The following is a 72089-nucleotide window of genomic DNA, read 5'->3' on the forward strand; positions in this document are numbered from 1 at the left end:
CTCCCATTTGTGTGTTCTTGACTCCTATAGATACTTTGAATTCATCATGTAAGATCATACACTTCTTTATCTAAAATTGGGACATTTGATTAGATTACTGAATTTTTGAATGTGTTTTTTTCTCTTTAATCAACAAGAATTTAAAATAATGGAAACTGAATCAGCAGGAATTCTGGGGCTCATGTTTCAGTCACACCTCTGTTTGGCATGTTTTTAGATTTTGTCCAATGTGGGTCATCAGCAGCATGTGTAACTGAGTCCAGTTAGCACTCACCATGGCCCCCAAAAAATGATTGGGCTGATGAGACTACATCATCATTGAAACTGCAAACTGTAATGTCTGTGTATAACTAGATAGTCTGCATGTGAGGATTTCTTCATATCTCCTGGTGTTATTGAATGTGGGGTCCTGCTTCTTACCACTTACAAAATCAATTACATACTCACAAATGTTGGTAGAAAGGAAAAGTACCTTTCATCAGAATGCTGCAATCTGAGAAGAGGGTGGACTGAGCATCTGCCAAACCACCTCTGAGATTCTGCTCAGCCGTGAAAGTTTTAAAGGGAAGGAGGAGAGTCATGTCAGTGAATCACTGAGATGCGGGGGTGGTCAGTCATTGCCATCCCCCATGCATGCAGGCTTCAGGGTGCCTCAAAATCTTCCTCTGTTTGTTACCTTGTTCACACAGTTTGGTCACATATTTGTTTGCATGTTTACTGAAGGGGAAAGCCTGGTTCAGTTCAGTTCAGTTCAGTCGCTCAGTCGTGTCTGACTCTTTGCGACCCCATGAATCACAGCACGCCAGGCCTTCCTGTCCATCACCAACTCCTGGAGTTCACTCAAACTCATGTCCATCGAATCAGTGATGCCATCCAGCCATCTCATTCTCTGTTGTCCCCATCTCCTCCCACCCCCAATCCCTCCTAGCATCAGAGTCTTTTCCAGTGAGTCAACTCGTCGCATGACGTGGCCAAAGTATTGGAATTTCAGCTTTAGCATCAGTCCTTCCAAAGAACACCCAGGATTGATCTCCTTTAGAATGGACTGGTTGGATCTCCTTGAAGTCCAAGGGACTCTCAAGAGTCTTCTCCAGCACCACAGTTCAAAAGCATCAATTCTTCGGCGATCAGCTTTCTTCACAGTCCAACTTTCACATCCATACATGTTTATTGAAAGGGAAAGCCTGGGGCACCTGGTTAAAAGTTAGTGACAATATAGCTCTGCTGAAGTGACAAGAGAGACTTCCTGCTGAGAACAGTTTCCTACAAAGAGCTGATTACAAGTCCCCACGTGTCAGAACATCATTTTATTTCTATGGGATTAGAGGCAGAGGTCCACCTTCTGTAACTGCATCATGCTGGCATGGGATGCCGTATTCTCAGAGCAGAAGATGCCAGCATGGGTCTGTAGCATCTCATAGCTGACATTTTTAGTTGCCCGTTTACATGCATAGACAGAGCAAGCTACAATTATTTTAATGTCCACAAAGATATAGATTATTAAGAGCAATAATGTTAATTCCACTCTGTTGAGGCCAGTTCTTAGAATTGTGCTAACCCATAGATTCAGTGCTGCTCAAGATGAAGCCACTTATGTAGTGACTGCAATGTGGTGATCACACAGTTGGCCTTCTCCCTCTGATGGCAGTTACAATATCTGTGAACCGACTCAGGAATGTGTTTCAGTCACTGAGTCTGTGACTCTGTTGTCCTAATCATTAACTGCTGGGTTTTGTACTTGCTCATTGTTTCATAATTTCTTGTTCTTTTATGAATGTCATTCATTTATTTTTATGATCTTGAATTTTTAAAGTCATTGTCAAATTTTTCTCTTTTTAAATCTTTATATCCTTATTGTTGACTGCATTAGCTATTTCCTTAATATTAGATCTTCTGAACCTTTTTAGCAGTTTGTTTGCAGCTTCACTTGAGAGAGTGTTTCTTGTTTCCTGTCTCTTCCTCCTCCCTCCTCCCTGCTTTCTTGTCTGGAGGTTTATAGTTGTCCTCACCAGGTTCCTCCCTGAAGTCCTGAACTGAGGATCATGCCTTATACTTGCAGAGCATGCTTCTAACCCATGGAATATGCAAATACTGGAAAGGCAGTTGATAACTTAGATCCATTTAGATTTGTCTGATAACCTGTGTCTAATCCTTTCTTTCTCCCCTTGTATGTATGCAGTTTTGTATAAACCACTGACCTTTAACAGTGTTGTACCATTTTTTTCCAGCTTCCTTTTCTCAGCAAAGTCTGAAAGTTCCAGTTGCTCCATATCATAGTTTACACTTGACATTGTCAGTCTTTTCAGTTTTATCCATTCTAATGTATGTAAATTGGTATCTCGTGATTTTAATTTGTGTTTCTCTGATAACTTAGGATACTCAACGCTTCATATACTGTTGACCTATATTTGTTGTCTTTTGTGATATGTCCCAGTCTTTTGTTCATTTGTTAAAAATTAGGTCATTTGTTTTACTTACTTTTGTGCTATAAGAATTCCTCATATATTATGAATTCAAGTTCTTTGTCAGATATATATATTGCAAATGTCTTCTCCTAATCTGTAGTTTGCATATTCATTTTATCAATAGTATACCTTGAATTTTTATTTTCTTTGAGGTTCAATTTGTCAAATTTTAATTGTATGGTTTTTACTTTAATATATAGTCTGAAAATGCAAATATATTACATCCTAGAGGGAATGCATACAAATCCATAATTATGCCTTCATGTATGGACAAGAGGGCTCTCTATAATATAGAGACATAATGTTCATTAAAATATTCTTTTAATATTTGCTTGCACTATAAAAAGCTGGTTATAAATGGGACTATTTAAAATAGATTTCAATAATAGATCTATAGGATTAAATGGAGGGATTCTCATTTTTAACAATGTACTTCAGGATGAGAAAATCTGATATTATGCCTTGTTATTTTTATATATGCATTTTTAGGCCATGCAAATAATAATATATATGTTACTAATTCCATAATATTTCTGTTCTTTCTAAGTGTAAACTAAAAAATTTTCTTTTTGCTTTAATGTTGTGTATTTTTCTGCAAGACATAAGACTGAGACATGAACTTTTATATGTTAACTACTGCAGACATTGCAAGAATGTGTGCCGAGTGTTAGTATAGTTATTGGGAAGGAATTTAGAAAGAATTAAACATTTCATTAATTTAAAACATTTGACAATACCACTTGTATCTTGTTTTGATCAAATATATTTTCTTTCCAATATGGTGAAAATGCAATGGGGTCATAATCAAATCTCCCTCTTTTTTCCTTTTGTTCTTTCCGAAGCTGTAAAACAGACAAGGGGAGAGGCATGCCAAAGCTGCCCTTAATACTTACTCCAGAATGGCCGATGGGACTGTTGCAAGCCAAGTTTCAGAGGGGACTGTCGTTTCTGCTCTGGAACCAATGAGAGGTGTATCTTTCTATTCATTTGCTTTGCTTTTGTTTATTTTTTTAGCAGCTTTATTGAGTTACTTATCACATACCATTCAGCTCACCAGTTTGAATTATGCAATTCAGCGTTTTTCAGTATACTCATGGGTTGTGTAACCATCACCAGCATCAGTTTTATAGCATTTTCATCCCCCTTACAAAGACCTGGAACTCACTAGCAGTCACTCTCAATGGCCTCCCTGCCCCCTCCCTCTCCCCAGTTCTGGGAAATGGGTAATCTTTCTGTCTTTATGTGTTTTTTGTTCTATTCTGGACATGTCATGTAAATGCAGCCACACAATAAGTAATCTTTTGTGACTTGCTCCTTTCATGTAGAGTAATGCTTTCATAGATCATCTGTGTTGGAGGCTGTATCAAGTTCCTCACTCCTTTTTGTGGCTGAATATACTTCATTATACAGCCATGCCACCTTTGGCTTCTCTGTTCACCAGATGACAGAGATTTGGGTTGTTTCCACTGTTTGGCTATTGTGACTTATACTGCTCTGAACATTCACGTGTGGGTTTTTGGTGTGGACATTTGTTTTCATTCCTCTAGGATGTATACTTAGGAATGTGAATTAAGGGTCATATGGTTACGCTGTGTCACATTTTTGAGGAACTGCCAAACTATTTTTCCAAAGTGACTGAATTTGATTTATTTTAAAATTTATCGTGATCTACCTTCAAAAAGAGTGCATCAACTTGTGATAGATACTGGAGTTGGCTTTGCCTTTCTCTGCGTCTTCGAGATAACACATTTCTTCAGCTCATGCTTTATTTTTTCTGCAAAAATACATGATTAAGATAGCTGGAGATTTTGTCTTATTTTAGGATTATATGCCAGAATTTGACATTAGAGATTTTTAAAAAATGGACTCTGTGGGAGAGGGCGAGGGTGGGGTGATTTGGGAGAATGACATTGAAACATGTATATTATCGTATGTGAAATGAATCGCCAGTCCAGGTTCGATGCATGATACAGGATGCTCAGGGCTGGTGCACTGGGATGACCCAGAGGGATGATATGGGGAGGGAGGTGGGAGGGGGGTTCAAGATGGGGAACACATGTACACCTGGGGCGGATTCATGTCAATGTATGGTAAAATCAATACAATATTTAAAGTAAATAAATAAATAAAACTGAGATAAAGAATAAATAAAAAATAAAACAAAACTTAAAAAAATGGAGATATAGGTGATTTATAAATGGCTGTCTGAGGAGGCCTTACAAATAGCTGTAAAAAGAAGAGAGGCGAAAAGCAAAGGAGAAAAGGAAAGATATAAGCATCTGAATGCAGAGTTCCAAAGAATAGCAAGGAGAGATAAGAAAGCCTTCCTCAGTGATCAATGCAAAGAAATAGAGGAAAACAACAGAATAGGAAAAACAAGAGACCTCTTCAAGAAAATTAGAGATTCCAAGGGAACTTTTCATGCAAAGATGGGCTCGATAAAGGACAGAAATGGTATGGACCTAACAGAAGCAGAAGATATTAAGAAGAGGTGGCAGGAATACACAGAAGAACTGTACAAAAAAGATCTTCACGACCAAGATAGTCACGATAATGTGATCACTGACCTAGAGCCAGACATCTTGGAATGTGAAGTCAAGTGGGCCTTAGAAAGCATCACTACGAACAAAGCTAGTGGTGGTGATGGAATTCCAGTTGAGCTATTTCAAGTCTTGAAAGATGATGCTGTGAAAGTGCTGCACTCAATATGCCAGCAGATTTGGAAAACTCAGCAGTGGCCACAGGACTGGAAGAGGTCAGTCTTCATTCCAATCCCAAAGAAAGGCAATGCCAAAGAATGCTCAAACTACCGCACAATTGCACTCATCTCACACGCTAGTAAAGTCATGCTCAAAATTCTCCAAGCCAGGCTTCAGCAGTATGTAAACCGTGAACTCCCAGATGTTCAAGCAGGTTTTAGAAAAGGCAGAGGCACCAGAGATCAAATTGCCAACATCCGCTGGATCATGGAGAAAGCAAGAGAGTTTCAGAAAAACATCTATTTCTGCTTCATTGACTATTCCAAAGCCTTTGACTGTGTGGATCACAATAAACTGTGGAACATTCTGAAAGAGATGGGAATCCCAGACCACCTGACCTGCCTCTTGAGAAACCTGTATGCAGGTCAGGAAGCAACAGTTAGAACCGGTCATGGAACAACAGACTGGTTCCAAATAGGAAAAGGAGTGCGTCAAGGTTGTATATTGTCACCTTGCTTATTTAACTTATATGCAGAGTACATCATGAGGAACACTGGGCTGGAAGAAGCACAAGCTGGAATCAAGATTGCTGGGAGAAATATCAATAACCTCAGATATGCAGATGACACTACCCTTATGGCAGAAAGTGAAGAGGAACTCAAAAGCCTCTTGATGAAAGTGAAAGAGGAGAGTGAAAAGGTTGGCTTGAAGCTCAACATTCAGAAAACAAAGATCATGGCATCTGGTCCCATCACTTCATGGGAAATAGATGGAAAAACAGTGGAAACAGTGTCAGACTTTGTTTTTTTGGGCTCCAAAATCACTGCAGATGCTGATTGCAGCCATGAAATTAAAAGACGCTTGCTCCTTGGAAGGAAAGTTATGACCAACCTTGATAGTATATTAAAAAGCAGAGACATTACTTTGCCAACCAAGGTCCGTCTAGTCAAGGCAATGGTTTTTCCCGTGGTCATGTATGGATGTGAGAGTTGGACTGTGAAGAAGGCTGATCGCCGAAGAATCGATGCTTTTGAACTGTGGTGTTGGAGAAGACTCTTGAGAGTCCCTTATACTGCAAGGAGATCCAACCAGTCCATTCTAAAGGAGATCAATCCTGGATGTTCATTGGAGGGACTGATGCTAAAGCTGAAACTGCAATACTTTGGCCACCTCATGGGACGAGTTGACTCACTGGAAAAGACTCTGATGCTGGGAAAGGTTGGGGGCGGGAGGAGAAGGGGACGACGGAGAATGAGATGGCTGGATGGCATCACCGACTCTGTGGACATGAGTTTGAGTGTACTCCGGGAGTTGGTGATGGACAGGGAGGCCTGGCGTGCTGTGATTCATGGGGTCGCGGAGAGTCGGACACGACTGAGCGACTGAACTGAACTGAACTGAATGTTATATTAGTTTCAGGTATACAACATGGCAGATACTATTGTTATAGATGGTACTTTATTTAAAGTTACTGTGAAATATTGGTTGTTTTCCACGCGCTGTGCTTTGCATCCTCCTATCTTAGTTAATTCAGGCCTCGTAGCCTGTACCTCTCACTCTGTTCCCTTTCTGTGCCCCTCCCCACCCTTCACGTGTTACTGACTTGTGTCAGGTGGTGCCCTAGTTACTGAGATCTTGCCCAGATTTCAATATCCTCCTCTGTTGTCCCCAGTGTTGAGAGTTTGCTTAGTCCAAGGATTTCAGGCTGAAGGAATGGTTTGTTGCCACAGACTTCTGATTCTTCCTTGCAGATTTTATATGAATATTATTTCCTGACAAAGTGTGGGTTATCCAGGGGTATGTTTATGGCCTGACTTGCAGGTGTGCTCTTTTGCCTTTCGAGGAGATGTATAAGGAGACGGGGGGTTCTGGATAAGTCTGTTGAAGTCCTGAGTTGAGACAGACCGGGGGCATGCACAGAGCTTTCCCTGGACTGCACCCTGGAATTCTGGGAACTGTCCTCCCAGGATGACTGGGATGTCAAGAAAGATCACTGGAAGCATTCAAAGCCTTCCAGATGGAGCCGGGCAACTGGTCTCTCCGGGCTGCTGCTCAGCCTCTCACCTCCGCATAGATTTCATTCGTGTAGTGGGGGTGTGACAGACTCTTCTCACTGCCGTCATCCAGGAAGCAGGAGAAACCCAGTGACAGCTGTCGCAGACAGCTGGTGAGGGTCCCTGTAGCTGCTGCAGGCAGGAATAGCTCACGGGACAAGTAGCATCCTGGGGTTGTTCTTTGGGAACTCTATCCAGAGTTGCTGCTCTTGGCATCTTCTCCTGGAATGAGCAAATTAAGTATCAGTTTGGAGAAGATTCATTGTTCACTGGTATCTCCCAGACTCTGCCAACTGACATGAATTATTGAAGGGAAAATGTACTGGGGTACACTTTGCAATTGACAGGCTACCCTTGGGCTTTTATTATTTACTGAGAAGAAAGAGTTAAAAATTTCTTTCTAGGCAACATGGAAGGATACTGATCCTCCCAGAGACACCTGGTTTATGACCCAGTTCTCAGGCTTCTGGTGATGAATGCGCTGCAGGAGTGGAGCAAGTAAAGGATAAAATGACTGTGTCAAGGCTCCAGAACGTGTTTAAGCAGTTTCAGAAAAGATGCAATAAAATTCTGAGAGCACAGAATAGAAACTCTTCACACTTCAAGTATATTTGTTCTACATTGATTGGTTTGTCTACCACATGACCACTTCCTCCAACTTTTTGTCCAGCTGTGCTGCCGTTAGAATGCTTCTTGTTTGCTTACAATGAGGGCAAAGCACATTATTGCTTCATGTTATAGTTATCAGGAGGGGCATTAGGATTTCGAGTTAGATCTGAGTTAGAATTCTTCTCCAGCACACAATAATTTTAGATGTGGAACAGAACGCTTAATTTTCTCTGAACCACACGGTCCTCAGCTGTTGAATGTGGAGAATACCTGTACTAGGAACACTTTCATCTGAGCGTGTATTCTGATGATCATGAGTTTTTGTTTTTCATCCAGATCCCCAGCTCAGAGGCCTATTTTTGTGTCCACTGTGGCTTTAGAGCCGTAGTTCCCCGTGTGGGGAGACTCTGCCCCCAGGGTAGAGTGGGCGAGGCCTGGAGACACCTTTGGTTCTCGGCTTGAGCTGGGTGTGCTGGACTGCTCATGGCATGCGGGGGTACGGGCCAGGGAGACGACTCCATGTCCTGCACAGGATGACTCCCCTCCCCTCAACACAGATGTGTCCAGCCCAGACGTCAGCTGTGTGAGCTGGAGGAGCCCTGCTTAGGGGAGGGGAAGGGACAGAGCTTCTGCGGGGCCAAGTCTTGCCTAAAAGGAGACTGTATGGATGTCTGTGGTGAAATATCCCTCTTCTAAAGGGATAGTGGTGAGGAATTGAGAACATGGCATGGTCTCAATATTGGGTTTTAAGTATCTGAGCTACTTGACTAGATGAGAATTGTTAACATCTAAGAAGAATATATTGTAAATTTATCAAAAGGAATGTCTTGAAAAGTATTTTTGTTTTCATCAAGGAAATTGAGCCTTGTACTGTTATGAGTGGGAAAAACAAAACAAGAACTTAGAAGCCACTCATGACTGAGTTCCATTGCCACTTTTAATATTCTTTTCTGTGTGATTTTGGGGGAGTGACTAAACCTCTCTGAGCCTTCATTTCTTCACTGTAAAGTATAAATAATATTCATCTTTGAAGATTGTAAATTTTGGATTTTATTAGGATGAAGGAAGTGATAAAGTGTTTAGTATATCATATAAGATGAACCAGTGTCATTTTCTTCTTTCCCATGATGAAGTTTGGGAATTAGAGTTGGTGAATTTGAAGATGTTTTTCATAATAGGAAAAGTTTTATTTGGGGAAGAAAATTGGCAGAGAGTACCAGAATGAGCTATAAAGACCCAGGGTGGGATGCACAATGCAGTGACCAGTCTGCCTGGAGATGAGTGTGACATCACTGGCTAGACAAAAGTGAGGAAACACATTTCATGGAAGAGGAATGATGTGGCACAGACATTAATTGGGTGCCCCAGATGGGTCTGGACAGTGCGCTAGAGGCAGGGACACCTACGGGGGGAGATGGCTCAAGCCTGGATGTTGTTATGGGTTTGCCTCAGGAGATAGGAGCGTGATCGTGGCGATGAATAAAAATATGTTACAAGTAAAGGATTAACACATGTGAATCTGAAGCATGAAGAGGGATTGGGAAGCTAGAGGAGTGAAAAAAACAGATTTCAAGTCTGGATGGTGATGGGGAAACACCCTTTGTCTAGAGAATAGGGAGGCTGTCTAGACCAAGTTTGTTTTGAAAGGGGTTTTATATATATTACTTGAATGGCTTGTTTCTGTTGATTGGTGGTGAGGTTTCTACAATTATATTGCATCATGTGTATACACATAAGACCGAGAGGTATTCCTTATGTGGCATGACCTTTGGTTTTTTATCCATTTCCTACACTAATAGGTGAGGTCCTTGAAGAAAAGGGCTGTGTATTTCCAACTTGGTCCCCAAGAACATGGCATGGTGCATTGTGTATGCACATGATCCAAGATTAAATGATCTCGTGTGTGAACAGCACACTCTTAAGTTCAGTGATGACTTTTCATTTTTAAATGACAAAGTTCTATTATTCATGCTCAGTCTAATCTAACTGATATAACCCCATTTTCCTGGATGTCAGGAAACTTTTCAAAACCAGCTTCTGAGATTTCAAGGGAAAAGGTTTCCTTTATTTAATACTCCTAGACTCTGACCCTGTGTCTCCTCCCTGGAGGGAAGAGGTGGATTCTGGTGGGAAGTGCTCAACTCCTCTCTTCTCACCTGCTTTTGGGTGACATCTGGTCCTTGTAAATGCAACCACACAACTCAGACTGGGGCTTGAATCCACGGTCTTGTAATTGAGATCACCCATCTGGTCTCAGGACTTAAGGAAGCTCAGGTTCTTGATGTCTCATCATAGAAAGAATTCAGTGAGAGACAAAGTGATAGGTGAGAAGTGGGTTTATTTAGAGAGAAACACACTCCACAGACAGAGTGTGGGCCATCTCAGATGAGAGGCCTCCAAATATAGGGTGGTTAGTTTTTATGGACTGAGTGATTTCATAGGCTAGTGAGTAGGAGGATTATTCCAACTGTTCCGGGGATGGGGCAGAGTTTTCCAGGAACCAGTCTACTGCCTGCTTTTTGATCTTTGATGATCAGTCTTGAAACTGTCTTGGTGCCTGTGGATGTGTCATTTAGCTTACTTATTACAATGAGCTTATCATGAGACTGAAGGAAGTCGTATTTTCTGCCATCTTGGACCTAGTTGGTTCTAACAAGACTTTGTCATGTCCTATTGCTTCTTTTAAAGGTTGTGCCTTGCCCGCTTCCCTCCTGTTTCAGAAACATGCTCTGGCTTACTGTTCATGCTATGTAAGCCGGCTGTGGTTGTTCAGTGCTGCCTTGGCTGGCTGGGTCAATCTGTCTAATTTTGGCATGTGGAATTTGTAGGCCATTTAGAATGGTAGTTCCAGGAACTTTAAAGTTTAAATATGTTTACCTATTTTCTGACTGCATATATTTCCTTTCCTTATGAACAATGATGCTCTCCTAGTCTGTCTTTGGGTTTACATAGTAAATGTTCAAAAATTTGTGAAATAATTCTAATTACTTTCTTTAATGAGTGAAACCTTTTTTTTTTAAAGTAATTTTTAAATTTTAGTTGGAGGCTAATACTTTGCAATTGTGGTGGTTTTTGCCATACATTGACGAGAATCAGCCACAGGGGTACATGTGTCCCCATCCTGAACCCCTCCCACCTCCAGCCCATCCCATCCCTCTGGGTTGTCCCAGTGTTCCAGCTTTCAGTGCCTTGTTTCATGCATTGAACTTGGACTGGAGATCACAATGATAATATACATGTTTCAGTGCTATCTCTCAAATCATCCCGCCCTCACCTTCTCCCACAGAGTCCAAAAGTCTGTTCTTTACATCTGTGTCTCTTTTGCTGTCTCGTATACAGGGTTGAGGTTACCATCTTTCTAAATTCCATATATACGCGTTAGTATACTGTATTGGTGTTTTCCTTTCTGGCTTGCTTCACTCTGTATAATAGGCTCCAGTTTCATCCACCTCATTAGAACTGACTCAAATGTGTTCTTTTTAATTGTTGAGTAATATTCCATTGTGTATATGTACCACAGCTTTCTTTTCTATTCATCTGCAGATGGACATCTAGGTTGCTTCCATGTCCTGGCTATTATAAACAGTGCTGCGATGAACATTGGAGTACATGTGTCTCTTTCAATTCTGGTTTCCTTGGTGTGTATGCCCAGCAGTGCAATTGCTGGGTCGTATGGCAGCTCTATTTCCAGCTTTAAAGGAATCTCCACACTGTTTTCCATAGTGGCTGTTCTAGTTTGCATTCCCACCAACAGTGTAAGAGGGTTCCCTTTTCTCCACACCCTCTCCAGCATTTATTGTTTATAGACTTTTGGATAGCAGCCATTCTGACCGGTGTGAGATGGTACCTCATTGTGCTTTTGATTTGCATTGCTCTGATGATGAGTGATGTTGAGCATATTTTCATGTGTTTGTAGCCATCTGTATGTCTTCTATGGAGAAATGTCTGTTTAGTTCTTTGGCCTATTTTAAACTGGGTCGTTTATTTTTCTGGTATTGAGTTGCATGAGCTGTTTGTGTATTTTTGAGATTAATTTTTTGTCAGTTGCTTCATTTGCTATTATTTTCTCCCACTCTGAAGGATGTTTTTTCACCTTGCTTATAGTTTCCTTTGTTGTGTAAAAGCTTTTAAGTTTAATTAAGTATCATTTGTTTATTTTTGCTTTTATTTCCATTACTCTGGGAGGTGGGTCATAGAGGATCTTGCTGTGACTTATGTCAGAGAATGTTTTGCCTATGTTTTCCTCTAGGAGTTTTATATTTTCTGGTCTTGCGTTTAGATCTTTAATCCATTTTGAGTTTATTTTTGTGTATGATGTTAGAAGGTGTTCTCGTTTCATTCTTTTATAGGTGGTTGACCAGTTTTCCCAGCATCACTTGTTAAAGAGATTGTCTTTTCATCATTGTATATTTTTGCCTCCTTTGTCAAAGATAGTGTCCATAGGTGCATGGATTTATCTCTGAGCTTTCTATTTTGTTCCACTGATCTATAAAACTTTTTAAAAGGTAGTTAATTACATCTACATGGTAGCCTCATTAAGTTTTTGTTAAACTGATTTTTGATTTTTCTCTAACTTTGCTAACATGTATTATATTTTTCTTTCATATTGTAAAACAGCCTAATGTACTACAAACTATTTTGTGAAATAGAATGTGAGAGACCCCATGTAAGCTGTCAGGTACAATTATTTACATCATTTTGTTATTAAGATTGGAAGTTTTAAAAAGTAATTTATTTGACAATTATAATGTTTCCTACCATATAGGGAAATCAGAAAGCCTTCAGAGTTCATCCTTTTCTGTCTTGTTCTGTTTCCTTTCCTTCATTCTAATAAGCCTCCAGTGAGGTTCCCATTTTCTCTCTTTCAGGGATGTGTATTCTACTAGTTAATCATCCACAGTCAGCTGTAGGGAGATTGCTGCTTTAAGGTTAAATTCATCAGCTTGGTGGTTGTGGTATTTTGGTGATTTATGGATGTTTATGACTCAAGTATGGATACAAATGAGGGCTGTCACAGCACCATTGTTTTCCTTTCCAGTTCGCTGTAGTGCTTCACCATCCATGAACCAAACCAAACAGACAAAATCTATAATTGCAAAAGCAGTCACACCTCCAGCAGGAAAGATCCCAAGATAGATTGCTGTGGGCAACCTTAGGTAAACCAGCAAGCGGGATGGCATAGATGGCCTTGAATTGTGTTGGTTACAGAAACAGGAATCAGAGAGCTAGTCAGTCACTCTTGTTATACACGTTTCCATTGTTTGGAGGCGTGGTGCCAACTTGGTTTTTCTGGTTTACCTTTTCCAGACTTGACAGAAGGGGCTGATTGAGGGAAAGAGAGAGGGAGCACAAGTATCTCTATGGGTTGGATGTTTGGAATTTGTTAATGTGTGTGTGTGTTAGTCGCTCAGTCATGTCTGACTCTTTGTGACCTCATGGACTGTAGCCCACCAGACTCCTCTGTCCATGGGATTGTCCAGGCAAGAATAGTGGAATGGGTTGCCATTTCCTTCTCCAATTAGTTAATGAGGTTATTGCTATTGATGGTGTGTGGGTGATGGTGATGTGGCTTGAGGGTATCCAGAAAAAGAAATGTTCCCAACTCAGTTGGTGAAACTGTCCCATGGTGACAAGAACATATAAACAGGCTGGAGGAGATATGAAAGAAATGGTCCTTGGCCCATGATGTGTGTACTGTACATGGAGCATTTAATGATGAAAATTATTGGATGCCATCAACCTGCTACCTAATCTATTATTTCAGCCCTATTTTCTGCGAGGAGATAAAAGTGACTGCTTCTAAATGAAAGAAAGATGAAAGACAGATAGTGGTTTATAGTAAATGAAAATATTTTTATGAGTAAATCAAATAAGCACCATGTTTTAGAGGAATTAAATATACTCTCAACTGCCAGACTTCTGTCAATCATGTTAAAAATATACAGGAAATGTATATATTTAGAAGACCTAAGGGTGATTTTTTAAATAACAAAACTGATTATAGAATTTCACTATTTAGAAAAATGTTATATTGAAATTAATTATTTGTATTACAGCCTTATTATACTAAATATTTTGCATTTATTTCAAAATAACATAATAAAATATTATAGCAATTTTAATTTGTTTTATGTAAGAGATGGCCTTCCTTTGGCTAGTCCACATACTTGACTGATTTAATATATAAGAAAGTCCTCTGTAAATTGTGATATGCAATTCAGCTGTAACCCTTTCTAAAATATAGAATGGGAATGCTTCAAAAGCTTTAGAAGGCTTCACATACTCTGAAGGTTATCTGGCATTAAAAATGGACTTGAGAGACACCACCTCCCTCCCCCAAAATAGAAAAGGAGGAATGCAATTTTCCAAAATATTGACTCTTAAATGTTAATATATATCCAAGACTTTTAATGCTTAAGAGCTTAATAGAATGATTACAAAATTCTGTTATTTCAAATAAACACATGACTTTTTATTCCCAAATTTGCCTCATTGATCATTTCCTTTGGATTTTCCTACTTTCTCCCCTTGTCTTTGGAGATTAAACTTTTAAATATGTCCCTCCAGACTTTGCTAATGTCTGTAAAGTGTGATAATTTTGTATGAACTCAGAGGAAATGAAGAACCTTTGACTTAACTAACATCAGTGCTGTAATAGGACAGGGGTGTGTCTGGAGGATTCACCAACACAGTTCAAGAATGTAGGGGTCCTTGGATGACAAAAAATACTAATGCTCACAAGACACCTAGACGTGCAGGAGACTGTGTAGTGGGGTTCAGATAGCAGGAATGGGATACCTGGGTCCAATGCAATGTGGAGAAACTCATCTATCTATAATCACTTCTGCAGGAAGTACAGACCCGGGAGTTGCAGGAAGGTCAGACCTGATGCTCAGGACTTCGTCCTACTGTCCTGGCCTCTCAGGGGAGCCTCGCCTGAACAACCTGATGACATCCCCAGAGATGGGTGTTGATCTAGATGTTTGAGGAGTGTGTATGGTTTCCTAAACTCCATAAAAATGTGCCACCAGCTGAGTGGCTTAGACGACAGAAATGAACTCGCATAGTTTCAAGGCCAGAAGCACGAGATCAAGGTGTCTATAGACTGGTTTCTTCTGAGGCTGTGAGTCTTTTTCCCCTGCTGTGTCCTGTTTTTCTTGTCTTGCAGCAGAATGCCTAACACAGAACGTAATTGCAGTATTTGGCTGTGCCAGAGAGGGTACTGCTTAAGTACACATGGGAGACGTGACTTAAAAAATAAATATTTAGACACCCCTTGAGTCCTGTGAGTACCTGGACCCCAGGTCTGTGGGGTGGAATTGCCTTGCCTGAGGCCTACACATCTGTCGCAGGCTCTCCTCTGGCTTCTGAGGCCTTGCTAGCAGTGTCTGGAGTTCCTTTCCTGGAGACACATCACCCAGTCTTTGCCTGTATGTTCACAGGCATCTCTTTGTCCAAATTTCCACCTTTTATAAAGACATATTGGATTAGGGACCCACCCTGTCCCCAGCCTGACTGCATTTTAACTCACCATGTTTGCAATGATCATATTTCCAAATAAGGTTGCCATCTGAGACACCGTGAGTAAGGACTCGAGCATATGAATTTCTGGAAACATGCTTTCATCTGTAACAGAATACATGGGAGGCCAATGGTTCTGGAAACCATGAATGGGGTGGAGGGTGCTAGGGAGAAACATCAGCCTCCAGGTTGTATGAGGCCTTATGAGGCAGTGTGACATCTAAGGTTTTTACTTTGAGGTGTATAGGGTTTTGAATGGCAGGTTGACAAGACTAGTCTCAAAAAGAAGATTCCACCTGGTGGATTGAGAATGGACTGTAGGCTGGCAGGGTAAATAAAAGGAGGCAGGCTCAGCAGCTGTCATGGGTGCCCAGGGAGAGACTCCAGGGCAGAGAACTGTGACGGTGATTCAGCCACAGACGGTGGTCAGGCTACCGGTAGGTGCTTGTCAAGGCAGATGGGGCATGACTCGCTGAGGAGCTGCAAGAGGGGGACGAGAACCAGAGGGTCACGTGAGCTGCCCCTATTTTGGTCTAAAAGATGGGAAAGAAGGAGAGAGTTGCCATGGAGTGAGGTGTGTGAGTGTACCAGGCATGGAGGGAGTCAGGGGTGGTCTAGGACTCCTGTGTTTACGTGTTAATTCTCCTGGACCTCATGGCTTCTACTTCTTTCTGTTTTTCCTATTTTTTGTTGTTGATTTTATTTTTTTTTCAGTTTTGTTTGAGGTTTGACAAATGAAAATTGCATACACTTGGGTGTGCGTGGTGATCGTTTGATCTAAATAAGCGTTGTGGGACAGCTACCAAGGAACCAAGCCGATGGACACGCCCACCTTTCACATTGTTTGTGTCTGTTCTTTTGTGATGTATTTACTTCAGATCAGCTCTTTGTATGCATCTCACATGATACACTGTTACGGATTGTGGTCAGCTTGCTGTGTCTCCAATACTGGCTCCTCTGGCACCACTGAACCTTTTGCCTTTTGAGCAACATCTCCCTGTGTTTTCCAATCCCCTCTGCAGTATTTCCTTCCTTAACGTTTAAGCACACAAATCCCAGTCTTGACAGGGTCTTTCTCATCTTTAATTCATTTTTGCACCATGCTTTTCTTGCTTTACAAGATTTTGTTATAGTAGGCACCCCTTTGCAAGAAAGTGATGATTACTTACTACCTTTTACAGAAATATACTTGTTTGATCTTCCCAGTTCTTAAGTTTCTGCTTTTGTCCTCTTTCTTGTCATGGTCCAGTAAGCAAAGGAAAACAATACAGGGTGGTATCATGCACTGAACACACACAAAGGACTTTTGTAGCTGTCTTATTAATATGCTTAGAAGCTTCCCTCTTCCATTTACTTGAATAGTCTTTACAAACAACACAAACAAGATGACTCTGCAGGGGATAAGGATAGCCTGCTTTTAAAGTGATTATACCTCTTTGCAGAAAGTAATATTTAGAAACATTCACAGAGATAAGAGTTTTAATGAGTATATGGATGTTTTTGTGTAGACACTTGAAGCCAGATTTATTTGTTACATTTAACACCTAACTTATCTTGCATTAATTAATTAGTTTATTGTTCCTTCAATTGAAATTTGTTTTTGAGTTTCTACATGTTTCAGAGATTGGAGGACTGAACAGAAAAATTATTTTGAGCTGTTTATTTCCCTTGGGAAGCCCTTAAAAAGGCTTGGAGACAAGGCATTTTTAAACAAGACTTTTGAAACAGAACACAGTAACTTACTGATGAGGCTCCATGGGGCATTTGGGTATTTAAGGTTGCTTTATCATTGATATTACAAAGCTTCTGGTCTTTGCCTTTTCTCTCAGCCATTGGTTTTCTGTCTTTCAGTTCTGGTATCTTCATCTGTCTGAGTCCCATCTATGTTCCATCTTCTTAGTGGACAAGTGGTGGCATCCAGCTGGGAGAGCCTGGAGCCAAATCAAGTGGAGGGAGCAGGGGAGGAGTAAATAGCTGAAGTGTGTCACGGATGGAGTTCTGGACAGAGAGGCAGAACCAGTGAATCACACAGAATTACTCGTAATTTGGGAGACAAAGATGTACCTAATGAGAGGATATACATGGGCAGCAGACAGAGCAGAAGAGAGAGTCAGCATGAATTTCAGGCTAGCCCAGAGCCCCATAGAGTGGTTCCCATTGGACCAGCCCTGCCCCACCCCCCACATACTCGGGTATTTTTGGAAACTGCATTACTTTCAGCTTGGTAACAAAAGCTTCTGGAGTGATGAGGACACATGCGTCTTTAGTGACCACAAAGTGCCTGCATGGTCAGTGTGGATCACTGTGTGGTGCTGTCTCTAGACAGCCTGACCAGAAACTGCAGCACAGTCCAAGGTGGGAAGAGGCCGGGTAGCTCCATTCTCAGCGGTCAGCCTTCCTCGGTGGGAGAAACTTCTGCAGTTTCTCTTAGGCCCAGGCCCCAGAAACTTCCTTAATCGCTCCTCAGACTCTAATTTATGCCAGTTGACGCACGTCCCTTCTGCCCATCAGTCTTACACTGACTCCTGTCCCTGAGGCCCCTGGCCTCTGCCCCGATGGACACACACCCCATTCTGACTTCTCCAGGCAATGGCAAGCCACTCCAGTACTCTTGCCTAGAAAATCGCATGGACAGAGGAGCCTGGTGGGCTGCAGTCCATGGGGTCGCTAGGAGTCGGACACGACTGAGCGACTTCACTTTCACTTTTCACTTTCACACATTGGAGAAGGAAATGGCAACCCACTCCAGTGTTCTTGCCTGGAGAATCCCAGGCACGGAGGAGCCTGGTCGGCTGCTGTCTATGGGGTCACACAGAGTCGGACACGACTGAAGCGACTTAGCAGCAGCAGCAGCAGCAGCCCCCTGTGAGGGGCACATCCTGTTGACCTCATCCTCTCTGATCGCCCTCAGCTCGAGACAGAGGGGTGACTCCAATCCACTTCCCCTACCTAGGACACACTTGGTTACCAGGGGCAGAGGGAGCGTCTTACCTCATCTGTATACTTAGTTCACAGTATCATAGGCTAAACTCAGAGTCACTGTTTTCCTTACTGTTGAGAACAGACAGTCATTTCCTTCCACGGTCATAGTTAGACATATGACTCAGATGAGAATTTTGCCTTTGTTGATGGGAGGATCAATATTATGCACCAGCTGATTACTACTATTTTTCCATGATATTAATATTCCACACTGTGTTTACACTGTTATTAGATGATCTTACACCAAACACGTACTTTCATATTCTGATTTTTCCTTCTCAGAAGTGAGGAAAAGGAAGAAATATGACTTGGTAGGAATGCATTTTTCAGTATTGGCATTTGTTTTACCTAGTGCTAATTGTATTTTACATCTCAGCAAGTGTTGAGATGTTCTCTGGATGCACACAGCTAAAAAAGTATATAGTTGGAAGTAAAATTTGTAAATTAAGAGAAACAAAAAATGGCATAAAATTTTTAAAAATTAGGTTAATACAAGACCAAATGAATACAATCAAAGGATTCATATATTATGCAAAAACACTGAAGTAGGATTTGAAGAAAGGAAGTCACTGTTGCCTTTGAGGCTGGTGAGCGAAACCCTAATGGAAGCAGAGGGTCCTCATCTTCACAGGCCTCTGAGGAAAGACCAGGGCCTGCTGGGTAGATGGGAGTGTTGGACATCATTGCAAGGAAGGACCGTCTGGCACGTCAATCTCCCCCCTTGTCCTGCCCTTCAATGCCTTCAAAAATGGTAGTGGTCATGTATTCTTTCATTGCTTTCTAGGGAATTACCAGGAAAAATGTTTTGCCATATATCTCTAAATCAGTTTTTAAAATACGCAGATAGTGTTACTGAACAAAAGTTTGTGTACCCAACACACAGCACAGTCAAATCAACCAAAACATTGGGGCTTGGGGCAGAGAAAAGTTTATTGCAGGATTGAGAAAGGAGAATGGATGGTTCATGCTCAAATACCCCTAACTCTCCAGTGGTTTTCTGGATAAAGTTTTTATAGGCAAAATTTGGGATGAGGGCTATAATGTATGACTTTCTTCTGATTGGTTGGTGGTGAGGTAACAGGGCGGTGCTCCAGGAATCTTTGCTCAGATGGGTCCTTAGATCTTGCAGAACTAAAAATTACTGTTATTATCTGTATCCCCTGAGGGGGAACCAGGAACCCATCCCCAAGGCTACACTATTGCTTCCTGACTGCTCCTTCCTGATCTCTGCCTCTCCTCCCTTCCCTGATCAGAAACTGTTTGAACCCGCCCTTTGAAACAAAGGGAAGATCCAGGAGGCTAAATGAAGCCTATTTCCTGCCAACAAGAAAGTGGGGGCCATGGAAAGGCTTTCATGGCCAGGAGGGTCCCTGTTGAGTTACAATAGTTTAAAGTCAAATAGCAAGATAAAAGCTTTTGCTGGACTGTGTGTCAATTTAAATTTGATGACAGTTAATAGCTTAAATCTGCAATTTTTTCAAAGCATAATTTAAGTATACTTCCCCCCCACTCCTTGCTTTTCCCAGATGGGACAAGTGGGTTTTTCATTGAGTTTTGAAGTGAATCAGGACTCAGGCAGAACTGGGTGTCAGGCTACAGCAAATTCTGTGTGAATTTTTCTGCCTCCAAATGTCTTCACTGTGTTTCATGGTTTTACATAAAGAAGAAGGGTAGAGTGAAATTTATTTTTATTAATAGATTTTTATCTTTGTTGAGATCATATTTTCTTTGAGAGCGCCCCCATTTTATACTTTTTCAGGAAGAAATGTTCTCAACTTGATCGTGTCCCTGATGACTGTAGTGACGTTATCAAGAGGATATCAAGGAAGATTCAGTAGAGCCTATCCAAGGATTTAAGGCATTTAAATATTCCGAAACTGTGTGAAACATGCATATAGATATTGATATTTGGGGATGACTGCATTGTCAGTAGACAGAGGTTGTGTCAAAGGATGATGTTGTAGTCAGCAGACTTTAGCCTGAGCTACTCGGTGCAGAAATCCCACACATTGGTAGTTGCAGGGGGCTTGTACTTAGCTGTATCTTTGTGGGTTGATCATTTTCTAGTGGGGAATGCCTAGGAGAATGCCCTTTTTTTGTCTTTTATAAATTTTCAACTCTCCTTCCTTCTTCTGATGTATTTTTCTCATCTTTTCCCATTCCTAGGCTTTTGAGGACATATACTGGCTTTACTTATGTTTTAAAAAGGGGAATTGTGACTGAATACATTTTCTAAAGTGACTATGTAAGTTAAACAGTTCAGAAACTGCACAGGATGGGCTAATAGCTTCCTGCTGACAAAGGACAGGGTTCCAATGGTGCAGCACTATAGCCATAGCTGCCCAGCAGAGCCCCTGTAACAAATGGAAACTTGCAGGGGCTTCTTGACTCAAGGAGAGATGTGTAGATTCTCCCCCACCCCTTGGAGGGCAGGATATCTCAACATCTTATCTAGAGGTGCCAGTGGTCTTCCGGTGTCTCTCTCTTAGCCCATGCAGGCTGCTGTAACCAAACACCATCAACTGGGTGACAACATTTGTTCTCATAGCTCTGGAGGCTGGAAGGCTAAGATCAAGATGCTGGTAGATTCAGAGTCTGGTGAAGCCAGCTTCCTGGTTCATAGAAGGCTGTCTTCTCACTGTATCCTCACGTGGCAGTGGGGGTTGGGAGTGCTTTGGGGTTTCTTTCACAAGGGCATGAATCCTATTCATGAGGCCTCCACCCTTTTCGCCTCTCACCTCCCAAAGACCCATCTCCAAATACCATCACACGTGAGGGTTAGGTTCCAACCCCTGATTTTATGTATAAACAGCTTTCCTTCCAGAAAACAGTTCATGTGAGTAGGGTTGGTATGGAATATAACATTTCCATGGGCATAGTGACCTTCAGGAATTTCTAACCAAACCAAGCTAACCTTTTAAGACTGCAGTGTGGAGGGTTCCAGAATGCTCTGGCTCCAGGTAGGGTTCTTTTGGAAGCTCCTCTTTCTGTCCTAAAGGAAATGCCATATCTTTTTTTCCTAACTAAGACCTGGGGTCTCAGTGGGGTGCACAAAACCAATCATGAGACTGGAAGAATCCCTTGGAAGGGGTGAGTTTTGTTTTTAATTAAGTAACTCAAGTCTTTGTTTCCAGATTTTATAGCCATAACATGATATCATTTTCATATAAAGAATCTTTAGAGCACTGCTTATTTAAATTTGTCTATTTCTATGGTAGATCTGTTTTAGTGGATGCAGGCTCTGCTTTTTGCACAGAAGTTCTGCTGTGCTGTTCAAATGAAATCAAGCTGTGTTCTTGCTCGGCCGTCTGCAGCTGCAGAGCCCAGAGTGGCTGTTGCTACTCCCTGTCTTGCTGATATGAGTGCTTGTCCCTCAGGAACAGCACCAGAGGGGCCCATGTATATAGCAATCAGCAGAGATTCTCACAGAAAGACAGAAAATATAAATACCAGTCATTTGTTTGCACTCATAAAGGGAAAAGTGTTCCTTTCAAAGCTTACGAGGCCCAGAAAGAAAGGGAAATCATGCAATACAGACAGTGAAAGTGTTACTCAGTCATGTCCAACTCTTTGCAACCCCATGGACTGTAGCCCACCAGGTTCCTCTGTCCATGGGACTCTGCAGGCAAGAGTACTGGAGTGGGTTGCCATTCTATTCTCCAGGGGATCTTCCCGACCCAGGGGTCAAACCCAGGCAGATTCCTTACTTCTTAGCCTCCAGGGAAGCCCACAGACAGTACAATATTTGTATTACATTCAGAACTTTTGACAGGAAGGCAATGGGCACCTCACATATGAAATTTTTGTTCTAGTTCCATCATAAAACAGGTGAAAGGAAGTCTACTGTGTTTATTGTTCCAGGAAAGTGGGTTTTGTTCCAAGTCTAACAAAATAGAATCTGTGGGGTCCAGTCTATTCAGTAGATGTATTTTTTGGTGAGAGCTTCTATGTGAGAAGACGTGAAATTCACTCAGCAGATGCACTTCCTTCTATCCTGACCGTGGAGGGGAGGGGAGGGAGTCCCAGGACCTCTTGGGGGTGGTGGATGTGGACTCCGGGCCACTCCATCTCCATACCACAGTTGTCCTGGACATATGGAGGGTATTTTTGTTTGTTTGTTTGTTTCTGCCAAAGTTCTGTGAGTGCTTGGGAAGCGCTTGCAGTAGATGCAGAAAATAAGACTGCCTGTCATCAGGGAGCTCTTAGGCAAGTGCTGAGATGATGCTCTGTGTTCCCAGCAACAAGCAGTGCTCTGATACTCAGCAGACATGGACTGAGTGTCCTACAAATGGGATTTGGTTCTAGCACCATCCATGAGGAGCAGCCTCAGGTCCGCAGGTTGAGGGGGCTCAGGCCCAGGAGACTGCCCCCCTTTCAGATGCCACTCACAAGTCCAGGCTGTCACCTGTGCTTCTGACCCCCTGCAGACAAATTGGAGATTTCCATGACCCTTCCTGGGGTTTGATTAATTTGGTCAATTCTCACAGCAGAGAAACATTTACTTACATTATTTTTTTATTCTTTTCAATTTTATTTTAACCTTATTGAAGTATAGTTGATTTACAATTTTCTGTTAATTTATGCTATACAGAAACACGATTCAGTTATACATATATATTCTTTTTCACATTTTGTTTTCATTATGGTTTATCACAGGATACTGGATGTAGTTCCCTGTGCTATATGGTAGGAACTTGTTTATTCATTCTCTATGCATAGTTTGAATCTGCTAACCCCAAACTCCTAATCCGTACTCCCCCAACCCCCACTCTGCTTGGCCACTACAAATCTGTTCTCTAGGTCTGTGAGTTTATTTCTGTTTCACAGATAAATTCACTTGTGCTGTATTTTAGATTTCACATATAAGTGATATCATATGGTACTTAAAATGGTGAAAAAATCAATGATTTTAAGTATGTCAGGGAAATTATTGCTTAAATTTTCATCTAAATCTGTGATAAAATAGATGACATAATATGTGAGAAAGTACCTCAGATTGAAAAATCTGCAATAGTAATAATGACTTTGTTCTGTATTTTAACTCTACTTTCAGTTATCAGGAGCAAGGTAAGATAATAACCTATCAACAAAGTGTGCTGGTTTCCAGCATCCCTTTGTGTACTGTGCTGCCTTCACACACACGCACACACATTGCTGATGATAACAGGGAGATGGTCATTCGCAGGTGGGTTCCCGCCTGCCTGAGAGGAGCTGTCACATAGAGGAGGGCGTGAGGGCGGTCTGGGTGGACTGTTCTCAGTGACTGATAAGACCCATCTAGGCGTCCCCATTTTCACTGTCAGAGGTGGGTAAGATTTCCTATCTTGAAAGCTGCAGCTTGCGTAGCTGACCTGGGACATAGCCAGGACTTCTGTTTCCTGCTAGTTCCCATGGAGCAGAGCACTGTGTGCTGATGGTTTGGATTGGGTGCGTCCTTGTTGTTGGGACTCATCCGCACTTCATAGTATGTTGAGCAGCATGTCTGACCCCTGCTTCCTACACACCACTGGCACCCAGCCCCTAGTTACCTCCAGACGTGGCAAAAACCCCTCTGATTGCAAAACATCAATCTAGAGGGTACAACATGCTCTACTATCAATACGTAGGTTGTCCGGGACTGTGATGAAGAGAAGGTGCACATCCAGGGTTCTGCACATGTGACAGGTGACCCAAGGATGGTGTGACACAACAGTGTGATGAGGGGTGTGGGCAAAGTTGAAGACACAATGATGTGGTGAAGGCTGAGGGCAAAGTTGAAGACACAACAGTGTGATGGGTGTGGGCAAAAAGTTGAACGTGGCAGACACGAATTCTGGAGGATGGGCTGTTAGAACTTTCACTTACGTTTTCTTTTTGAATTAAACCTAAGTAAGTGTCTTTGAAATTCAACACCTTGCTATTGAAAACTGCTCCCAAATCTATTCTGATAGCTTTCTATTTTATTCGTCTCTGTTTATACATCCTATTTCCCAAGCACTTGATCACATTGATGCTTATCTTTGGATGGTCTCCAGAGTCAGCATGTTTGGGTAAAGTCTCAGGGTGCTGAGAAAGAAAAGAAAAGTTGAGGGAAAGAGAGGATATCAGAGGAATTCCTGAGCTAAAGTAAGATATCAAGATAATTTGTTAATAAGTGCAATAAAGACGTGAGGAATTTGGAAGGAACAAGGATAAGACACTGACAGAAGGACCTTCTTATACCTCCTCTTGAATTTTAACAAGATGCAGTAGTGTGACATCATGACTCACAAGTTTTGAGAGTTAGTAAAGAAATAATCTATGAAATAGTATATAATTAACGTGAGCCAGTGGGTAGTAAGCTAGGAAAAAAATCAGTGTACTGGCATAGTTAAATTACTAATCTGATTTTTCTCTTAAGCATTTTTGGTTTTGTTTTAGGTTTTGGAGTGAAAGAATTTTATGATTCTTTCATTCTCAGGAAAATGCAGTTTCATGAAGGTGTGTGTCTTCCTCCCCCCAAAAAACTTGATTCAGCTGTTCAATTCTGAAAGAGATGGGAATACCAGACTGCCTGACCTGCCTCTTGAGAAACCTGTATGCAGGTCAGGAAGCAAGTTAGAACTGGACATGGAACAATGGACTGGTTCCAAATAGGAAAAGGAGTACGTCAAGGTTGTATACTGTCACCCTGCTTATTTAACTTATGTGCAGAGTACATCATGAGGAACGCTGGGCTGGAAGAAGCACAGGCTGGAATCAAGATTGCCTGGAGAAATATCAATAACCTCAGATATGCAGATGACACCACCCTTATGGCAGAAAGTGAAGAGGAACTCAAAAGCCTCTTGATGAAAGTGAAAGAGGAAAAAGTGAAAAAGTTGGCTTGAAGCTCAACATTCATAAAACAAGATCATGGCGTCTGGTCCCATCACTTCATGGGAAATAGATGGGGAAACAGTGGAAACAGTGTCAGACTTTATTTTTTGGGGCTCAAAAATCACTGTGGATGCTAACTGCAGCCATGAAATTAAAAGACGCTTACTCCTTGGATGGAAAGTTATGACCAACCTAGACAGCATATTAAAAAGCAGAGACATTACTTTGCCAACAAAGGTCCGTCTAGTCAAGGCTATGGTTTTTCCCGTGGTCATGTATGGATGTGAGAGTTGGACTGTGAAGAAAGCTGATCGCCGATGCTTCTGAAGTGTGGTACTGGAGAAGACTCTTGAGAGTCCCTTGGACTGCAAGGAATCCAACTAGTCCATTCTAAAGGAGATTAGTCCTGGGTGTTCCTTGGAAGGACTGATGCTAAAGCTGAGGCTCCAATACTTCGGCCACCTCAGGCGATGAGTTGACTCACTGGAAAAGACTCTGATGCTGGGAGGGATTGGGGGCGGGAGGAGAAGGGGACGACAGAGAATGAGATGGCTGAATGGCATCACCGACTCTGTGGACATGAGTTTGAGTGAACTCTGGGAGTTGGTGATGGACAGGGAGGCCTTGGTGTGCTGTGATTCATGGGGTCGCAGAGAGTCGGACACGACTGAGCTACTGAACTGAACTGAACATGTTTCTACTATTTGCAGTGGTGCCATTTTTATCATACTTCTGTTATTTTCTTTTTAAAAACCATTTTACTGGGGTATAGTTGATTAACAATGTTGTGTTAATTTTAGGTATACAGCAAAGTGATTCAGTTATACATATGTTCTGAATATACATATATTCAGTTATACATATATGTATATGTGAATATACTTATATTCATTTTTTTCATATTCTTTTCTTATGTAGGTCATTACAAAATATTGAGCAGAGTTCTCTGTGCTATACAGTAGGTCCCTGTTGATCGTCTATTTTGTATATAGCAGTGTGTGTATGTTAACAGTTTGGGTAGTTTCCAGGTCTGGGTAAGAACATCTCAGTGTCATCGTGTTACCTGATTATCATACTTATCTTTTCCTTCTAAATTAGGATTTGTGCCTGTAATGAATTCAGCAACTTGTACTGCAAAATGTTTGCCCTCTAATGAGTTCTCTGATGACAAGAAACCATTTTCTGGGTGTGTCTCCACTGGGGAGCTGGAGTAATAACAAGGTTCAGTCTGTGGTCCCATCAAGGTAAGTGATCGAGTCCCGGAAGCGAGTATTGAGTTGAGACTGGGCTTCTGCTGCTGCCGCCTCCTTCAGCCAACACGTGCGCAAGTGGTCTGGGTCTGTTATTATCCACTGTGCGCTCTTACCCGTCTCGTCCAACAGCAGTTTTCTGGACTGGGACTGGACCTGTCAAGCATTTCATTTGTCATAACTTATCTAAGCTTTCAGTGCCTACAACTCTGCTCTGCTGGCCGAACAGGCACCCTTACACATCCCTTCAGCAACTCCTCAGTGACTAAGGATTCTAGAAATGCAACATGGAAGGTTTCTTCCTTTTCTTTCCTTTTATCTTGTCCTGCTTTGTTTTATTTATTTTTTTAAGCAGAGATCAACTGAAGTCGTTTGCTATCAGATATATCTTCAACCATTTGTCATACAGCCTGTCTATTATTTTTCCTTGACTTTATTAAGGAAACGTTTGCTGTGGAGGTATTTTCTGGGAGTGATACTGAGGAAATGTGTGGTTAGTCAGCTGGTCCAGTTCTGAGGTTCATTAGCTCAGCACCCCCATCATCCAATAGTGGGTGTCCTAGAGTCACTGCTCCAGAAATGAACTCAGTGCTGCCTGCCTACTGCATTCATGGAGAACTGCTTTAAATTCAAGCCATGAGCGACTGTTCAAAAAAGTATCCTTGTTTACCTGCCATTTGTATAATCCACGGCTTTTATAAATGCTCCATGCATTTGTTATCCATCCTATATCCGTTACTCACCAAAACGTTTTTAGGTAAAGCTTAACTGTAAAACAGAACAGCTCATTTTACAGAGGGATCAGCTGACATTTTAGTGACGTGTCGTAAACAGCGCAGGGTACTAAGTTAACTGAGTTTAATGACGAGTTTTACAAGGCAGTTTGTTCCTCCTCCTTCGTGGGCTCCGTGTCCTTTTCCCAAGGGACAGGGATTTTGGGAAATCTCCCTCTCTTTTATATTCTTCTGAACCTTTGAATCTCTAACTAGAAGCCGAGGAGCCAAGATGGAATAAAACAAAAAAATTTAAAGAAGAGAGAGAGAATGCTTTAGCTAAGTGAAAGGAACCAACAGTATCTAGAAGACAGGTTTTCTCTGGGCGGGGTGGGCTGGGGGATTAGAATCAGAATGTTAGCGATGAGGGATCAGGAGTGATGAGCCAGTGGAAAGTGGAGTCTAGATCCACCCACAGCCCTGTGCTCCCAGTAAATGGCTCCCCATCCTCACTGTTGCTCGGCCCAAAGCCCGTGGTCTCCCTCATCACCCTCTCCTTCACCACCATCTCCCATCCCCACACTCCACTCCATCTCCCATCTGTATCACTGCCTGTTTTCAACCCATCAACTTTCAAAGTCTATCCTATCCCCTAGTCATAACCACCAGCTCCTTTCACATTTTGTTTTTCTCTCGAACCATCAGAAACCACCTCCCTACTAGGCTCACTGATGCTACTGTGGCCCCCACAGATCATCCTCTGCAGGGCAGCTAAAGGGATCCTTGGAAAGCTAAGTTTTCAGTCATTCCCTTGCTAAAACAATAAATGGCTCAGTTCACCTGGAATAAGAATCTTAAATCAGTAAACATCAAGATTTATTCTATCACACTATATGGGCATATACGGTATGAAATATATATATATATATATACTTATACACACTGTCATGCATGTTATATACAGAGTGTCTCATGAGTCCATTATTCATGGGACATCTGATTGTCTAGACATTTTCTATTTCCCAGACATGGCGTGGGAATGAGATCTTATTAAAATATCTTACTATACTTAAGAACAGAAATGTTAAAATGTTTCTTGCAGTATAAGGTGAGACTTTCTTCCTTTCTCCTGATCTTGGCTTGTAAGTGCTTATTCATCTGGTCATTTGAATATTCATTTGAATTTGGAGAAAGCTGGCTGTGTGCCAAGAATTTTGCTGGAAGTTGGAATAAAAAAGATAATCCTGGATGGCAAGGAATCTGGTGTTCAGTGTGGGCATAGCTACAAATAGCAAGTGGTTAAATTTCTATTCAGTCTATACTTTGATTCTTGTTATGACATAGGGTGACAAAAATAATAGTAGTTGTCACAGCGTCAGTTAACATTTATTCATGGCTTTTTCATCTCTGGCATTGTATGAAGATCTTTATGTGCTCTGTGTCATTGGACACTCATAGTCACCCACGAACTTATTGTTATTGCTGTTTTATATGTGGGGATCTGAGTTTTGACGAGTGTTGCGGCCAAAATGGCATAGCTACAAGGTGCCAGAGAACAATTTGTAGCACAGGTTTTTGGTAATCCGAAGCCTGACTGTAAACCATCACATAATGGCAAGTGAGAATTAGGAAGATGGGAAAAGAAGCGATAACTTTTTACATCTGTACTTCTTTTAATATTGCCATAATAGTATCTGAAATCACAATGCCCATTCCAAATAAAATAGTCTGTTTCTTTAAGAAAAAGACACACATTGAAGTTATCTCAGGGAAGTTTTGCCTTGAGAAAGTCGAATCTCCTGTCAGTACACGTGAACAACGTCACACTATTCATCATAATCAAGAATTGTGACACATCCAACAACAGGGCATCATTTGGCTTGCTAGTAAGGTAGAAATGCTTGTAAGTAAGGTAGAAATACTTTGCTAGTAAGATGGAAAAACCTCTTGGGTTTTTATTGCATATACTCTTAATGTGGATTTCTCTTTAGCAAGCAGTAAATAAAGTAGCAAAATAGGAAGCTCTGTTTTAAGACTTTCATAAAGGTAGCTTTTATCAGATGAGGTGGCAATATCTTTAACATAAATTACATTTTATGCCAAAGTTAGCAGGAAAATCACCACTCCAAGCATCTTGTTTAGTTGTGTGATAACAGGTGAGCCTCTTGCATGGGACTGAGAAGTACATTGTGCTCTTGCTTTGAGGAGCACTGGCTGCTGTCTATGGAAAGAATGCAGGAGGGTCTTTAAGAATTTACAACGGGGTTCATGAACCTTGACATTAATAACCTTTGGGGTTGGATAATTCTTTGTTTCTTTTTGGACCTATTCTGTCCATTGTTTATCACTACTTCTGGACTCTGCCAACTAAATGTCCCTTCCTGTCCGTCCACCCCAACCAGTTACAGCCATATGTGTCTCCACATACTGAGATCTGCTGCTTTACAACTGATTTGTAGATGTGTTGCAGAAAAAGTCATAAATTTATTGCAGGCACATTTCCCATGGCTTTGGTTTCTGAAACTCGCTTTGAATGTCCTGGAGCAAATTGCTCAAAGGCAACTGAACTGCACAAGCAAGAACAGTGTGTTATTTGCATGACATTTTTATGATGAGATAGGAGACATGTACCATGAATAGGCTCAATGGCTCACAGGGAGAAACATGACTTGGCTGTTTTGCCATAAATTTACCTGTAAATGCATGGACTTAAGCAAGGATTTGTTTCAGTCAACAGGTTTATGCACAAACACCATTATCAGGTGCATATCTTATATTAATTTATGTATCAGTACACCAGAACCTTGTTAATCTGACACTATCACATTTAAAACAATATGTAAGTCAAAGTAATTACTGTTTCTCAGGTGACCCAATGCCAACTTATAATCTTGTAAAAATACTAAGTAATCATGGGGCTGGGAGATGTCAGTATCATGGCAGCATGAGATGCTCCTTCTGCCCAACACACCAGGGTGCATAGGATTCCATAACTGTGCATCTATAGGTGGGTGGGCTGGACTCACAGAGAAGGCAGAGCCAGGGGGCAGCAGAGGCCGTGCCTGTGGTTCTGGACCCCCTGCTACAGCAGCTGAGCCCCCAGCTCCAGAGAACCTGGTGGCATCAGGGGAAGGCATGCAAATAGCTCCAGCTTCCCAGCCACAGTGGTACCCATGGCCATAGGGCATTGGACAGCAATGGTAGGGGGGTCCTACAACTCAGTACCTCCAGTTTCAAAGGTGCCAGCAACTCTGGCTTCCACCCCACTCACAGTGGCAACGCCTGCAGACCTGACAAGCTGAGTCACACAAGAGAGAAACCTGTGACCTGGTTCCCTACTCCATTCTCTTACCATGGAGAAAGAAAGCAAATTGGACCCTGGATGCAGAGGCCCCAGGTGAACCCTGGAGCAGCAAGGCCCCAGTGACCCTGGCAGCACAAGCAGTGACAACGAGGACAGCGGTGACACCACTGACCCAAGGGGAGGAGGCTGGAAAAGTACAGGCTCTTAAACAGCAAGCAGCGGCAGCTCGGTTAAAGCAAGACAAAATCGTGTGCTATCGCATCACCACCAGAAAACAAGAGAAAGGCCTCTAAGTACTTGGATGGAGATTTTAAAAATGTTTTACCTGAAGAAGGAAGGTGTTCACTACTTTGAATGTCCTGGCAAAGGAACAGTTCAAGCACCAGGAAGAACCGTGGCAACTGAGTATCACAAAAAAATGGCAGTGCTTCAGAAAACAAGCTTAAAGTCATGGAAACGGTGGTATAAATGGTAGATGATTCAAAATAGCTGTAAAGAAGTTGTCAGAGTTGTCAGTGGGTTACAAGAAAACCCAGAAAGGCAGTTCCATGAGTTCAGGAACAGATTTAATAAATAGAATACTTTACTGAAAAAACTGGTTCTTTTTTAGAGTTTAAAGTGAAAGTTCTGGAGCTGAAATCAACAGAGATGAAGAATGAGTTAGAAACGATTTAAAACAGAACAGATCATATGAAGAGAGAGTTAGTGAGCTTGAAGATAGAGATCTAGAAATGATATAAGTAGAGAAGAGAGGGGATTAGAATCTAAAGTCAGTGAAGAAATCCTGCAACAGCTCTCTTGTTCCATTAAGAAGGGCAGCATTAGGGCAATGGGTATCTCAGAGAGATAAGGGAGGGCAAAGGGGGCATTAGAGACACTTAAAGGAATAATAGCTGAGAACTTCCCAAACCTGGGAAAGGAGTTGGACATGCACATCCTTGAAGCTAAGAGACATTCTAACTGACTCTGCAAAAAGAACTTCTTCAGGACATTATGTTAAAACTGTCAATGGTCAATGACAAAATATTTTAAAGGCAGCCAGGGAAAAGAGAATGGTAACTTCCAAATAAACTCCCATTAAGCTATCAGCAGCTCTCTCAGAAACTCTATAGGCCAGGAGAGAGTGGAATGACATCCTTGAAATATTGAAAGATAAAAACTGTTGGCCAAGAATACTCTTAAGACCTTATAGAAATAAATTGAAGAAGACACAAAGAAATGGAAGGATACTCTGTGTCCATAGATTGGATGAATTAACACTTAAAAACTCCATGATGCATACAACAGCCCACAGATCAATGCAAATCCCTATCAAAATCCCAACAATATTTTTCACTGAAGTAGAACAAAAAATTCCAGCATTTATATCAAACCACAGAAGAAGACTTTGAATAACCACAGCAACCTTTGGAAAAAAGAACAAGACTATGGTGCATATCACACTCTGTGATTTCAAGCTAGATTACAAAGCTGTAATAATCAAAACTGCATGATATTAAAAGCAAAAGAGATGCATAGATCAATGGAACAGAGTTAAGAGCTCAGAAGTAAACTCACACATATACAGACAATTAACTTATGATAGAGAAGCAAGTAACACAATGGGAAGAGGACAGTCTCATCAATAAGTGGTGTCAGGAAAGCTGAATACCATATACAGAGAATGAAACAAGACCACAGTCCCACACCATACAGAAAAACGCATAAAAGTGGATTAAAGACTTGAGACAATAAAATCCTAGATGGAAACATACACTCTACACCCTTTGACATCAGTCTTAGCAGTACTTCTCTGAATGTATCTCCACAAAGGACACAAAAGCAAAAATAAACAAATGGGACTACATCAAATTAAAAAGCTTCTGTACAGCAAAGGAAGCAAAATTTTTGAAAAGACAACTTACCAAGTGAGAGAGGATTTTATTTGCAAATCATAATTCTGATAAGGGATTAATATAAAATATAAAATTCCTTTATCTCAACAGCAACAAAGAAACCCCAAACAACTTGATTAAAATATGTGAAGAGCTAAATTGATGTGTTTTTTTCCCAAAGAGAGTATATATATATAGCCAACAGATACGTGAAAAGAAAGTTACTAGTTGTTAGGAAAATGCATATCAAAACCGCAATGAGACATCACCTCATGGCCATTAGAATTTGTCAAAAAGGCAAAAAAAAAAAAAAAAAGTGTTGCAGAGGATGTAGACATTGTAGAAATAAATGTCCTACCCTTTTGGTGGGAAAAAAAAAATTGGTGCATCCACTATGAAAAACATTATAGATGTTTTTCAAATAATTAAGAATAGAACTACTGTATGACCCAGATATTTCACTTCTGGTGTTTATCTGAATATATGAAAATGCTAACTTGAAAAGACTTATGCACCTCTATGTTCATTGCAGTATTATTCACAATAAGCAAGATATGGAGGCAACTTAAGTGTCCATCAATGGATGAATGGAAAAAGAAAAGGTTGTGTGTGTATATACACACACAATGGTGTACTACTCATAAAAAGAAAAATCTTGCCATTTTTGGCAAGGTAGGTGGACCTTGCGTGTATTATACTAAATGAAATGTCAGATGAATATAGACAAATACCATGTGACTTCACTCATGTATGGAATAGAAAGCCAATCCAAACAATAAACCAACAGACCAAACCAAAACAAACCTATAGATACAGAGAACAGAGTAGTGGTTACCAGAAGGGACGTGGGGTAGGGGTATGGGGAGTTCAGTTCAGTTCAGTTCAGTCGCTCAGTCGTGTCCGACTCTCCGCGACCCCATGAATCACAGCACACCAGGCCTCCCTATCCATCACCAACTCCCGGAGTACACTCAAACTCATGTCCACAGAGTCGGTGATGCCATCCAGCCATCTCATTCTCTGTCGTCCCCTTCTCCTCCCGCCCCCAACCTTTCCCAGCATCAGAGTCTTTTCCAGTGAGTCAACTCGTCGCATGAGGTGGCCAAAGTATTGCAGTTTCAGCTTTAGCATCAGTCCCTCCAGTGAACATCCAGGATTGATCTCCTCTAGAATGGACTGGTTGGATCTCCTTGCAGTATAAGGGACTCTCAAGAGTCTTCTCCAGCACCACAGTTCAAAAGCATCGATTCTTCGGCGATCAGCCTTCTTCACAGTCCAACTCTCACATCCATACATGACCACGGGAAAAACCATTGCCTTGACTAGACGGACCTTGGTTGGCAAAGTAATGTCTCTGCTTTTTAATATACTATCAAGGTTGGTCATAACTTTCCTTCCAAGGAGCAAGCGTCTTTTAATTTCATGGCTGCAATCAGAATCTGCAGTGATTTTGGAGCCCAAAAAATAAAGTCTGACACTGTTTCCACTGTTTTTCCATCTATTTCCCATGAAGTGATGGGACCAGATGCCATGATCTTTGTTTTCTGAAGGTTGAGCTTCAAGCCAACCTTTTCACTGTCCTCTTTCACTTTCATCAAGAGGCTTTTGAGTTCCTCTTCACTTTCTGCCATAAGGGTGGTATCATCTGCATATCTGAGGTTATTGATATTTCTCCCAGCAATCTTGATTCCAGCTTGTGCTTCTTCCAGCCCAGCGTTCCTCATGATGGACTCTGCATATAAGTTAAATAAGCAAGGTGACAATATACAGCCTTGACGTACACCTTTTCCTATTTGGAACCAGTCTGTTGTTCCATGTCCAGTTCTAACAGTTGCTTCCTGACCTGCATACAGGTTTCTCAAGAGGCAGGTCAGGTGGTCTGGGATTCCCATCTCTTTCAGAATGTTCCACAGTTTATTGTGATCCACACAGTCAAAGGCTTTGGCATAGTCAATAAAGCAGAAATAGATGTTTTTCTGAAACTCTCTTGCTTTCTCCATGATCCAGCGGATGTTGGCAATTTGATCTCTAGTGCCTTTGCCTTTTGTAAAACCTGCTTGAACATCTGGGAGTTCACGGTTTACATACTGCTGAAGCCTGGCTTGGAGAATTTTGAGCATGACTTTACTAGTGTGTGAGATGAGTGCAATTGTGCGGTAGTTTGAGCATTCTTTGGCATTGCCTTTCTTTGGGATTGGAATGAAGACTGACCTCTTCCAGTCCTGTGGCCACTGCTGAGTTTTCCAAATCTGCTGGCATATTGAGTGCAGCACTTTCACAGCATCATCTTTCAAGACTTGAAATAGCTCAACTGGAATTCCATCACCTCCACTAGCTTTGTTCGTAGTGATGCTTTCTAAGGCCCACTTGACTTCACATTCCAAGATGTCTGGCTCTAGGTCAGTGATCACATCATCGTGACTATCTTAAATTAAAGAAAGTAGGGAAAACCACTTGACCATTCAGATATGACCTCAATCAAATCCCTTATGATTATACAGTGGAAGTGAGAAATAGATTTAAGGGACTAGATCTGATTGATAGAGTGCCTGATGAACTCTGGACGGAGGTTCGTGACATTGTACAGGAGACAGGGACCAAGACCATCTCCATGGAAAAGAAATGCAAAAAAGCAAAATGGCTGTCTGAGGAGGCCTCACAAATAGCTGTGAAAAGAAGAGAAGCAAAAAGCAAAGGAGAAAAGGAAAGATATAAACATCTGAATGCAGAGTTCCAAAGAATAGCAAGGAGAGATAAGAAAGCCTTCCTCAGTGATCAATGCAAAGAAATAGAGGAAAACAACAGAATAGGAAAAACAAGAGAGCTCTTCAAGAAAATTAGAGATTCCAAGGGAACATTTCATGCAAAGATGGGCTCGATAAAGGACAGAAATGGTATGGACCTAACAGAAGCAGAAGATATTAAGAAGAGGTGGCAGGAATACACAGAAGAACTGTACAAAAAAGATCTTCGCGACCAAGGGGTATGGGGAGTAAAGGGGGTCAACTGTGTGGTGACGGATGAAACTAAAGGGTTAGCGAGCACACTTCAGTGTGCACAGAGATCGGAATGTATGCTGTACTGGTGCAAACCCATAAAATAGATAAAAAATTAAAATGAGCAATTGCAAATTGAAAGTCTATTTTCCCTTGCTTTTAACATGTTTATATATTAATTTTATAAGCTTCAGTGTTATATATTAGAATTTTATATTAGTCCATTTTGGGTTTTTAATGTCAAAGTCATTTCAGATGCCACTGAGTTTTAGCATATGATGTGCATTTCAAATGCTTTATTTGCTAATTTGCCTCCTGAGAAGCTGGTGCATTTCATATGGTTTTGGATTAGGCTAGGTTGGGGAAGCTGACTATACTTTCTGAAATTCTTGAGCATCCAGTCATACTAGAAAGTCTTAACAGTGTGGAACAAACACAAGAATTCCTGGGGAAAGAGCGTATGAGTATAGGTGGAGCACAGAGTGTTTTACATCAGTGAAACTTACATGAAATACTGTAATGGTGCAAATGTGTTATCATAGATTTTATTCAAACCCATAGAATGTGCAATGCTGAGCGAACACTGATGTAAACCGTGGGCTTTGGAAGATGAAGATGTGTTAATGTAGGTTCAGCAATTGTTTACAACTGGATCTTTCTGGTGGGGATGTAGATACTGGGGGAGACAGTGCATTTGTGAGAGCAGGGTGTGTATGTATGTAGGAAGTCTCTGTAACTTCTGATAATTCTGCTGTTAACCTAATACTGATCTAAGAAATAAAGTCTAGGTAGAGTTTGCTGGCAATGTAGTGGTTACGACTCCATGCTGTCGCTGCCAAGGGCCCAAGTTCAATCCCTGGTCAGGGAACTAAGATCCCACAAGCCACATGGACAGCTCTCCCCCACCAAAAAAAAAAAAAAAAAAAGAGTCTATTAAAAAGTATACAGTTCTTTGATTTCAGATGGTATACATAGTTATTAATATGGCATTGGTGTCTCATCTTGGTTTATTATCACTGTAACCCTCAAAGACCTGTTTGGTAAATTCTCTGATCTCTAATCTTTACTGTAGATAAGGTAGACCTTGAAGACTATATTTAATGAAAGTGTGATCCTGAAAGTGTGATCCATACATACACTCTTTCCAGGCAATACTGAACTTGTTAATAAAGACTTCTTCAATTAAATAATTTACAAATGAGATATTTTTGGTGCTAAGGACTCAAGCCATTTTAATCTGTCTTTCAAATCTCAGAATTAAATTTGTGTAGTAGGTAACTTGAATTCTTATTTATCTTTTTCAGTCTAATTTTTTGATTCAAATACAGGCAAAAGGTGAATTTCTTCAGATTCCAAAATTCTTACCAGAGATTGTCAGGAAGTTGATTCGCTTTTTACAGTATCCCACCTAATTTGGTCAATCCTGTTGGCTATAGCTATCCTTAATGGCCGTGAAAATAACTGTGGAGGTTGTAACGACCTGTCTTTATTGACTATTTTGATCTTCAGAAGTCACTAAAATAAGCTCACAAAACTTCTGAAGAATTCTGTTCAGCCTGTGATATATTTTTGAAAAAGTATGGTGAATCTTAAATTTTCAACTTAATTTTAGTTCTGCCACTGAAATCTAAGTACCTGTAAATAGCTTTTTATATTCTTTAATCTATTATTCTCAGGGTTTTAGGAATTGCTTTCATGGATGTTTGAAATAGTTACTGTCACGGTGATGTGGTTATTGATGATAGTGACCCTTTGCTGAAAGCTTCTATAACATTTTATTTTTAACAGAACCTCATTCTTCAAAATTGAATTCATCATTGACTTACCCTCAAGGTAACTGTTTTTCAAGTCCCTTTCATCTAGCATGAAACTAGTTTAAAACCTCTGAAACCTTATGTCTGTTTATTGTTTTTGTGATGGGTTCTCCTTCATTACCTATACCCAATGTCACGGAGTCCTTCCAGCTTTACATTTAAGTGTCTCTCAAATAATTAAAACAATAAGAGTAATGTTTTTCCCATAGGCCATATTCTACTTCAGGCACTCCTTCTAGTGCCAAACTTGCATTCTTTGCCCAATTAGACTAATACCACATATAGTACCAGATCTGTATCTCTAAATATCTGTGTTCATGTTACTGCTATGCTTCTAAAACCTTCAGTCATTTCCTGTCATACACAAGGTAAAATCTAAATCCTTTACTCTAAACTTCAAATAATCTGTCATGATCTGTCCTAGCTACTTTTTCACAAACATTTCCCAAAATATTGAACAGAATTGATTCCTCATTCTTACTGTGTGAAAATTTTAACTATGCATAAAACACATCAAAACAATTGACTTCCTCTCTCTGATCTTAGAAACTTCTTTTTCTTGTGAAAAATTAGAAAATATTACTGATCTCTTAACTATTTTGTGTTAATAAATTGGTTAAACGTGGTTATGTAGCGAGGCTGTGAAAATTTCAAAAATACTTTTATATATGATTTTTCAAGGGGATTTTTTTTCAAGTGATGTATAGCTGATTTACAATGTTATGTTAGCTTCAGGTATACAGAAAGAATATATATATTCTTTTTCAGATTCTTTTCCCTTTTAAGTGAAAATCACTCAATTGTGTCTGACTCTGTGACCCTATGGACTATATAGTCCCAGGCCAGAATACTGGAGTGGGTAAACGTTCTCTCCTCCAGGGGGTCTTCCCAACCCAGGGATCGAATCCAGGTCTTCCACATTGCAAGAGGATTCTTTACCTGCTGAGCCACCAGGGAAGCCCCAGAATACTGGATTGGGTAGCCTATCCCTTCTCCAGCGGGTCTTCACGACCTGGGAATTGAACCAGGGTTTCCTGCATTGCAGGCACAATCTTTACCAGCTGAGCTACTAGGGAAGCCCCTTTCCCTTATAGGTTATTTTAAAACATTGAATCTAGTTCCCTGTGCTATACCATAGGACAGAGTTGATTACCTATTTTATATACTGTAGTGGAGAAGGAAATGGCAACCCACTCCAGTGTTCTTGCCTGGAGAATCCCAGGGACGGGGGAGCCTGGTGGGCTTCCATCTATGGGGTCACACAGAGTCGGACACGACTGAAGTGACTTAGCAGCAGCAGCAGTGTGTATATGTTAATCCCAAACACCTAGTTTATCCCTCCGCACCCATTCCCCTATGGTAACTATAAATTTGTTTTCTATGTCTGTGGGTCTGTTTCTCTTTTTGTAAATAAGTTCATTTGTATAATTTTTTTAGATTCCACATGTAAGTAATGTTATTTGGCGTTTGTCTTTGTCTGGATTACTTAGTGTGATTATCCTTAGTATAGTTGGGGTAGTAGGGGAAAATAGAATTGAGCGTTCAATGGTCTCCTTCAGTCTGTAAATTTTCAGTAGTTGGAAACATAACTGTCTAATATGTACTTATGTATAATACGTGTTCCTTTTGATTTGATTGTTTTTTTAAGTTATATTAAGCTCATGAGAGGACAGGTGCTGTCTTCTATGTGTGTGAATATGTGGTTTTGTATTTCTTCATAATGTTGAATTAGGTACTTGAGAAAGTGTGTTGCATGAGCTTGTAGAGTTGGGAAGGAGGTGTTTTTTCTTGCCTAACAGCTTAAGCAGATGAGAAATCCTTACTTCTCACAAACAAGCCTTGGAGCATGGCTGGTAACCACAAATGCCCCTGGAAACCAGGCAGTAACATGAGAGGGTGCGCTTATAGGTTGGAGAGTAACGATGGGAGGGGGTTGCCTTTTCTGAAGGGTCAGCTGCTGGTCAGCAGGATCTGTTGTTGGCACAGTCAAGCCCAGTGGTGCCTGATCTACTTTTTCAAGAGAGGATGGAGATTTGAGTTTCTATATGAAATAGCCAATTTTGTTTTTTTTTCCTCTGGAATTTAACAGGCCAAATTTTACCCTGATATAAGCTGCATTTGTCCTGAAGGCTGCTGGTTTGCAATATTGGCCCTAGAGAGATGTTCACTGTTCACAATGACGTGATTATATTAGAATTCTCTCATCTGACATAATCAAGGCAGGTAGCTGGTCAGTTAGTTAGAAAAGGCAGTTAAAGTGGCAAATCATAGACAAATGACTGACCTGTATTATGAAATTCATAGAATAAAACACCATGTGCCAAACATTTTATGTTAACTTAGAACATATAAATTCACCAATCATTTCAAGTGGGTGTAAGGCTTTTCTCTGGGTATTAGTTTACTGATTGTATTATTAAACTACTTTTCCTGTCCTCCGTTTCTAGGTCCCATTTCCTTCAAGCAGAGGGAGGAATATTAATAGTAGCCTGGCTGGCTGAGGGCAGAATCCTTCCAAATTTCTATGATATTCTTCCAACTTTCACATTGTCTTTTCCCCAAATAAGACTGCTTTATTATTAGAGAAAGGTCTTCATGACCCAGATAATCATGATGGTGTGATCATTCACCTAGAGCCAGACATCCTGGAATGCTAAGTCATGTGGGCTTTGGGAAGCATCACTACGGACAAAGCTAGTGGAAGTGATAGAATTCCAATTGAGCTATTTCAAATCCTAAAAGATGATGCTGTGAAAGTGCTGCACTCAATATGTTAGCAAATTTGAAAATTCAGCAGTGGCCACAGGACTGGAAAAGTTCAGTTTTCATTCCAATCCCAAAGAAAGGCAATGCCAAAGAATGCTCAAACTACTGCACAATTGTATTCATCTCATATGCTAGCAAAATAATGCTCAAAATTCTCCAAGACAGGCTTCAACAGTACATGAACCATGAACTTCCAGATGTTTCAACTGGATTTAGAAAAGGCAGAGGAACCAGAGATCAAATTGCCAACATCCCACTGGATCATCGAAAAAGCAAGAGTTCCAGAAAAACATCTACTGCTTTATTGACTACACCAAAGCCTTTGACTGTGTGGATCACAATAAACTGTGGAAAATTCTGAAAGAGATGAGAATATCAGACCACCTGACCTGCCTCTTGAGAAACCTGTATGCAGGTCAGGAAGCAACAGTTAGAACTGAACATGGAACAACAGACTGGTTCCAAATAGGAAAAGGAGTATGTCAAGGCTGTATATTGTCACCTTGCTTATTTAACTTATATGCAGAGTACATCATGAGAAATGCTGGGCTGGATGAAGTACAAGCTGGAATCAAGATTTTCGGGAGAAATATCAATAACCTCAGATATTCAGATGACACCACCCTTATGGCAGAAAGTGAAGAAGAGCTAAAAAGCCTCTTGATGAAAGTGAAAGAGGAGAGTGAAAAAGTTGGCTTAAAGCTCAACATTCAGAAAACTAAGATCGTGACATCTGGTCTCACCACTTCATGGCAAATAGTTAGGGAAACAGTGGAAACAGTGAGAGATTTTATATTTCTGGGCTCCAAAGTCACTGCAGATGGTGACTGCAGTCATGAAATGAAAAGACGCTTGCTCCTTGGAAGAAAAGTTATGACCAACCTAGGCAGCATATTAAAAAACAGAAACGTTACTTTGCCAACATAGGTCCATCTAGTCAAAGCTATGGGTTTTCCAGTAGTCATGTATGGATGCGAGAGTTGGACTACGAAGAAAGCTGAGCACGAAAGAATTGATGCTTTTAAACTGTGGTGTTGGAGAAGACTCTTGAGAGTCCCTTGGACAGCATGGAAATCCAACCAATCCATCCTAAAGGAAATCAGTCCTGAATATTCATTGGAAGGGCTGATGCTGAAGCTGAAACTCCAATACTTTGGCCACCTGATGTGAAGAACTGACTCATTTGAAAACATCCTCATGCTGGGAAAGATTGAAGGTGGGAGGAGAAGGGGATGACAGAAGATGAGATGGTTGGATGGCATCACCGACTCAATGGACATGTGTTTGAGTAAACTCTGGGAGTTGGTGATGGACAGGGAGGCCTGGTCTTCCGCAGTCCATGGGGTCACAAAGAGTCAGTCAAAACTGAATGACTGAACTGAACTGAATTGACTGATTATTAGTGACTTTATCCAAAGCATTTAAATTAGTTTTCTTAGAAGTAAGTCTCTTTTCATATGCCTAGTTCATCAGTTTACACAATATTTCATTTATATATTTACAATGTAAAACAAGTCGAGAATGAACAAGTTTGGGAACAAGTGAAATGGACTCCTGGAAACCATGCAGTTCAACGCATGGCAGCAGGGGGACACAGGAGAATAAAGATGAGCCTTCTGGTCTTGTGATTCAGCAGGTTGTCCATGGAGATCGGTGAGTTTCTGGAGAAGACTGGAGAATGTGAATAAATCTGGTCACTTGATTACGGGTCTAAGTGAGCAACATGGTGTACATAGTGTTATGATTGATTGTGTTGGTCCCTTCTGAAAAGCCCTTAGGCTGGCACAGCATCAGTGCCACCCATGAATATAAGTGATGCTCCAGAGGTGTGTTACAAGGGCTTTGATATGCTTTTGGTGACTCTCATAGGGGCAGGGGGTGGTGGTGTTAATTCTCAACCTGTGGCAATATATTTGCTTCTGAGGAGGTTGTCTTGAGTAGGAATCATTTTTTGACTCACTGGAAAAGACTCTGATGCTGGGAGGGATTGGGGGCAGGAGGAAAAAGGGACGACAGAGAATGAGATGGCTGGATGGCATCACCGACTTGATGGACATGAGTTTGAGTCAACTCCGGGAGTTGGTGATGGACAGGGAGGCCTGGCGTGCTGTGATTCATGGGGTCGCAAAGAGTCGGACATGACTGAGTGACTGAACTGAACTGTACCAAAAGTGGGGTCCAATGCTTGCCGCTCAAAAGCCAATAAAGAGGTGAGGTTGGTGGAAAGGAAATTTTGCTTTATAATGGATGATAGTATTTGGGATGGGAGATGGTCTCCTATTTAAAGGATAGTTCCACTTTCCACACCCCCCACTGCCAACAATCATTAGGGTAGAGTTTTACAGGCTGAGGGAGGGGGCTACATGTAGAAACAGCACAGTCAACCTGACACTCATCTTGAAATCAGTCATCAGTGGATTGTATGTGTTATTCGCTCAGCCGTGTCTGACTCTGTGTGATCCTGTGCAGTAGCCCACCAGGCTTCTCTGTCCATAGGACTCTCTAAGAAAGAATACTGGAGTGGGTTGCCGTTCCCTTCTCCAGAGGATTTTTCTGACCCAGGGACTGAACCCGGGTCCCCTGCTTTGCAGGCAGATTCTTTCCATCTGAGCCACCAGGAAAGCCCCAGCAGTGGATTGACCAGCATCAAATTGATTGTTTTAAGTAAAGTTGATCTTCAATTCCAGGGTTGGTTTGTTTCCATTTCCTGGTGGCCAGTTCTTGGAATTGTGAGAGCATATGTCATGGCTACGATCTGGTCATCATGTAGTTAACTTCTTCCACCTGGTGGGGGTTTCAGTGTCTATAAGACAGCTCACAGGAGATGGCTCAGAATATTCTCTAGCTCTTGAGGGAGAACTAAAGATCCTCGAATATGCTTAATGGCTGTTATTGTTTGGTTTCCTTTGTTAGTTTTCCTTTGTGTCTGCTTTTTCTCCCTTCTCTGATTAAACTTATTCTTTGGCTAAAGTTCTTCCACAGGCAAAAGGCAGGCAGAAGACATGTGGCGAAGGACCATAGGGTCCTGCTCCATTTCACTATGAGAATGAGAATATTTTATTGCAACTTTGGTTTTTGCAGGTATAATGAACCATGCTTTGGAAAGAGATAGTATGTAAATATATTATAAGAGCAAGAGAAGAGAATGTTCCAAAGTTCAAGTTGCCTTTCTTGGACAAAACATTCTGTTTGCTCACCCAGAATTTTTATTCCATTTTTTCCTCAGTTCTTCCAAAGAGCAATTATTTATGAGTACACACAAAAAATGGTTCACATTCAGATTAGGACTTAGATTTTCTTTGTCCTTGTAAAGCAGTTTGTGTTCCCTGAAGGAATCTAAAAATATACTGTGCACTTCTTCCTTTTTATGCTCATTATTTTTAACCTATTGTGGATGATTGTTTTGTATATAGTGCTCTGCATACATTAAATTCTAGAGAGATTGTTTAGGTTCATAGACATTATGTGCATTTATTTTTAAATAAAGGATACCTTTGAATTGCAGAATTACAAAAACCATAACATTTAGCTAAAAGACTCATTTTTTAAAATTCTTGTGACAAACTGACCTTTGCCGCAGGTTTAATAATTTCTGATAGCCATGATGGATGGTTAGAGTAGACATTTTAACACTTACCAGCAAACATTTACAAAGCATCTATTAAGTGAGATATCTTTCCTCAAGGAGATCCAGTGTTTCTCCAAATGATTTGCAAACTCATTTTGAAGTTTGTTCAGCCTCAAGTTTCCTGGAATCCATTCCAGACCCTCAGAGTTGAATCTTTAACTGTGAATTCTGGGATATACATGTTTATCAAAACTCGATGGCTTTGAGAACGAGTACTCTCAGCATTTTCCATCCATAGAGAAAATAGAAATTTTCTCCTTCCAGGAGTAGGTCCAAAGTGGTGGCTAAAATCTGGCAAGAGGGCAAGTAACCTTTTGTAAGATGAGAACTCTCATGGAAGTTTTGCTGCCTTGGCCTTTCTGCTTGTTGAACTTTGGAAATGTGTAGCAGTCATACTGAGAAATCGCTTATAATCAAATAGAATATGCCCAGAGTACAACTAAGCAGGGAGTGGTGATGTGTGTTTAGAAACAAAAGAGATTCAACCCAGAGTGTTTGTTACCCAAGCTCTGAAGAAGCCAAGAAGCAGGCAGGCTCCCTTAGGGCAAGAACCCAATAAAGCAGAGTCCATTGCTGAGTGTTTCTCTGATACATCTCTTAGGGGCATGGAAAATCCCAGACCCACAGACATTGACTACAGCCAGTAAGAAATTCAGAAATCTGCATATGAATCCTGTTTGTGACTGACTGGCAACCTAGGGGCTGGGAGTGCCACACAGCCTGCCTTGAATCTCAAGATCAATTTTTTTCAAGACCCATAGCTCAGCGGCCACCCCCACATGGGGACATTTAGAAGCTGAGCTTTATTGACAGTTCATTGTAAGGAGTTTGTGGGCTGTATAAAAGCCATTAATGAAACAACAGTGTAACAGAATCTTTTTGTTTTGTTTATCGTATTTTGCTTCAAAAGGAGACTCAAGCTGTCTTTTTTTCCACAGAGAAGTACCATTCTGGAATTGATTACAGTCCATTAAAACCTTTCAGAGATCTGATATTTAAACTTAAGAATGATTCTTTAGTTCTTTATTCAATATATGTGTGATAGGCAAACCTGTGACTCTTAAAGTTTTATTTGCTCTGAATACAATGAAGTGCTCAAAGACTTAATATTCTAATTTCTACCTATGTTCACAATACTTTTTTTAGTGAGTCACGCTTTGCTTCATTTCACCTTTTGAAAATGTCATGTGCAGCCTTTTAAAATTAAAGACCAAATGGCTGATAGGAACTTCACACAGCACAGCAGAGGTAAAGGTGTACAGTGTGTTCTGGCTGCCAAAAGAGGCTATGTGGAGTCATACCATAGGTCTTGGAGAGAAGAAAAGGGTGGGTGCTGTTTTCTTGAAACGCTACCACAGCAAATACTCTCAAAGGAAAAAGAAAACAGTAGTTTTACCTATGGAATTGGAAGGAAGCAAGATGTTTACTGCATATGGTTTTACACTTTTGGTTTTCTAATCATACAAATGTATAGTCTATTTTAAAAATTAAATATTTTTAAATATTTAGAGCAAGTTACCCAGTGATACACTATAACTTTAATATTTTAAGTGAAAGTGAAAGTTGCTCAGTCATGTTCGACTCTTTGTGACCCAGGCCAGAATTCTCCAGGCCAGAATACTGGAGTGGTTAGCCTTTTCCCTTCTCTAGGGGATCTTCCCAACCCAGGGATTGAACCCAGGTCTCCCGCATTGCAGGTGGATTCTTTACCACCTGATCCACTAGGGAAGCCCAAGAATACTGGAGTGGGTAGCCTATCCCTTCTCCAGCGGATCTTCCTGACCCAGGAATTGAACCGGAGTCTCCTGCATTGCAGGCGGATTCTTTACCAACTGAGCTATTATCAAGCATTTAAATGCATAGAAAAAAAAAGGAGAGAATCTACCAAAATGTTAAAGAGTGATTGTTATTACTTGATGTTGAGATTATGAGTAATGATTTATTTTCTTCTGAACTATTTCTCGTTATTTTCCAAATTTTCAGCACATATATATGTATATATTGTTGTTGTTTAGGCACTAATCATGTCCGACTGTTTGTGACCCCATGGACTGTAGCCCGCCAGCCTCCCCTGGTCCATGGAATTCTCCAGGCAAGAATATTGGAGTGGGTTGTCATTTCCGACTCCAGGGGATCTTCCCGACCCAGGGATCAAACCCAGGTCTCCTACATTGCAGGCAGAATCTTTACCATCTGAGTCACCAGGGAAGCCAGGTGGCTTAGTTTATATATACACACACACACACAGCTGACCCCACTGTCAGCTGTCAGGATTGCTCTTCTCCTCTCCATTGACTGCAGCCTTGTTCTGGGACTCCTGCCCACTTCTCCATCTTACCCCTCTCCCCCATTTAACTGCACAGACAGTGATGCATTGTATGTTTCATATTTTTGAGACATGGCATCTCAGTTTTTCCCGAGGTTGGATGAATAGATTCTATATCCTTATATCGTCTGGTCCAGGGATTTTAATTGTCAGGAACTTGTTGATTCTTCAGGGTACTGACTTCTAAGTTAACTTAATTTGGTCCTAAATTTGAGCACAGAGCTAAAATTAGGACCAAATTAAGTTTAACTCAGGCCAAAGAAATCAATACCCTGAAGGACTAACAAATTCCTGATCATATTTATGTGTCAGGAAAGAACATTTTAGTTATTTGCTTGACTCATTTGAAAACTTTGAAGATGTAAAGACTTTGAAAATACACTTTGGTACATCTGTAGTCTAGAAATTGCCCTTAGCTAAGATTATTCTACTTTTCCTTACTTACTTAAATTTTTTTTCCTGTTCTTTAGTTGATGTGCTTATTTGCATTAAAACAACCTTAAAATATAGAATTTTCCTTCTGATAAAGTTGCTTCTGGTTTAATATGAATTAAGTGCCAGTAAACTTAAAGCAAGAAGCTGATGTTTGTATTCCTTGAGCATATGTGATACCATAGAGAATCAGGGGTGTTAATGCTTTAAGAAGGAGATTTCTTAAGAGAAAATGCATACTGGTTCTATTGTCTAGTCTCAACCCTTATGTAACCAACAGATTTTTGGTTGCTAAGGATTTATTGTATAGCACAGTGAAATATAGTCATTTTATAATAGCTTTAAATGGAATATAATCTATTAAAAATACTGAATCACTATGTTGTATACCTGGAATTAATATAATACTGTAAATCAACTATGCTTCAATTAAAAAATAAAAATTGCATTTGTACCTGAAATTGATTATCCAATAGGTGATAGTCCAGAATTTTAAAGGCATGTTTTATGTACTAAATGGTGACTTTGGATATTAGTTTTAGTTTTTATGTCCCCTCCTTAAAATATAAAAAACATGTACAAATAGTTATTGTAATAATGAAAAGAAATAGTGGCAAGCTTGTTTTTTTTGTGCTGTAAATCTGTCCAGGAAAGTTTTAATATATTTGAAAGTTCTCTGCTTTCTATATTATCATTTTACCACATATGCCATAGAGTCCAAAGAAAATCAATATCCATGGTATAGTTTCACAATGGTGTGTACTTAAAAGTTTGGCATTAGTAGTTCCCTGGTTTCCTAGTGGTTAGTGCCCCAGGCTTCCACTGCCATGCCTGACTTGGAAACTGAGACCCCATAGGCCTATAGCTAACATCATAATATCATAGTTAACTGTGAGAAATTGGACACTTTCCCCAAAGATCAGGAACAAGACAAAGATTTCCCCTCTTACCAATCCTACTCAGTGTTGTGCTAGAGGTCTTAGCAATGCAGTAACACAAGAAAAGAAAAGGAGTACAGACTTGGAAGGGAGAAATACAATTGTGTTTGTTTGCAGATGACATGATATGCCTATTAGTTAGTTGTAAACCTAACAACATATGTGGAGTCTACAGATGGAAAATTACTCTGATGAACAAAATCAAGGAATATCTAAATAAAAGGAGAGTTATTTCCATGTTCATGGATTGGAAGATTCAGTACTGTCAAGTTTATATGGAGAGGTGAAACACCCCAAATAATCAAAACACATGAAAGAAAGAAGAATGAAGTTGTTGGAGTGACATTACCTGACTTGAAGACTTATAATGAAGCTATAATCATCAAGACTGCACGGTGTTTGTGAACGGACAGACACAAAGATCAAAGAGACAAAACAGAGGGCCCAGAAGTGGATCCAAACACACAGTCATTTAAACAGTGAAGCAAAGGCAGCTCTGTGGACAAAAGACAGTCTTTCAACAAATGGTGGTGGAGCAATTAGGTTTTTAATGTAAGAAAAAAGTCTAGATACAGACTTTATTTTACTGAAGTGAACTTAAAATGGATCATAGCTCTGAGTGTAAAATGAAAAATTATAAAACTTCTAGAAGAAAACATAGGAGAAAATTTAGATAGCCTGTGATTGGTGGTGAGTTCACAAATACCAAAAGCACAATCCATGGAAGAAAATGGCTAAACTGAACTGTGGCAAAGTTAAAAACTTTCCTCATAAAAAAAGATACTGTTAAGAGAATGAAAAGATAAACTGCAGTCTAGGAGAAGTTATTTGCAAAACACATGCTTGATAAAGGAATATATCCAAAATATTAAAAAAACTCTTAAAGCCTAACAATAAGAAAACCTACAACCCAATGAATACAGAGGGAAAAGGTTCAAAGCCACTTCAGCATATGTATATAGATGGCAAGTAATCATATGAAAAAATTCTCAAAATCATTTGTTAGGGAATTGCAAATTGAGATACCATTATGTACTCATTAGAATGGCTCTGATCCGAAAGACTGACAGTACTCAAGACACGCAAGGATGTGGAGCAAGAGGAACTCTCACTTGCTGCTGGTGGGGATACATACTGGTACAGACACTTCAGAAGACAGTTGGCAGCTCCCCAAAAGGCCTTGTCATTGTTGTTGTTGTTCAGTCATCCTGTTGTGTCTGACTCTTTGTGACCCCATGGACTGCAGCATGCCAGGCCTCCCTGTCCCTCACTGTCTCCCAAAGTTTGCCCAGGTACATGTCCATTGCTTCGGTGATGCTGTCCAGCTATCTCATCCTCTGACACCCTCTTCTCCTTCTGCCCTCAATCTTTCCCTGTATCAGGGACTTTCCTAATGAGTCAGATATTCAAATCAGATAACCAAAATACTGGAGTTTCAACTTCAGCATCAGTCCTTCCAATGAGTATTCAGACTTGATTTCCCTTAAGATTGACTAGTCTGATCTCCTTGCTGTCCACGGGACTCTAAGGAGTCTTCTCCAGCACCATGGTTGGAAGGCATTAGCCTTATCATATGATCAAGCAGTTATGCTTCTAGATACTTACCTGATTGAATTGAAAACTTGTGTAACACAAAAACGTACATGCAGATTTTTATAGCAGCTTTATTCATAATTGACAGAAATTGATGCATCTATTGTCTTTTAGCAGGTGAACTGATCAACTGTGGCCCAGTGGAAAGCTGTCGGCAATAAAAACAAATGAGCTATTAAGCTATAACAAGACATGGAGGATCCATAAATGCATAATGCCAAGTGAAAAAGATTAGTCTGAAAAGGTCCATACTGTGTGATTCCAACTGTATTGCTAAGTCATGTCCAACTGCTGTGACTCCATGGACTGTAGCCCACCAGACTACTCTGACCATAGGATTCTCCAGGCAATAATACTGGAGTGGGTTGCCATTTCCTCCTTGAGGGGATCTTTCTGACCCAGCGAGTGCACCTGTGTCTCCTGCATTGCAGGCGAATTCTTTACTGTGTGAACCACCAGGGAAGAAGTCCGACTTTATTACCTTCTGGAAAAGGGAAAAGCTATAGATACAACAACAACAACAAAAATCAGTGGTAGCCAGGGGTTCAGAGGAGGGGGAGAGGGATGAATAGGTAAAATGCAGGGGATTTTAACGTACTGAGACTTCTATATGATATGTAGTGGTGATGGCATGTTATTATGCATTTGCCAAAAAGGCACAAGAGGAGGACTGAACCTTAATGTAAACTGAGAACTTTAGTTAATGTAATATATTGGCTTATCAATTGTAACAAATATACTAATGCAAGAGGTTAATAATAAGAGAAACTGTGGGGTGGTGGGGAGGGAGTATGTGGGGACTTTCTGTACTTTATATACAATTTTTCCAGAAAACTGAAACTACTCTAAAAGAAAAAAAAATAAAAGACTTCATGTAGCTGTTATCAAGCTTCAGTGTTTTTCACTATTTCCCAAATATTTTTACCCACAGACCTGTGCTAGATAGAAGTTGAGAGGGACTTTTAGCACTGGGGAGAGTTGTTGGAAAAGTGCCAGAGGGCATTTGGGGAGAGGTTGACCCAAAAGATGTTTGCAGTGTCTTCCTCTGTGAGGAGGCCACCAGTGTGAGCAGATTGGTGCCCATGGAGGTTAGACTCCTCCCCTCCCACAGAGCCCTGGGAGACAGGAAATATCTTCACAATCACATTTCAAAGAGATGGCTTCCAAGTTCCACAGAAAGATGCTCCTAGGTTGCAAAACCAGCAAGAGGCTTTTAAAAAGATTTACACCTCAAAAGAATAGAGAAATAATTTATAATACAAACATTCTAAAGTCAATGTTACAAGAGAATGGAAGTCAGGAGCCTAGAGTCTAAAAGAAGCCTTTCTGAAGTTTAGTCCAGCTGAGGGAAAGGCTTAAGGCTGTCTTGATCACTTTCATCTCTTGCTCCTCTTATTCTTAGAAAAATTCCTCTTGTGATTTCTAAGGAACTCAGGTCCTATTTGTGAGCCTCATTCTATCACTGGCCTAGCTTCTCACCCTGATTTATGGGTGACTTTTAAAAAAAAATTAGAAAATATTTCCACGTCAAGACAAGGAATGCAGATGAGTAAAAGCATTGGTTGGTGAAGACGTTTGTTGTTCAGATGGTAAGTGGTGTCTGACTCTTTGTGACCCCATGGACTGCAGCATGACAGGCCTCCCTGCCCTTCATTATCTCCTAAAGTTTGCTCAAGTTCAGTCCACTGAATCAGTGATGCTATCCAACCATCTCATCCTCTGTAGCCCTCTTCTTTTGCCTTCAGTTTCCCAGCATCAGGGTCTTTTCCAGTGAGTTGGCTGTTTGCATTGGGTGGTCAAAGTATTGGAGTTTCAGCTTTAGCATCAGTCTTTCCGATGAATATTCAAAAGTTGATATCCTTTAGGATTCAATGATTTGATAAAATCTGTTAGGTTCTTAGCTTCCCTGGTGGCCCAGACAGTAATGAGTCTGCCTGCCATGTGGGAGACTTGCGTTCGATTCCTGGGTTGGGAAGATCCCCTGGAGAAGGAAATGGTAATTCCTTTTGGAATACTAGAATTCTCCAGTGTTATTGCCTGGAGAGTCCCATGGACAGAGGAGCCTGGTGGGCTACAGTCCATGGGGTCGCAAAGAGGCACATGTGACTGAGTGACTGACACACAGGATGGGTTCTTACGTGAAAGTGAAGTCGCTCAGGCGTGTCCTACTCTGTGCAACCCCATGGACTGTAGCCTGCCAGGCTTCTCTGTCCGTGGGATTCTCCAGGCAAGAATACTGGAGTAAGTTGCCATTTCCTTCTCCACATTGGGTTCTTAATAAGTGTTAAAAATATTATGTGCCCCAAACTCCTAATATGTAATTTATTTTAAAAATGCTCACTTGGCTGCACCCCGTCTTAGTTGTGGCATGTGGAATCTAATTCCTAGACCAGGGACTGAACCCGGGCCTCCTGCATTGGGAGCACAGGGTCTTAGCCACTGGACCCCAGGGAAGTCCCCCCTACTATGTAATTTAAAGCAAAAATTTAAAGTTAATCGATAAAATTCATAACAAATTCCCACAATGTTCTGATTTTCCCAGTGATTTCTGTTTCAATGCTGTTTCTAAAATATTATATTTCAAATTATTATAAAAAAATAGACGTTGGTCCCTCTGGTTAGTGGCATTTCAGTCCTTGCTGCCTGTGGTGTCCACACTGAGAAACTGTGTCTGTGGTCTATGTGGGGCCAGTGACCTGCCTGCCTGTGTGTGTCTACACTGAAAAACAGTGGCCTGTTGTCTATGTGGGACCAGTGACCTGGCTGTCTTTGGCAGCTTCTTATTTGGGTGAGATGAATCATTCACATCAAACCCTGTGTTTTGTCTCCAGTCATTTGTACCAAAACTGTTTGCACAACGTTACCTTTTCTTTCCTTTTTAGAAAGTTAGAGTCATGAATGTATTTTCCCCTATTTTCTTTCTTGGGCTGCCTACAAGGGAAGCATTATCATTCAAATGTGCTTTTAATCATCTCGTCTATAACATCCCCAGCAATCAGAACAGATTTGTAATTTGTGAGCCATGTGCAAAGACGAGATATCTTGCTTCAGTGAGAAAATAGACAATTTTGTGAAATATTGGCCATTTATCTGTCAAAGTGGGCCATTATACATTGAACCACAGTAAGAAGTCACTGTGTACCTTCAATTCTTGTCATTTATGCCTTAATGAAGTTTTTTTTTTTAATCTGGTATAAGGCCGATCCAAATTCTGCTCTATTTGAAATTCACTTTTGACAAAATGAGGTATATAGAAATTTTAATCAAGAGAATACAATTGAAAAATAAAATTAGAATGTGGAGTCAGGTGAAATGCATTTTTTAAATTAAAAAAATATATCAATCATAATGAAAACAATGAGGGAGAAGAGAATACAAAATAGTGTGATTATCTTTTTCTCTCCACTGCCTCTGCTTCATAAACTGGGTGTTTTCTAAGGCCATAAGCCATGAGGCTGTCCTAGTGTCTGCATTTAGGATTCATTATTCTGTGTGGCACATTCAAATAATATGTTGAAACAGGCATAGAATCAATTGTCAGAAGACTTGTTTTTTAATTCTTGCTCTATCATCTGCAGCACATAAGTCATGTGACCCTGAATGGATTATTAAATCTTTCTGAGCCCTAATTTCTTCATCTGAAAAATGAGAATAATAAAAAAAAACATTTTCTATGTTACAAAGTTGTAACAAGCAGCAAATAATTTAATGTACATAAAAAAAATCATAGTGTAAACTTAAAAGCACCATGAAAGATTATTATTTATGCTTCAATGCATGCATTGTACGTGGTCTGGTAATCTGTATTTTCGGAAACTAACCCTCCATCATGTTGACATTTGCTAATTTTAAATCATGCTGCTAATGAGTGATTCAGATTGGAACACCTGCTATCATCAGTTTTAAAGAAAATGACTATCATTTGATTTACAAGAACATTTTATCTTAATAAGTTCAGTTCAGCATTTATTAGCATGTATTAGCCTGAAATTCCCTTAACAGAATATCATATCTAATTCTTTTCTCAGATATCAGAGTAGTAACCATATTATTCTTGAACACTATACTTGGTGGGGAATGCTGGCCTCGATAATTCCCATTATTTTCTCAGGAGTACTTTAAAAATTGTAAGTTTTGAAAATAAATAAAGGAAAAGATTACAGTGTAGCTTAAGAGGATGAAAACCTTTGGACATCATATTTCTGTGTTGTGTTCTCTATTATGTAAATAGCTTAATTGCGTTCTATATCTGTTTAGAGCAAGGAAAGTCTATGTTTGGGGAAGACACCTGCATACATGTGAGAGCTGGGTTGAAGTTGCACACAAATTGGAAATGGGAAGAGAAGATAAATTGCAGAATGGAAGAACCACATACAGCCGTTTGGCATCAGAAAGGAAGATTTATGAACTTCTATTTTTCAAAGACTCTATTGTGACTTGCTATTTACCAAGACTTCATGGTTTCTATCTCTGAAAATATGATTGTGTTAAATTAATACAGGGTTAATTTTTAAACCTCCCCAACAAAGGTCCATCTAGTCAAGGCTATGGTTTTTCCAGTGGTCATGTATGGATGTGAAAGTTGGACTGTGAAGAAAGCTGAACGCCAAAGAATTTATGCATTTGAACTGTGGTGTTGGAGAAGACTCTTGAGAGTCCCTTGGACTGCAAGGAGATCCAACCAGTCCATTCTAAAGGAGATGGATCCTGGGTGTTCATTGGAAGGACTGATGCTAAAGCTGAAACTCCAATAGGCCACCTCATGCGAAGAGTTGACTCACTGGGAAAGACTCTGATGGTGGGAGGGATTGGGGGCCGGAGGAGAAGGGGACGACAGAGAATGAGATGGCTGGATGGCATCACCGACTCGATGGACATGAGTTTGAGTGAGCTCCGGGATTTGGTGATGGATAGGGAGGCGTGCTGTGATTCATGGGGTCACAAAGAGTCGGTCACGACTGAGCGACTGAACTGAACTGAACTGAAAGAAGACCATCCAGTAGATCAAAACACTGGCGCTGGACTACGTTGAGACATCCTGACCTGTGTGTTTTGAAGCTGTTTGCTTTCTAAAATGGAAGCCTCAGAAATTCTGAATGCCTTCTAAAGTTGGTATTGGAATCATGCTATAGTTTGCAAGTTCTTTTGTTTTATCTAAATAGGTTCTGCTAAAGAGTGGTTCTCAAGAACTCTGCTGCACAAAAAGATTTAACAAAACCAGAGTCATTTTGTCTCCTTAAAACACTATCCTTTGCAGGGCTTGTCACTCTGGAAGCTTTTCTTTCTTACATCATTTAGCATTCTGTATAGGAATATCACTCAGAGGACAGAATCAGTTTCAAATCAGTGGCCCTTTAAGTGTTATCAATAGACTAATACGTCAAGCTCTGTTCCATTTTGACAAGAATCTCCAGGGATCTTTCTCTCTGTGCACAATACATGTGACAGCCTGAGGGTAGGGAGGATAGGCTGCGTGTGTGATATCTTTGCTACTCCAGGACATATTGACATTCCACAAATAGTCTAGGCATGGAGAAGGAAACTTGAGTAATCAGGTTTCTACTCTAAACTTTTAAGGACATCCTGAAATATAGTGCTTAAGGAGTACATGCAGTTCAAGGATAAATAGAGGAGTAATTTGCCATTTGTACCAAATTAAATCAGACTTTCAGTTCAATCAAAACAGCTTGCAGCTGGATTCAATAATCTGATTTCCTGACACTCAGAGAAAAATTGAAGGTCTCCAAAAGACCCCCGCTGATCTTCCACATGAAATATAGTTTGCTGGCAATTTCACTCAGCTTCTTAATGCCTTCACTTTTAATAAGCTAAAAAATGCAAATAAAGCATAAGGTTACCCGGAGATAGCTCTCAGGTAGTGTTTTATTCCAGCTAAGTGAAACATACAGCACAGTGCCTCTAAAGGACCGTACCCTTGTTCTTCCTCAAAGCAGCTATTTTGTTAAATGTGCCATTAGATGAATCTTTGTATTAGTGTCCTGGGAGTACTGTTTTGACACTGGTTGTGTTTTAAAACATAAGAAAATTCTTCAGAGAAGAAACATTAGAATTCGGTATGAATAACTTGATATTTTCTTGAGAAGGTAATGAGACAAGTAAAGATAAATCCTCAAGTATCCATTAACTGTTCATTATTCAAGCTAACAAGTAGCAGAACTTACAGATAAATCTAGTCCTGCCTAGTTAGTGCAGTTCCTAAGAATGTGTATTTATTGAGTTTTGTGTATGTAAATTGGTAAATGTAGATCTTTCAGGATGTTGAGTGAGCTTTTTCTGTTGCCCTGGAACTGAAAATTGCTGACAAAAGAACAGGGAGCCTTCTTGCATTTGAAGGCTGAAACTCCCTCTAGGGCTTTTGATGAGGTCTCAGAACCGACCCTGGTCCATTGTCACAAGTCTATCCCCTTCTTTTTCTAAAAAATGTGTTTATGTTTTCTTGGCTTTGCTGGGTCTTTGTTATTGCTCTGGCCTCTCTACTCTCAGAGAGCGGGGGCTGCTCTCTGGTTGTGGTGCGCGGGTTTCTCAGTGCGGTGGCTTCTCTTGTTGTGGACCATGAGCTCTAAAGCACAGGCTCGGTAGTTGTGGCTCACGGGCTTAGTTGCTCTGCAGCATGCGGAATCTTCCTGGAGCAGGGATCCAACCTATGTCTCCTGCATTGGCAGGTGGATTCTTTACCCCTGAGCCACCAAGGAAGCCCTGAAAGTGAAAGTGTCAGTTGCTCAGTTGTGTCCGACTCTTTGCAGCTCCATGGACTATAGCCTGCCAGGATCCCCTGTCCATGGGGTTCTCTGGGCAAGAATACTGTAGTGATTTGCCATTCCCTTCTCCAGGGGATCTTCCCAACCCAGGGACTGAACCCAGGTCTCCTGCATTGCAGGCGGATCCTTTACTGTCTGAGCCACTAGAAAGTCCCCTATCCCATTCTTAATAAGCACACAGCTTAGGGGAGAGGCAGAGGTCAAAAGGACATTGTTCAGATGCTGAGTCCTTAGCATCAGGGGTGCTGGGGTTTTTCAATCCCTTCTTTTCAAGGCAGAAAAAGTACTCATTCCCTTCCCAGTCTGCATCCTGACAGTCATCAGGAAGTTCACTCAGACAGGGCAACCGAGGAGAGGTTGAGGAAGGGACCATGTGCCAGGTGTGACTGAAGTTGAGAGAAGCCAGCAAGGCATAGGGGAGTACCCTGACCATCATAGAAGGGGAAGCTTGAACCACCACAAATGCAAAGAGGCAAGGAGGGTTGTGGAGACTGGAACCCAGAACTGGAGATGGAGAGGCAGGCAGCTGGTTGGACAGATGGGCTTCTGAAGGATGTAGTCACTGACAATTTCCAGCCCTGTAAGGAAAGAGTCTAGAAAATAAATACCTCAGTATCTTTCTGCAGACTCTTGTCTCCCACCAGCACCTCTCTTTGCCCAATCTGAGCAGAAGCCAGTGAGCGAAAGAGCCCAGTTGAAATTTCATATAGAAGTCAGCCTCCTGGGCATCCAGAAGAGATGAGCAGCTGGGTGTGGATCTGGAGAATTGAGCAGGTTACCCAGCATCTCGTGATAGGGCACTCCAAGAGTTAATCATGGAGCATGGAGGGTCTTGGAGGAAGCATTAGGATTTCACTCTCTGGCTGGAATCTTAGCTCCGGTGCTGGGGGAAGAGCATGAAGAAGATGCTCCCAGCATTTGCGCCGCTCCAAATCCAGTGGACTCAGCCCAGGGTGATGGTGGGGAGGGGGAAGGGAAGACCTCAGTCAGGTGTGATGTTGGTACAATATTGTGGTGAAACTGCATCGAGTTGAATAGGGGTTTTTACCACCTGAAAATGAATGGGAAAGGTTTGTTTAGGATGCTGTTGAGGGATAAGTAAATGTGGTTCCTCAGAGCACAGTCCCATCAGTAACTGTAGAAAAGCAAAGACCTCACATGTTTGTACTTCATGGAATTCAGTTCAGTTCAGTTCAGTTCAGTCACTCAGTCGTGTCCGACTCTCTGCGACCCCATGAATCACAGCACGCCAGGTCTCCCTGTCCATCACCAGCTCTGGGAGTTCACTCAAACTCATGTCCACAGAGTCGGTGATGCCATCCAACCATCTCATTCTCTGTCGTCCTCTTCTCCTCCCGCCTCCAACCTTTCCCAGCATCAGAGTCTTTTCCAGTGAGTCAACTCGTCGCATGAGGTGGCCAAAGTATTGCAGTTTCAGTTTTAGCATCAGTCCTTCCAACGAACACCCAGGATTGATCTCATCTAGAATGGACTGGTTGGATCTCCTTGCAGTCCAAGGGACTCTCAAGAGTCTTCTCCGGCACCACAGTTCAAAAGCATCAATTCTTCGGCGATCAACTTTCTTCACAGTCCAACTCTCACATCCATACATGACCATGGGAAAAACCATAGCCTTGACTAGACGGACCTTTGTTGGCAAAGTAATGTCTCTGCTTTTTAATATACTATCAAGATTGGTCATAACATTCCTTCCAAGGAGTAAGCGTCTTTTAATTTCATGGCTGCAATCAACATTCACAGTGATTTTGGAGCCCCAAAAAATAAAGTCTGACACTGTTTCCACTGTTTCCCCATCTATTGCCCATGAAGTGATGGGACCAGATGCCATAATTTTTGTTTTTTGAATGTCGAGCTTCAAGCCAACCTTTTCACTCTCCTCTTTCACTTTCATCAATAGGCTTTTGAGTTCCTTTTCACTTTCTGCCATAAGGGTAATGTCATCTGCATATCTGAGGTTATTGATATTTCTTCCGAGAATCTTGATTCCAGCTTGCACTTCATCCAGCCCAGCATTCCTCATGATGTACTCTGCATATAAGTTAAATAAGCAGGGTGACAATATACAGTCTTGACATACTCCTTTTCCTATTTGGAACCAGTCTGTTGTTCCATGTTCAGTTCTAACTGTTGCTTCCTGACCTGCATACAGGTTTCTCAAGAGGCAGGTCAGGTGGTCTGATATTCCCATCTCTTTCAGAATGTTCCACAGTTTATTGTGATCCACACAGTCAAAGGCTTTGGCATAGTCAATGAAACAGAAATAGATGTTTTTCTGGAACTCTCTTGCTTTCTCCATGATCCAGTGGATGTTGGCAATTTGATCTCTGATGCCTCTGCGTTTCCTAAAACCTGCTTGAACATCTTGGAGTTCACGGTTCACATGTTGCTGAAGCCTGGCTTGGAGAATTTTGAGCATGACTTTACTAGCGTGTGAGATGAGTGCAATTGTGCGGTAGTTTGAGCATTCTTTGGCATTGCCTTTCTTTGGGATTGGAATGAAGACTGACCTTTTCCAGTCCTGTGACCACTGCTGAGTTTTCCCAATTTGCTGGCATATTGAGTGCAGCACTTTCACAGCATCATCTTTCAAGACTTGAAATAGCTCAACTGGAATTCCATCACCTCCACTAGCTTTGTTCGTAGTGATGTTTTCTAACGCCCACTTGACTTCACATTCCAAGATGTCTGGCTCTAGGTCAGTGATCACGTTATCGTGACTATCTTGGTCGTGAAGATCTTTTTTGTACAGTTCTTCTGTGTATTCTTGCCACCTCTCTTAATATCTTCTGCTTCTGTTAGGTCCATACCATTTCTGTCCTTTATCGAGCCCATCTTTGCATGAAATGTTCCCTTGGAATCTCTATTTTTTTGAAGAGCTCTCTTGTTTTTCCTATTCTGTTGTTTTCCTCTATTTCTTTGCATTAATTGCTGAGGAAGGCTTTCTTATCTCTCCTTGCTATTCTTTGGAACTCTGCATTCAGATGCTTATATCTTTCGTTTTCTCCTTTGCTTTTCGCTCTCTTCTTTTCACAGCTATTTGTAAGGCCTCCTCAGACAGCCATTTTGCTTTTTTGCATTTCTTTTCCATGGGGATGGTCTTGGTCCCTGTCTCCTGTACAATGTCATGAACCTCCGTCCAGAGGTCATCAGGCACTCTATCAATCAGATCTAGTCCCTTAAATCTATTTCTCACTTCCACTGTATAATCATAAGGGATTTGATTGAGGTCATATCTGAATGGTCTAGTGGTTTTCCCTACTTTCTTCAATTTCAGTCTGAATTTGGCAATAAGGAGTTCATGATCTGAGCCACAGTCAGCTCCTGGTCTTGTTTTTGCTGACTGTATAGAGCTTCTCCATCTTTGGCTGCAAAGAATATAATCAATCTGATTTCGGTGTTGACCATCTGGTGATGTCCATGTGTAGAGTCTTCTCTTGTGTTGTTGGAAGAGGGTGTTTGCTATGATCAGTGCGTTCTCTTGACAAAACTCTATTAGCCTTTGCCCTGCTTCATTCCATGCTGCAAGGCCAAATTTGCCTGTTACTCCAGGTGTTTCTTGACTTCCTACTTTTGCATTCCAGTCCCCTATAATGAAAAGGACATCTTTTTTGGGTGTTAGTTCTAAAAGGTCCTGTAGGTCTTCATAGAACTGTTCAACTTCAGCTTCTTCAGTGTCACTTTTTGGGGCATAGGCCTGGATTACTGTAATATTGAATGGTTTGCCTTGGAAACGAACAGAAATCATTCTGTCCTTTTTAAGATTGCATCCAAGTACTGCATTTCGGACTCTTTTGTTGACCATGATGGCTACTCCATTTCTTCTAAGGGATTCCTGCCCTAGTAGTAGATATAATGGTCATCTGAGTTAAATTCACCCATTCTAGTCCATTTTAATTCACTGATTCCTAGAATGTCAATGTTCACTCTTCCCATCTCCTGTTTGACCACTTCCAATTTGCCTTGATTCATGGACCTAACGTTCCAGGTTCCTATGCAATACTGCTCTTATAGCACCGGACATTGCTTCTATCACCAGTCCCATCCACAACTGGGTATTGGTTTTGCTTTTGCTCCATCCCTTTATTCCTTCTAGAGTTATTTCTCCACTGATCTTCAGTAGCATACTGGGCACCTACCGACCTGGGGAATTCCTCATTCAGTAACCTATCATTTTGCCCTTTGTTACTGTTCATGGGGTTCTCAAGGCAAGTATACTGAAGTGGTTTGCCATTCCCTTCTCCAGTGGACCACATTCGGCTGTGGTCCATGTGATCAGATCGACTAGTTTCCTGTGATTATGATTTCAGTGTGTCTGCCCTCTGATGCCCCCTCGCAATACCTACCATCTTATTTGGGTTTCTCTTACCTTGGGCGTGGAATATCTCTTCACAGCTGCTCCAAGAAAGCACAGCCACTGCACCTTACCTTGGATGAGGTGTATCTCCTCAAGGCCGCCCCTCCTGACTTTGAATGTGGAGTAGCTCCTCTCGGCCCTCCTGCACCCGCACAGCCACCACCTATTGGACGTGGGGTAGCTCCTCTCTGCCACCAGCCCTGGCCTTAAGACTCTTCAAAAGCTGGTTATACTGGGAAGTCTGGGAACAATAGCACAAGTGTACACTTCATATGACAAGCGACAAATTATATGTGACAATTGATGGGTTTCTGATCTTATGTGGTGACACTCCAATGGTGTAGACTGCCCATTCTTGTTTCTGATTTGTTAGCTGAGAACCTATGACCAGCATGCCTTTGAGTAAAATCCCACCATGAAAATTTAATTTTTAAATTAAGAATGCTGCCACTTTTCTCTAGAATTACTGAGTCAAATTACCCTTGAGTAGAGAAAATTGTATTAAAACGTGTAACTTCTGATCTTGACTATCTACTTTAAAGATTCCTATTTTGCTATGTACTTTCTCATTATAACATTTATTATTTATTAATTTTAATTTTGGGCTCTCCAAGTGGCGCTAGTGGTAAAAAACCCACCTGCCAATGCAGGAGACATAAGAGATGCAGGTTCAATCTCTGGGTCAGGAGGATCCCCTGGAGTAGGATCTTGCCACTCCAGTATTCTTGCCTGGAGAATTCCATGGACAGAGGAGCCTGGTGGGCTATAATCCATTGGGTTGAAAGGGTCAGATATGACTGAAGTGACTTAGCATGCATAATTTTATTTTATACCTCAGGGCCTTAATATTTGTTTTCCCCCTATATTATATTATTTATTTTTAAGCAACATTAAACTGGTGAGCATCCAAGGGTCCGAGGGATGAGGTAAGAGACCCATATCCCCCTTTAGAGCTTGTTAGCACTCCTAAAGGCCTCTCCCTAGTACCAGGGAAAGTGGTTGACACTGGTTGGGGTTACTCCTAGGATGTGGTGGTCAATCATTTTACTCATTGACTCCTCTCCTTCCACACCTTATGAAGGCTGGACTTACTGCCCTTTGTGGTTAAGCAGGGCCATGAAACCAGTTTGGGTCAGTAAGTTGTCATTTGAGGTGGTGTTTCCAAGTTTTAGATCAAAGCACCTACCTTGAGAGTTTGGAGTTATTACTGCCACGTACATTAGCCTGAGGTACTGGTTGGAGGCAGTGGGGGTGGGGTGGGGTGGCCACCCAGGTGCTGAGTGTCAAGAAACAGAGGTCTGTGCACACAGGCATTCGCATGCAGGTGTCTGAAAAGGCCACCTGAGCCCCTCAGCCTGGTTGGGAGCTGTCCCTGTGAAGGGACTTGCAGTGGGATAATAGCTTGACACTTCTGGAGAAAATGTAGTCATGGAATGTTCTATTAGTCCTCCTGGGCTGCCGGAAACCTGTGAGACATATAAAACATCTTTTGGTAAAAGAGTGGAGCCATGTTCTGACTCTTAAATAGAGAAGAACTGTTTGGCTCAGCTTCCCTCCTGGTAGGATTTTGTGAATTCCTTTTTATTGGTCTTTTCCTCATTTCTCTTCAGTATGGAAATGGAGGAGGAGCTGTCCGGTTTCAGGATTGCTGACACCAGGGCTGTCAGTTCTCTGACTGGTGGTCCCCGGAAGAGACTCTGAGCACACACCGCTGCTCTCCCTTCTCTGGATGCCCGGTGACAACCAGGCCAGGACAGAAGCTCAGAGACTGTGATGGACACCTGCAGAGCTCAATAAACACAGGAAACAGTTCTGGAAAAAAAGTTTAACGAATTTTTTTGTAAAACTAGTAAGACTCAACTGGCTATTCTGTGTGTCCTGAGCTACTCACAACAATCAGGCCACATCCTGTAACTAGGTCTTCACATATTATTTTTTATTTTTATTATACCAATTATGAAAGAGAGAAATTCTTCTTTTAAAACATAGCTCAGGATCTTTTTAAATTCCTTATGACCACATCTCTGGTCTGAGACATCTCTTGGCCTTTTTCCAGATGAGGCCATGAGGATTTGAGCTTGAGATGTGAAATTTAACACGGATCCTTCTTACACAGACCGTTCCTGGAAAATGTTCCTGTCCCTCAGTGTTCCCAGCTCATCTGTCCCTTTGTTCATTTTTCTTGAGATAACTTCAGTTCAGTTGCTCAGTCGTGTTCCACTCTTTGTGATCCCAATGACTGCAGCAGCCAGGCCTCCCTGTCCATCACCAACTCCCGGAGCTTACTCAAACTCATATCCATTGAGTCGGTGATGTTATCCAACCATCTCATCCTCTGTTGTTCCCTTTTCCTCCCACCTTCAATCTTTCCCAGCATCAGAGTCTTTTCAAATGAGTCAGTTCTTCACATCAGGTGGCCAAAGTACTGGAGTTTCAGCTTCAACATCAGTCAGTCCAGTGAACATTCAGGACTGATTTCCTTTAAGATTGATTGGTTGGATTTCCTTGCAATCTAAGGGACTCTCAAGAGTCTTCTCCAACACCACAGTTCAAAAGCATCAATTCTTCGGTGTTCAACTGTCTTTATGGCCCAACTCTCACATCCATACATGACTACTGGAAAAACCATACCTTCGACTAGACAGATCTTTGTTGGCAAAGTAATGTCTCTGCTTTTTAATATGCTGTCTAGGTTGGTCATAACTTTTCTTCCAAGGAGCAAGCTTCTTTTAATTTCATGGCTGCAGTCACCATGTGCAGTGATTTTTGGAGCCCAAGAAAATAAAGTCGGTCACTGTTTCCATTATTTCCCCATATGTTTGCCATGAAGTGATGGGACCAGATGCCATGATCTTAGTTTTCTGAATGTTGAGCTTTAAGCCAACTTTTTCACTCTCCTCTTTCACTTTCATCAAGAGGCTCTTTAGTTCTTTTTCACTTTCTTCCATAAGAGTGGTGTCATCTGCATATCTGAGGTTCTTGATATTTCTCCCAGCAATCTTGATTCCAGCATGTGGTTCATCCAGCCTAGCATTTTCCTGTGATGTACTCTGCATATATGTTAAATAAGCAGGGTGATAATATACATCCTTGATGTACTCCGTTCCCAATTTGGAACCAGTCTGTTGTTCCCTGTCCTGTTCTAACTGTTGCTTCTTGATCTGCATACAGACTTCTCAGGAGGCAAGTCAGGTGGTCTGGTATGCCTACCTCTTTCAGAATTTTCCACAGTTCGTTGTGATCCATAGTCAAAGGCTTTGTTGTAGTCAATAAAGCAGAAGTAGATGTTTTCTCTGGAACTTTCTTGCTTTTCCGATGATCCAGTGGATGTTGGCAATTTGTTCAGTGGCTCCTCTGCCTTTTCTAAATCCAGCTTGAACATCTGGAATTCACGTACTGTTGAAGCCTGGCTTAAACAAGCCTGGCTTGGAGAACTTTGAGCATTATTTGCTGCTCTGTGGCGATATCTGGGTACATAAATAGAAAGTCATCATTCCTCTAGAAAAGGAAAAAGGCAAAGTTGAGTATAATATTTTGACTTAAATAAGAATTTAAATCAAACATGTTGATGTTTGACAGAAAACAACAAAATTCTGCAAAGCAGTTATCCTTCAAATAAAAAGTAAGTAAATTAAAAAAATAAAATAAAAATTCTTTGCCATCCTATAGGTTCTTGAAAAAATTGTTTACTTACAGTAAAATTAAAATAAGACTTACTTTGCTCAAAAAAAAAAAAAAAAAAAAGAGAGAATTTAGTGTTTTCTGAATCTTGTTTGGTTGTTCCTTGAATTTTCCTTCTTACTTTGGCTGGGACTCTTCAAAAGTCTACCCAACCATGGAGCCTCTGCCTCAGAGGGGACTTGGGATTCCCTTTAAACCATCCTTTTATGGGGGGGTACCTTAGGAAAGAAAGGGATACACAGATATTCAGACAGTTCTAATTCAGTTCCAAGTGCTAATTCCAGTACCTCATCTTTCAGTTGTAACTTTGACTTTAAATTTCAATTTGACCCTGAATTTCTTTCTTTCTTTTTTTTAATTGGAGGCTACTTACTTTACATTAATATATTGGTTGGTTTTGCCATACATTGACACGAATCCGCCCCGGTTGTACATGTGTTCCCCTTCTTGAACCCCCCTCCCACCTCCCTCTTCCCCATATCCTCCCTCCAGGTCATCCCCGTGCACCAGCCCCAAGCATCCTGTATCATGCGTCGAACCTGGACTGGTGATTCATTTCACATGTGATAATATACATGCTACAATGCCATTCTCCTGAATCATCCCACCTTCACCCTCTCCCACAGAGTCCCAAAGACTGTTCTATGCACCTACTGGAAAAGAGTCTGATGCTAGGAAGGATTGGGGGTGGGAGGAGACGGGGACGACAGAGAATGGCTGGATGGCATCACCGACTAGATGGACATGAGTTTGATTGAACTCCGGGAGTTGGTGATGGACAGGGAGGCCTGGCGTGCTGTGATTCATGGGGTCGCAAAGAGTCGGACACGACTGAGCTACTGAACTGAACTGAACTGATACAGGGTTAAGGTTACCATCTTTCTAAATTCCATATATATGCGTACTGTATTGATGTTTTTCTTTCTGGCTTACTTCACTCTGTATAATAGGCTCCAATTTCATCCACCTCATTAGAATTGATTCAAATGCATTCTTTTTGATGGCTGAAAAATACTCCATTGTATATATGTACCAAAGCTTTCTTATCCATTCGTCTGCAGATGGACATCTAGGTTGCTTCCATGTCCTGGCTATTATAAACAGTGCTGCAATGAACATTGGAGTACACGTGTCTCTTTCAATTCAGGTTTCCTCGGTGTGTGTGCCCAGGAGTGCAATTGCTGGATCATATGGCAGTTCTAGTTCCAGATTTTTGAGGAATCTCCACACTGTTCTCCATAGTGGCTGTACTAGTTTGCATTCCCACCAACAGTGTAAGAGGGTTCCCTTTTCTCCACACCCTCTCCAGCATTTATTGCATGTAGACTTTTGGATAGCAGCCATTCTGACTGGTGTGAAATGGTATCTCATGTGGTTTTGATTTGCATTTCTCTGATTATGAGGGATGTTGAGCATTTTTTCATGTGTTTGTTAGCCATCTTTATGTCTTCTTTGGAGAAATCTCTGTTTAGTTCTTTGGCCCATTTTTTGATTGGGTTGTTTATTTTTCTGGAATTGAGCAGCAGGAGCTGCTTGTATATTTTTGAGATTAAGTCTTTGTCAGTTGTTTCGTTTGCTATTATTTTCTCCCATTCTGAAGGCTGTCTTTTCACCTTGCTTAAAGTTTCCTTTGCTGTGCAGAAGCTTTTGATTTTAATTAGGTCCCATTTGTTTATTTTTGCTTTTATTTCCAATATTCTGGGAGGTGGGTCTTGGAGGATCCTGCTGAGACTTATGTCAGAGAGTGTTTTGTCTACATTCTCCTCTAGGAGTTTTATAGTTTCTGGTCTTACATTTAGCTCTCTAATCCATTTTGAGTTTATTTTGGTGTATGGTGTTAGAAAGTGTTCTAGTTTCATTCTTTTACAAGTGGCTGACCAGTTTTCTCAGCACCACTTGTTAAAGAACCTGTCTTTTCTCCATTTTATATTCTTGCCTCCTTTGTCAAAGATAAGGTGTCCATAGGTGCGTGGATTTATCTCTGGGCTTTCTATTTTGTTCCATTGATCTATATTTCTGTCTTTATGCCAGTACCATACTGTCTTGATGACTGTGGCTTTGTAGTAGAGCCTGAAGTCCGGCAGGTTAATTCCCCCAGTTCCATTCTTCTTCCTCAAGATTGCTTTGGCTATTTGAGGTTTCTTGTATTGCCATACAAATTGTGAGATTATTTGTTCTAGTTCTGTGAAAAATATCGTTGGTAGCTTTATAAGGATTACACTGAATGTATAAATTACTTTGGGTAGTATACTCATTTTTACAATATTTATTCTTCCAATCCCCAAACATGGTATATTTCTCCATCTATTAGTGTCCTGTTTGATTACTTTCACCAGTGTTTTATAGTTTTCTATGTACAGGTCTTTTGTTTCCTTAGGTAGATATATTCCTAAGTATTTTATTCTTTTCGTTGCAACAGTGAATGGAATAGTTTCCTAAATTTCTCTTTCTATTTTCTCATTATTAGAGTACAGGAATGCAAAGGATTTCTGTGTGTTGATTTTATATCCTGCAACTTTACTGTATTCATTGATTAGCTCTAGTAGTTTTCTGGTAGAGTCTTTAAGGTTTTCTGTGTAGAGGATCATGTCATCAGTGAATAGTGAAAGTTTTACTTCTTGAATTTCAAATGGTTCTGTCCCATTGTGTTCTGGCATCTGATCTCATCATTTCATTCTCTTTCTACTTTGCCCTGTTTCAGCCTGCTTGCCTTTGAGCCAGAAGTCCCAGTCTCTGCTGATGTGTAAATAAACATGAAGGCAAACCCCAAAGTCTTACCTGGCTCCCCTTTCCTAATCTCTGCTTCCTGTACTATTTCTTTTGCTTGTTCTGGTGTGTACCCCTGTGACATCTGTCCCTAATGGAAGTAGTTCCTCAAACTTCCTTAACTAACTTCTGGGCTATGACACTAAATGCAAAGCTACTGTATTGACTAATTTCCCAGTCCTGTTCTTTCTTGGTCCACTTGCAGCCCTGGTTTTGGTGCTAATACCACAGAAGTTCTGGGACTGTAAGCAGGAAAGGCCAGCTCAGAAGAAAACATCCTTCTCACTTCAAAAACAGTTAGGATGTTTTCTCTCAAGGAAAAAATCTACAAAAAGAGAAAGAAAGGCCCCTGAGTCTTTCTCCCTTGTTCCAAGTTCATGTTTTCCAGTTTGGAATGTCATTACCTCAGCACCGCTAGGAAACATCAAAGCATACACGATGAAAATGAGATTTGTCATGCTGTAAGAAGTTAAGGATATCTGTATTTAAAAATCGTCCTTTTAACATGAATTTTGCTATGTGTGAAAGGGATATCTTTCAGGAATGGATTTGCAGTAAGCCAGATGTCTCTGGAGGGTGGTGGATTTCACAGAATATTACATTGAGTTTCTTTTTGTCTCAGATTGGCTTAAATTCACCAAAAAAATGTGGATCTCAACGCCATGCTTATGTTGAGCAAAAATCAACAAAGAGCAATTATACAGCAATTTCAATGTGATCCTGTTCAGTTTCTTCAAAGCTACCCTGTGAGCCAGTTTTCCTTCTGTCCTCTGAAGTCAGGTTTGAGGTTACTCATGGCTTTTCAAGCCCACAACACTTTTTTTTTTGGGCAGGACTGGGTGTTTGCTTTGCGGGGGTTTTCTCTAGTGTGGCGAGCGTGGTCTTCTTTTCATTGTGGTGCATGGGTTTCTCATTGAGGTGGCTTCTTCTGTTGTGGGGCATAGATTCTAGGCATACGGGTTTCAGTAGTTGCAGCAGGCTGCTGAGTAGTTGGGGTACACAGACTTAGTTGCTCAGTGGCATGTAAAATCTTCCTGGACTAGGGGTTTGAACCCGTGACCCAAGCATTGGCAGCAGATTCTTATCTGCTGTGCCACCAGGGAAGTCCTCAAGCCCATAACTTTTAAAGTTACCTGGATACGTGATGTTTATCTGGTTGCCCTCTTGGGACACTGAATTGCCCCTTACTGTCAAGAGTCACCATCAGGATTCCCTTCAAAATGTCTCTAACATGCTCATCTCCCATAGTGTCTGCTTGACCCCAGGAAGCTCATGTATTTGCCCTACAGTGGTGTTGTCTTGACATCACCATCATGGGGAGATGGGCCTTTCATTGTTTTTATCTTCATTCTTTTCTGGCTGAAGAATATCAGGTTCTTACCCATTCCCTCACCTTGAGTTGATGTGAAGTAAACTCCTGATGGTCCTTGTCTGCAGGATCGTTCATGGGCAGATCTCACTTTAGTTCTGTTCCTCAGTACAAGGGAAGAGCACATCCCAGTGTTTGCTGCAGCGGACTGAAGCTTTCTGGTTATATTCTGGCCTTGCGAGGTTGCCCAAAGTAATTCAGACTCTGGTGAACCTGTTTCTTAGAAGCTTCCTTTCCTCTTTTGTCTCTTCTCTCACGGTGGTGACCCAAGTCCCAAGAGGAGGAGACTTAACTCCTGGAGGCTATGGATGAAGAGAACCTCCACCAGTGTACACCTTCTTTTTGTGGTGGTTGTTTACTCACTAAAATGTTGGGTTTATCTCTTTCAGCAGCAAGGTGAAGGAAGTGAACTTAGTTTTTCTTTTCATTATGGTTTGTCCAGGATATTGAACATAGTTCCCCGTGCTCTACAGTAGGACCTTGTTGTTCATCCATCCTCTATATTCTAGTTTGCATCTGCTAACCCCAAACTCCCTAACCTGGAATGTTAGGTCCATGAATCAAGGCAAATTGGAAGTGGTCAAACGGGAGATGGCAAGAGTGAATGTCGACATTTTAGGAATCAGTGAATTAAAATGGACTGGAATGGGTGAATTTAACTCGGATGACCATTATATCTACTACTGTGGGCAGGAAACCCTTAGAAGAAATGGAGTAGCCATCACGGTCAACAAAAGAGTCCGAAATGCAGTACTTGGATGCAATCTTAAAAATGACAGAATGATTTCTGTTTGTTTCCAAGGCAAACCATTCAATATTACAGTAATCCAAGCCTATGCCCCAACCAGTAATGCTGAAGAAGCTGAAGTTAATCGGTTCTATGAAGACCTACAAGACCTTTTAGAACTAACACCCAAAAAAGATGTCCTTTTCATTATAGGGGACTGGAATGCAAAAGTAGGAAGTCAAGAAACACCTGGAGTAACTGGCAAATTTGGCCTTGCAGCACGGAATGAAGCAGGGCAAAGGCTAATAGAGTTTTGTCAAGAGAATGCACTGGTCATAGCAAACACCCTCTTCCAACAACACAAGAGAAGACTCTACACATGGACATCACCAGATGGTCAACACCGAAATCAGATTGATTATATTCTTTGCAACCAAAGATGGAGAAGCTGTATACAGTTAGCCAAAACAAGACCAGGAGCTGACTGTGGCTCAGATCATGAACTCCTTATTGCCAAATTCAGACTTAAATTGAAGAAAGTAGGGAAAACCACTAGACCATTCAGATATGACCTCAATCAAATCCCTTATGATTATACAGTGGAAGTGAGAAATAGATTTAAGGGACTAGATCTGATTGATAGAGTGCCTGATGAACTCTGGACGGAGGTTCGTGACATTGTACGGGAGACAGGGACCCAGACCATCCCCATGGAAAAGAAATGCAGAAGAGCGAAATGGCTGTCTGAGGAGGCCTTACAAATAGCTGTGAAAGGAAGAGAGGCGAAAAGCAAAGGAGAAAAGGAAAGATATAAGCATCTGAATGCAGAGTTCCAAAGAATAGCAAGGAGAGATAAGAAAGTCTTCCTTAGTGATCAATGCAAAGAAATAGAGGAAAACAACAGAATAGGAAAAACAAGAGATCTCTTCAAGAAAATTAGAGATTCCAAGGGAACATTTCATGCAAAGATGGGCTCGATAAAGGACAGAAATGGTATGGACCTAACAGAAGCAGAAGATATTAAGAAGAGGTGGCAGGAATACACAGAAGAACTGTACAAAAGATCTTCACGACCAAGATAGTCACAATAACATGATCACTGACCTAGAGCCAGACATGTTGGAATGTGAAGTCAAGTGGGCCTTAGAAAGCATCACTACTAGCAAAGCTAGTGGAGGTGATGGAATTCCAGTTGAGCTATTTCAAGTCTTGAAAGATGATGCTGTGAAAGTGCTGCACTCAATATGCCAGCAGATTTGGAAAACTCAGCAGTGGCCACAGGACTGGAAGAGGTCAGTCTTCATTCCAATCCCAAAGAAAGGCAATGCCAAAGAATGCTCAAACTACTGCACAATTGCACTCATCTCACACGCTAGTAAAGTCATGTTCAAAATTCTCCAAGCCAGGCTTCAGCAGTATGTAAACCGTGAACTCCCAGATGTTCAAGCAGGTTTTAGAAAAGGCAGAGGCACCAGAGATCAAATTGCCAACATCCGCTGGATCATGGAGAAAGCAAGAGAGTTCCAGAAAAACATCTATTTCTGCTTCATTGACTATGCCAAAGCCTTTGACTGTGTGGATCACAATAAACTGTGGAACATTCTGAAAGAGATGGGAATCCCAGACCACCTGACCTGCCTCTTGAGAAACCTGTATGCAGGTCAGGAAGCAACAGTTAGAACTGGACATGGAACAACAGACTGGTTCCAAATAGGAAAAGGTGTACGTCAAGGTTGTATATTGTCACCTTGCTTATTTAACTTATATGCAGAGTACATCATGAGGAACGCTGGGCTGGAAGAAGCACAAGCTGGAATCAAGATTGCTGGGAGAAATATCAATAACCTCAGATATGCAGATGACACTACCCTTATGGCAGAAAGTGAAGAGGAACTCAAAAGCCTCTTGAGGAAAGTGAAAGAGGAGAGTGAAAATGTTTGCTTGAAGCTCAACATTCAGAAAACAAAGATCATGGCATCTGGTCCCATCACTTCATGGGAAATAGATGGAAAAACAGTGGAAACAGTGTCAGACTTTATTTTTTTGGGCTCCAAAATCACTGCAGATTCTGATTGCAGCCATGAAATTAAAAGACGCTTGCTCCTTGGAAGGAAAGTTATGACCAACCTTGATAGTATATTAAAAAGCAGAGACATTACTTTGCCAACCAAGGTCCGTCTAGTCAAGGCAATGGTTTTTCCCGTGGTCATGTATGGATGTGAGAGTTGGACTGTGAAGAAAGCTGATCGCCGAAGAATCGATGCTTTTGAACTGTGGTGTTGGAGAAGACTCTTGAGAGTCCCTTATACTGCAAGGAGATCCAACCAGTCCATTCTAAAGGAGATCAATCCTGGGTGTTCATTGGAGGGACTGATGCTAAAGCTGAAACTGCAATACTTTGGCCACCTCATGCGACGAGTTGACTCACTGGAAAAGACTCTGATGCTGGGAAAGGTTGGGGGCGGGAGGAGAAGGGGACGACAGAGAATGAGATGGCTGGATGGCATCACCGACTCTGTGGACATGAGTTTGAGTGTGCTCCGGGAGTTGGTGATGGACAGGGAGGCCTGGCGTGCTGTGATTCATGGGGTCGCGGAGAGTCGGACACGACTGAGCGACTGAACTGAACTGAACCCCAAACTCCCAGACCATCCCTCCTCTCTGCCCCTTCTGCAACCACAAGTCTCTTCTCTATGTCTGTGAGTCTGTTTCTGTTACATAGATAAGTTCACTTGTGTCATATTTTAGATTCCACATATATAAATGATATCTTATGTTATTTGTCTTTCTCAGAAAGTAGATTTCTTTAACCTCAGTTCTCATACTTTGGGAGCTGATTTGGGTGAAGGGCTGCAGATTGCAGTTTTGAAGACCTCCTCTGAGAGTGGTGTGCAGCACGCCCAGCTCTTCCCTCCCAGGTGCATACGTAGTGCTACAGCAGCCGTGCTCTCATCCTGCTGTGGCCCCGTCCATCCTGCCTCGTGTCCTCCATGTCAGCTCGGAAATCACAGTGATGTTTAATATCCTTTGTAAACATTATTTATACAAATGCCTTCCCTCTCTCTTTTCTTCCCTCAGCTCCTATCTCCCTCTTTAATTTTCTTTAATTTTTTCTACTTTTTCTATTTCCTTTTTCTTTTGCCATTTGGTTTTTCACATCAACACCTTCTTTTTGGCACTTTATTTTCTGCTCTCACCTTGTTACACCTGGTTCAATCTTCAGGAGTGAGGTTGGGGTTGGTTTTCCTGAGGAGACTCCTCTGTCCCCCATGGATCATGTCTGCGTGACTCTCACCTGCCTCCCTGCAGCTCTTCTGCTGTACAGTTGTCTGCTGTGTCTGTCTCTCCTCTGCAAGAATTCAGGCTCCTTGGGAAGGAATTTCTGCCTTCTCCATGACACTGCTAGAACTTATTATAATGACTGGGACAGAGAGGTGCCAAAAATATTTGTTTAGAATGAAATGTGATGTCTAGAAAACCACAAGGTTGCCATCTTGAATTTCAGTATGGAGTTCACTGGAGCCGTGGACTCCAAGATTTGTGTTCATTTACCCTGTCGTCTAGTCAAGGCTATGGTTTTTCCCGTGGTCA

General features: G+C 41.2%; 1 long non-coding RNA gene across 1 annotated transcript; it reads left to right on the forward strand.

Annotated features, from left to right (window-relative positions):
* The first annotated feature begins 3210 nt into the window (after positions 1-3210).
* Positions 3211-49551, forward strand: LOC129557238 (uncharacterized). Its single transcript, XR_008686189.2, has 3 exons — positions 3211-3434; positions 26266-26411; positions 48916-49551. It is a non-coding gene; the product is annotated as an uncharacterized LOC129557238 (long non-coding RNA).
* Positions 49552-72089: the final 22538 nt, after the last annotated feature.

Source organism: Moschus berezovskii, chromosome 7, assembly GCF_049115385.1.
Source record: "Moschus berezovskii isolate FMDL1 chromosome 7, NW_MosBer_1.0, whole genome shotgun sequence".
In the NCBI taxonomy this organism is placed as follows: domain Eukaryota; kingdom Metazoa; phylum Chordata; class Mammalia; order Artiodactyla; family Moschidae; genus Moschus; species Moschus berezovskii.